The sequence below is a fragment of the Triturus cristatus genome, chromosome 4_2 (genome assembly GCF_964204655.1).
Source record: "Triturus cristatus chromosome 4_2, aTriCri1.1, whole genome shotgun sequence".
In the NCBI taxonomy this organism is placed as follows: domain Eukaryota; kingdom Metazoa; phylum Chordata; class Amphibia; order Caudata; family Salamandridae; genus Triturus; species Triturus cristatus.
Window position 1 is genome coordinate 834,253,266 of NC_140586.1, and position 71,552 is coordinate 834,324,817.

Consider the following 71,552-nt stretch of genomic DNA (forward strand, 5'->3'; position numbering starts at 1 on the left):
GTGCACATTTGTGCAGTGGTGTAGATATGCCCTAACACACAATCTTGGATTTTTAGCTCTGCCCCTTCTCGTTGCTGTGTAAACTCAAGCAGGATAGCTCAGGGTGTTGATGCAGAGTAGTAGAACCTTCCAATCACTGAGGGAAAAAATTCTGAATTAAAAGGGGAGAAACAGAAAGGCAAGCATTGGAAAGCTGTAGGTAAAGGCTTATACCAGCTATCATTAGCTCTGACCACTTCATTGTCTTCAATGGAGCTCCAGACCTTCTAATGTTCGAATCGCAGTTTGATTTCTGTCCTTTAGTCTGTCTCTCCAGTTCATTCTCTTTACCAGGCTTAGAAAACACAATAGTATCCTCTCAACAAAATACGTTCTAAGCACTGCTAAGATCTAAAAAAATATGGTGTAATGGGTGACGCATTATTAACACGTGCCTATGTAAATAAAAAAATTTGAAAGGCACAGCGTGTTGCTTGGAGTGCGTCATTACGTCTTTACTTGTAAATGTCTCCTAACAAATACATCAGATGTTGCACCTGTCCAACTGTTCCCAACGAAAGTTTCGAATTAGTAAAACAAAGGTGGTGAGGCGCATTCCACAAGGTGGCGGCAACGACTACCTACAGCAGCCGGCGCCTGTCTGAGTGACGTCCGTGTCTAGCGCTCAGACCCTGAGGTTTCCACAGGCGCTGTGCACTGCGAGTTGGTATATTAACACAATGGGGTGACCCTGTGTCCCTAGGAACCTGGGTATTTAACGTATAAAGAACAATGGTTCCCTTGGGTAGAAACAATGCGTATTGTAGTTAGCCGTAGTTACTTCAGCATAACATATAATACATTTCTGAAAGCAAAAACATTTCTTGAACAAAAGGGGAAAGAGGAACAAGAACACAGAGAAAGGATTTTCATTGATTTATGTATCAGAATTGATAACATTCAATAAACAGAAACACATTGCAGAATTTTATACTTCCAAATTCATACAGTGATACAAAATAGTGAGATAGTGGTGCTCAGTGGTGATATAAATACATAGTGCAGTGAGGTGAGGGTGGGAGGATGTGGTTTGTTTTTGAAAGGCCAGATTCAAAATGCAGTAACAAGTAAGTTAAACAAATTAAATAGTTGGTAACAACTATGTCCTGCAATCTGTGCCACAATAGATCGTCGACGTTTCAACCCTATGGGCGCTTGGTGGAGTGTCACAAGCGGGTCTTCATCAGGACTGTGGAGGAGGAGGCCCTAGGATTTCAAGGGCGGTCAAGGAAAATTGATTGGAGGGGTATGGTTATTCTAACAGGATGTCAACTGTGAAATGAATTGCACAGAAGATCAAAGAATGATTGTTTTCTTGGGCTGGTAACACGGAGTCCTCACGAAACACTGCTTCAGGTTTTTGATGTTTAGTATAACGAAGCCTAGCTCGAGGCATTGGGGCGGTTTACTGAGCACCAGATTACACCACACAAGGTCGGATGTATCATTGTTTTGTTTGTTTTTCAGGTTCGGAAAGATTACGTGATTTGCCCAGAACAGTGGTCGAAGTGGGCGGGAACGGCAGGGCACGGCGTGCCCCTACTTCTTTGATTCTAAAGACTCCGTTCCCCTACTTTTTTATTTTGAACATGCGTCCCTGGACGTAAGAAATATCCAAGTCCTGCAGAGAGGGCTCGGCATTAGTGGCAGTTCGGGACCGGCGGGGAGCAGAGAAGGAAAAGGTCTCCGTCTCTTGCTTCCTGCCCAGACAAGACAAGGAAGGCGTCCGCTTCTGCTCTGCCTCTGGGCAGCTGCCCCCCCCTCTTTCTTACCCTGTCTGTATAACTCCTCCTCACTTACTGAAAACCGTGACTCACAAATGGTTCTCACCCTCTTTCTTCCTGTCCTTCATTTGTTCCCCTGTAAAATGGATGCAAAAAAGAAAACAACTTTTGCTGGAAATGCCGTTTTTACATTTTTATATTCCAAAGTGCAGCCTCGGAAATAAAAGGGTTCATAATATGAAAAATCAATAACTAAATAAAGCAAGATGGAGTGTTTTTAAAGTGGCCAGATTGGTTTTATTCAAACCCCAAAAACATTAGCGTCACTTTACCGAGTTTGCCATACCTGGTTGATGGGTGGATTGGAAAACAAAATGTGGACGGCGGCTTTGTGTTCACGAATGTGGTCTTTTTAAACCATACTGCTTACGTTTTGTAAGCATATAAGCAGTGGACATTGAAATGGTTCCTTTCTGGGCCCTGTAGTTTTCAGGCAAAAATACTTGTTGATTTCTGCATAAATGTAACAGCGTTAAGTTCACCATGTTGTTTCTGCTTACATTTCACATGCTTTACTTAATCTTTCATTCCCTATGAGTGTTTGCTTTTTCCAGGATGTTGTTACTTTTTCCTTTAGGCAGCATATTGCTCTTGCCAAGTGCGTAATTTGAATTGAGTCGCATCCAGGTGTTTATAGCAGGTCAAAGTGGATTGTAGTTGAAGGCAGTGTGAATTTCTCTCAGTGGGGCGGTATGGTGTTCAGTGAGGGAGTGGATGTAGCACTGTGTGCACAGCTGCCAAATTTAGAACTAGGGAACCAGGTTCAGCCTTCATGAACAATCCCCCAGACCACTTTCCTGAGGGAGCACATTCCCATGCTAGACCTTAGAAGGCCCCGCAAAACCGGAAAAGCCCTGGTGTCGTAGCACCAGCAGGTGGACCCTAGCAGTGGCAAGTGTGGGTTCACCTTGAAGGCTTGCCCACCACAATCCATACTGAAGTTCACCTCCAGTCTTGCAGGCAGGCCTACGAAGTAGCAGACCCTAGAGCAACAGTGACTCTGTCACTGAGGTCACAGGACCCCTGAGAAGAGCTGGCTCTAGGGCGGTGCGACCGGTGTGACTGCAACAGGTGCTGACTTTGAGTGGGGGCGTTGTATATTATGGTTATAAAAGCACTTGCTGCCTCCTTCCTGGCCTACAGCAATTTTCGGCAATAATAAAAATGTCATGATAACTCCGGTGAATAAACTTCTTCCTAGAGCAAGATCTGAGTTTTGTCTAGAGGAAGTTTTGACTCATGGAAAGATAGCGCAGAGGGTTAATGTGCCTGCTGCAAAGAAAATGTACCATGCCCATCACAAAGTGCACATATTTAAAATAGGTCAGTGGGTTACTGCTTTTGTCAGTAAGATCCTTTTGCTACTTGCAGTTTATAAGTTAAAATCCTAACAAAGAACCGTGAGCTATTAGCTTTCATCTTAGAGCTGCATACAAACTGCAAGGTATAAACTAGAGCTTTATTTTTTTTTTCCCTAAGCCTTTGATTATCCTAATGTTGCAAAAAGTGTTCGTTTGGATAGAAATCAATAATGATTATTAAAGAGAACCCCCAATCACGGTATTAAGTTGTAAATTCTGAGTTTGTGTTTCCCCAGATCAATCACTATTAAACTATACTGCCTACTAATATGGTTGTCATGTGACTCCTACACCTTGTAGTCCTTTGTCTTATGTAACATTTTCTATACAGTGATTTACACACGTAAAATTGATTGTCTCTGTGTATATTGCTGACGACAGAAACTCCATGGCTCTGAAACAAATGGCTTGTGCTTCCACTTTTAAGGATATTTGGGACATTCTGTGATTAGAAACATATCCCACTTTGTGAATTTATTTTAATGTCAATAACTCATATTAATCGTTAAATAATCATGTGTATCCATTGGTTGTATTACATATGTGAGAAGTTGGCCTGGTATATGCTGGTCACTAGTTAAAGTGGCCACCTTGCACCAGTACAATTCGACTCTTTTGGTAGATAATTTAAAGACAATCTTTTAAAGAAAGCTATCCTAGTGGTAGCTGTGGAGAGCAGCCTTCAGGCTAAGTCTTTAGAGGAATGTAAAGCAGCTTGTTTTACCTTATAATCTCTTGAATTACCAAATGAAAAGACACCACACAGGTATATATATAAAATATATATTTATTTATTTCTAGACACACTCTACTAATCTCTTTATGAGATTAGAAGTCAGGAACATATGCACAAATCAACGGTTCACAACAAATTAAGCACTTATATGGCTGGAGCCCTAGGGGCGTACCAGACCATATACTAAAAAAGAGGTATAAGAAGAACGACTTGAGAAGGGAGAAGGCCTAGGGCCTTCAGAAGCGCTGGGTCTTCACTAATCCACCCAAGGCAGGTAAGTAAAGGACCCACGGGAGACGCATGCAGTGTGAGAACACAGCCGCGGATCCCAATAGACTTCAATGGAGCAAGTCGCAGTTGGAATTTTAAAGTTTTAGGATACTTCGGGAGAGTCTACAAGCAAGTCACTTACAGGGTAAGTAGTTCTAGAGCCAACACACACAGGAGCACTGACTGCACGAGTTACCTCACCCAGGGAAACCGAGTGCATAGGTGTCTTTTGGCGTCAGGTCGTGGCGTTGTTTTCAATGGGAGCCAAAGAAGACTTGCTGCTTGTGAAGACAGAAGAAGTGTCCGGTGAAATCCAAGGCTGGATTCAGATGAAAGTAGACCTGAGAGCAGAGGAGACAGTGTTCAAAGTCACTTGCCAGTGACCTGGGCCCAGGAAGATGGACGCCCACAGTCGTCGGGTGATTTCAGGTGATCATGGGTGTTTTGACTCCTCAGCCACGAGGTCCAGGAGGCGTCGACGACAGGCAGGAGCTGGATTCGGTGTGTCCCACAAAGTCTGCAGCTTACTGAGGTGTCGGCAACCGGATTGGAACCAACAAGCCTTGGCAACAGCAAGTCTTGTGGAAAGTGTAAAAAGTCAGCGGTGCAGACCAGCAAGGTTTGAGGGACTCACCCAGCGAAGGTAAGTCAGGGCAGGCCTGGAGCAACCGGGGGAGCCCTTTGGTTTGGTAGAAAGGTCTTCAGGGGATCCACAAGCCAGCTGGCAAGGGATCGCAAAGACGCCTCAGGAGGATTCACTTCACAGGAGCCCACGGTCACTCAGGATGAGGTAGGCCTCTGATTTTCGGTGGAAATCCTGCTGGAGGCTTGGACCAATGTGGTCCAATGCACAAGTTCGTAGAATGTCGTGAAGGGGTTGCACTCGACAATAGTGCATGGTACCCGGGTATTACTGTTCCTCGTCACTCGTGGAGTCCACTTGCCTCAGCTTCGCTGGGGACTCACGATGGCCTTGGAGAAGTCAGGAAATCCACTTCTGGGGCTGCAGGGACTTTGGACTCCGGTGGGAGCGGGAAAGTTTGCGACCGTAGTTTCAAAGTTTTGGTGCCTGCCAAGCAGGGGAGTCACTCCTTGACACCAAGGGAGATTCTTCAGTCTTCCAAAGGTAGTGGAGCGTCGAAGGGCCAGGATTCTTCTTCAGAGCGTCATCCAGGGATATCTAGTTTGCAATGGCAAGGGTTCCCTATCTTATACTAAAAGAAAGGGAGGGACTAGCTCTATGACCACTCCTATGGGAGGGTCAGGGGAGTGGGTGGTTACACCCACTTCCCTTTGCCCAGTTTCACGCCAGAGCAGGGGCAGGTAGCCCCTGAATCGGTTTGAGCTGGCATATGCACAGAGGAGCCTACTGCTCCCTCAGTGCAGGACTTCAAAGCACTCTAGGAGTACACCCACCCAGCCACAATACAATAAATCCTGTCTGGAAGGTGGTGACCCCTCCCTGTGACAGGATGCCTATTGTTGGGCCTCCTCCACTGCGAGTTTCGGTCAGCAGCAGGAGGGCAGCCCAGTGTCTGTGCTGGTGGCATCCATTTTGTGATGCCAGGGCTCTTTCAGGATTCTACTGTGTTTCCACAGTAGGTACATGTCTATCCCTCTAGAAGGGTGGTATAATACTCCCACACCAGTTAATGGTGTGGGGGTATGATTCCAAAGCGTTTGACACCAAACACGACAAGTTTTGATGCAGCCATCCCAGAGTTAGCATTTACCGCCAGGTTATTATCCACTTAAGAGTATATGGTTTAACCGCATCCACAAACAGCCACAGAGAATAGACTCTGCCAACTGCAGAGGCACCCCCTCACATGGAAACCAAGCACCCTGCCCTCAGGATTGATAGGGCCTGCCTTAGGGGTGACTGATAGGTTTATATGTGTGTGTAAGGTGAGATATAGGGAACCTATATCTCAGTGAGGAGTGCTAACACTACCTCACCCAGGCTGCAGTAGCAGGCCTGTGGTGTCAGATTTAGTCTGCTTCCCAGGGGTGGCATAATACATGCTTCAGCCCGTGGTAGGCCTGTGAAGTACCTATGCCCTTGGTACCTAAGGTACCATATACTAGGGACTCATAAGTTACCACAGTATCCAATCACTAGTGCATCTAATATGCACTCCAAGTTGTTTGGAGAGAACAGAGAGGCTGGGGCCCTGATTAGCAGGGTCCCAGCCAGCCTATAGCCAGAATCCAGTGTATACATCAGAAAAAAAAGTGGGGGCAACATAAGTGCAGATCCTACTCTCCTACAACATAACATAATAAGCTGTAACTGGTCAGTGAAATGCCAAACAAATACTAAAAATTGGGATGTTTTGCCAATCCTGGCCACACCTCTAACTCCTCCCACTGATCCAATTCTCAGTTTATTCCCGCCCTCTGTTTCTCTGCCCACAGTTCCCCTACTTTTTTTCCCCACTTCGACCACTGGCCCAGAATCACAAAAGAGAGACTAGGTGGGGACTCAAACCTGATTCCCCGGTGCTAAAGTCCGTTCTTGTTGGGCCACATCTTCACCCCTGGAATGTGCCACGTAAGGAGATGGTGCAAGACCCCAAATTGTGGACACTGCAACTTATTGTGAGCGTTTTACCTCTCACGTTCTTAAATACACTCCATTTATAGCGGATTGCTTTTATTTTGATGCCCCTGTCTTAAACTGTTTCTCAGAGTTAATTAGAACGTGTTCGTTGGAGTAGGTTTCTGTTGTCCCCTAAAAAAAGTAAGCCTTGGATAACCTGCACATAGTACTCGCTTCAATGGACGTCCATTGAGCAGGAGTAGCGGAAGTGACATCATCCAACCTTTGACCGGTGATAACATCACATGGCTGACCCGTGGTGCGACCCTTAACCCCTCACCAGCTTCCTGTTTACTATCGGGGGTCCAAGAGAAGGAAGGGGGGTGCCAACCACAGACAGTGAGTAGGGTTCTCGGGGCACTGTGTAATTGTGAATAAACAAAGTAGGTCGCACACTGCTCGTCATACCAGCAAATAGCCCCATAGAACTCTGGATAATGTAGTAGCAACGGTGAGTACGCCTATGCCACGAGTATGTCACTATAATGCCATCCCTGGACACGTGTTTCGAGGTAATTGCCTCTCGTCAGCAGGGAGCAGGTAGGTGTGTGGGGTGCCAAGTAGACTGCCAAAATATTAAAGGTAAAATACCTCTCACGGCGCGCAGGTGCGGAACCAAGGCTCGTCATCCCAAATCGCTCGAGGGAGCTTAAATACATAAACAAAGTAGGTCGCACACTGCTCGTCATACCAGCAAATAGCCCCATAGAACTCTGGATAATGTAGTAGCAACGGTGAGTACGCCTATGCCACGAGTATGTCACTATAATGCCATCCCTGGACACGTGTTTCGAGGTAATTGCCTCTCGTCAGCAGGGAGCAGGTAGGTGTGTGGGGTGCCAAGTAGACTGCCAAAATATTAAAGGTAAAATACCTCTCACGGCGCGCAGTTGCGGAACCAAGGCTTGTCAGCCCAAATCGCTCGAGGGAGCTTAAATACATAAACAAAGTAGGTTGCACACTGCTCGTCATACCAGCAAATAGCCCCATAGAACTGTGTAATTGTGTTCCTGCCTGGGTCACACTGGCTGGTGAGAGCAGAGGAAGTGGGGCCGGGCTGAGGGTATCACAGGACAGGCCGTGATAGCAGCTCCTGCCCCCGGCAGTGATGCTCCCCTGTGCCCCGTGATGCTATAAACACGGCTCTCTGGTGCTCTTTACCCCGCCCACCCCACCACACACACACAGAGACGCACACACACACATGGCGTTCACTACTGCAGGCCTGCCCACTCAACGCCACACCAGTGCTATGAGAATCATCACCCACCACCCTTTAATGCACAGGGTTCTCTTCAGATTTACTGTTTCATTTTCATTTACTATCCTAAATGCCTTCTGTGAATACCGAAAGTCGTAAAGTTAGGATTTTGTCTCAGATTAATTTTGTGAATCGCCCCCTGCATGTTTAAACAATAACTGTGGCCACAAATAACTATAGATATATGATTTACCTGATATCTTAGAACGTTACTGTGGTCTCCCATCGAGGGTCAGTATTCAAATAATGATTGTGATGTGAGCAGACTGGGAAGACATTATCTGGCGTTTTAAGGTATATCGAATGTAGTTTGAGGAGTGTGCAATCAGGCACTTTCTGTTATCTTGACAGCACTGATGATGTAAGTTAGGGACTGCCATCATCTCATTTGAATTTTTGCAGTATGAATGGAAATATGATTTATTGAATCCAGTACCAGCTAGTAATTTCAATAAATTGGCATGTTTTATTTTTATGTAAAGGAATGTGTTAATTAAAGAGCACAAAAAATGATTAGATAGGTTATAGGGCATGCCTATGCCATGGGAAGTTGTTTTCTTACAAGCGGTCCTTATTTGCATTTTGGCTTTTTTCAATGTTACAAAGATTTTTGTAAAAGATCTCCTACTCTTCTTTCATGGGGTTAGTGATACCTGTTTATATCATGTTATTATAGCCTTGCAGACGTGGTTTCACTGCGAAACACGTTTTGCAACGATTACAATCCCGTTAGCTGATCACTGGAAGAAGATGTGTAAGAAGCTATTTGGGTATATGTAGTGAATCAAATAAGATTCTATGTCAGGAACGGAGGCTCCGATTATGCTTCTCATTTCGTTACTAGAAGCTCACAGTAGCCAATGAAAACACTGATAAAAAACCATGTGACAACCATAGAGTCCCGGGTATATAAGGTCCCTGTAGGCACATAGAGTCCTCTTTCTTTGCTGCTCCGCAGCCAGTTAAGTGCCCTTTACTTTTTCTCTTACTGGTACAGTGTATCTGCTATTGTGCGTTGTTGTTGGCGTTAATTTGCTGAATGTACGCGCTGTCACTGGTGCGCGATTGCTGCGAGGCGAGTTATAAGCTTCTAGGCTTAACTACATACAGTTATTGGTGCTGGTGTTCTTTGGAGGTTTGCGGGACCTCGGACGCGCTGCGTGCGCTTACCGGGTGTGTCCGGATTCCTTTGGTGCCTTTGTTCTGCCGCTTCAGTGCGGAGCGGTTCCCTCGCGTCGCTGGCTTCGGGCTCTGGTCGAGCGGGAGGATTTGAGGAGCGGGGACGCGCGTCTTTTTAGCGAGCCTCGGCCAGCGCACATGCGCGGCGGCCATATTTGCCCATTGACCTAATTTTTTTTTTTAGTTAGAGATGTGGCCAATCCTGGCCACACCTCTAACTCCGCCCACTGATCCAATTCTCAGTTTATTCCCGCCCTCTGTTTCTCTGCCCACAGTTCCCCTACTTTTTTTCCCCACTTCGACCACTGGCCCAGAATCACAAAAGAGAGACTAGGTGGGGACTCAAACCTGATTCCCCGGTGCTAAAGTCCGTTCTTGTTGGGCCACATCTTCACCCCTGGAATGTGCCACGTAAGGAGATGGTGCAAGACCCCAAATTGTGGACACTGCAACTTATTGTGAACGTTTTACCTCTCACGTTCTTAAATACACTCCATTTATAGCGGATTGCTTTTATTTTGATGCCCCTGTCTTAAACTGTCTCTCAGAGTTAATTAGAACGTGTTCGTTGGAGTAGGTTTCTGTTGTCCCCTAAAAAAAGTAAGCCTTGGATAACCTGCACATAGTACTCGCTTCAATGGACGTCCATTGAGCAGGAGTAGCGGAAGTGACATCATCCAACCTTTGACCGGTGATAACATCACATGGCTGACCCGTGGTGCGACCCTTAACCCCTCACCAGCTTCCTGTTTACTATCGGGGGTCCAAGAGAAGGAAGGGGGGTGCCAACCACAGACAGTGAGTAGGGTTCTCGGGGCACTGTGTAATTGTGAATAAACAAAGTAGGTCGCACACTGCTCGTCATACCAGCAAATAGCCCCATAGAACTCTGGATAATGTAGTAGCAACGGTGAGTACGCCTATGCCACGAGTATGTCACTATAATGCCATCCCTGGACACGTGTTTCGAGGTAATTGCCTCTCGTCAGCAGGGAGCAGGTAGGTGTGTGGGGTGCCAAGTAGACTGCCAAAATATTAAAGGTAAAATACCTCTCACGGCGCGCAGGTGCGGAACCAAGGCTCGTCATCCCAAATCGCTCGAGGGAGCTTAAATACATAAACAAAGTAGGTCGCACACTGCTCGTCATACCAGCAAATAGCCCCATAGAACTCTGGATAATGTAGTAGCAACGGTGAGTACGCCTATGCCACGAGTATGTCACTATAATGCCATCCCTGGACACGTGTTTCGAGGTAATTGCCTCTCGTCAGCAGGGAGCAGGTAGGTGTGTGGGGTGCCAAGTAGACTGCCAAAATATTAAAGGTAAAATACCTCTCACGGCGCGCAGTTGCGGAACCAAGGCTCGTCAGCCCAAATCGCTCGAGGGAGCTTAAATACATAAACAAAGTAGGTTGCACACTGCTCGTCATACCAGCAAATAGCCCCATAGAACTGTGTAATTGTGTTCCTGCCTGGGTCACACTGGCTGGTGAGAGCAGAGGAAGTGGGGCCGGGCTGAGGGTATCACAGGACAGGCCGTGATAGCAGCTCCTGCCCCCGGCAGTGATGCTCCCCTGTGCCCCGTGATGCTATAAACACGGCTCTCTGGTGCTCTTTACCCCGCCCACCCCACCACACACACACAGAGACGCACACACACACATGGCGTTCACTACTGCAGGCCTGCCCACTCAACGCCACACCAGTGCTATGAGAATCATCACCCACCACCCTTTAATGCACAGGGTTCTCTTCAGATTTACTGTTTCATTTTCATTTACTATCCTAAATGCCTTCTGTGAATACCGAAAGTCATAAAGTTAGGATTTTGTCTCAGATTAATTTTGTGAATCGCCCCCTGCATGTTTAAACAATAACTGTGGCCACAAATAACTATAGATTTATGATTTACCTGATATCTTAGAACGTTACTGTGGTCTCCCATCGAGGGTCAGTATTCAAATAATGATTGTGATGTGAGCAGACTGGGAAGACATTATCTGGCGTTTTAAGGTATATCGAATGTAGTTTGAGGAGTGTGCAATCAGGCACTTTCTGTTATCTTGACAGCACTGATGATGTAAGTTAGGGACTGCCATCATCTCATTTGAATTTTTGCAGTATGAATGGAAATATGATTTATTGAATCCAGTACCAGCTAGTAATTTCAATAAATTGGCATGTTTTATTTTTATGTAAAGGAATGTGTTAATTAAAGAGCACAAAAAATGATTAGATAGGTTATAGGGCATGCCTATGCCATGGGAAGTTGTTTTCTTACAAGCGGTCCTTATTTGCATTTTGGCTTTTTTCAATGTTACAAAGATTTCTGTAAAAGATCTCACACTCTTCTTTCATGGGGTTAGTGATACCTGTTTATATCATGTTATTATAGCCTTGCAGACGTGGTTTCACTGCGAAACACGTTTTGCAACGATTACAATCCCGTTAGCTGATCACTGGAAGAAGATGTGTAAGAAGCTATTTGGGTATATGTAGTGAATCAAATAAGATTCTATGTCAGGAACGGAGGCTCCGATTATGCTTCTCATTTCTTTACTAGAAGCTCACAGCAGCCAATGAAAACACTGATAAAAAACCATGTGACAACCATAGAGTCCCGGGTATATAAGGTCCCTGTAGGCACATAGAGTCCTCTTTCTTTGCTGCTCCGCAGCCAGTTAAGTGCCCTTTACTTTTTCTCTTACTGGTACAGTGTATCTGCTATTGTGCGTTGTTGTTGGCGTTAATTTGCTGAATGTACGCGCTGTCACTGGTGCGCGATTGCTGCGAGGCGAGTTATAAGCTTCTAGGCTTAACTACATACAGTTATTGGTGCTGGTGTTCTTTGGAGGTTTGCGGGACCTCGGACGCGCTGCGTGCGCTTACCGGGTGTGTCCGGATTCCTTTGGTGCCTTTGTTCTGCCGCTTCAGTGCGGAGCGGTTCCCTCGCGTCGCTGGCTTCGGGCTCTGGTCGAGCGGGAGGATTTGAGGAGCGGGGACGCGCGTCTTTTTAGTGAGCCTCGGCCAGCGCACATGCGCGGCGGCCATATTTGCCCATTGACCTAATTGGGGGCATTGAATGAACGCCGGAGCAGCATTGTGGATGCTTCTGACCCTGTGTTTCTGCCAATTTACAGGCAAAAGGCTTGTTTCTTCACTCCTCAGACGCCCTACTGTTGTACCACGCAATTGAGCATAGGCTTTGCCTAGAGTGGGGTTCGCAAGCCCTCCCTCCTTCCACATTCTAAACTGTAATTTTTGCTTCACCTGTGTGGTGAATGATCTAGGGCTTGCCTGGGGTTACCACTCCCCCTGACCTCCATTTGCATACCTTATCTACCTGGTTTGACTTGACAGAGTCACAGGCAGTCCTCCTGGGTCGGTGATTGCACACTGGTGTGAAAAACATGTCTGAGTATTATGAGGAGGAATATTATTATTATGAGGAGGAACCCTCTGGGTCTATCGAGCATGACCTCGTTGAGGCATTGGACGCGGGTGTCCAACAGTCTGTGAACTCTGCGTTGGTGAGAGCAATTGCGCCCTTAAAACGTCACCTTTGTACTTATGCCAGGCAGCAAGGCTGGCTTCCCTCGTCAGGTTCCCGAGCTATACCTGGGGGTAAAGGAAAAGCGAATCCCCACGCTACGGATTTCGCTAAACTGGCTAAGTCAATGGCGGACCACGAACGCTCTACTTCAGGTAGAGAGGCCACAATTACTGAAATATCCCAAGAGGATGATGGTCATGACACCACCTCTGACCCTACCACTGACGAAGAGGAATCCCCTCGCCCTTCCAAGAAGGCAAGAAAAGAGAAGCATTTGGTTCCGACCCCGTCACCGAAAGTTCTCAGTTTCGAGCCGGCTGACATTATCCATCCTAACTCCACGTCTTGGCTTCCATCCCAAGAAGTGGCAGACTATGTCCAGTCCCATCTGCGTCAGGCGTTTGATACGGACGTGCGGGCACGACTGCGGTCGGAATGCCCTAGGCCTGATCTGGCGGATAAAGTGGCGGTTACCCCGGAGGTGGACCTGTCAATGCTAACTTATTTAAAGAAATATTCTAAGGACCCCAAGAAAGGCCTGGACAGGTTTTGGCGGTCCTGCCAAGATAAGCTGCTGGACGTAACAGGGCCACTAACAAAGATTCTCGAACTTGGCTTTAGGGCCAAAGAGTCATCCCTTGCAATTGACCCTGACGAGCTGATTGGCTGGGCCCGACGGGTGGTGTGCCAACTTGGCAACGCCAATTGTGCGCTGTCGACAGAGCGGCGCCGGTCCATTCTCTTAAAGCTGGACCCCAGGCTGGCCGAATTGTCCACATCGGAATCGGGTCCTCTAGCCCAGGGTCTCCTGTTTGGCCAGCCCTTCCTGAAAGAACTAACGAAGTTTGTGGCCACATTCAGTGGGCTAGATAAGGCCCAAGGTTCTCAAAAACGGGCTTTCCGCCCGGTTTTTGGCAGGGCCGGACGCTTTCGTGGGCGCTCGTTTGGCCGGGGGTACAATCAAGGTGCACAACGCGGCCAACAAAGGGGAGGTTATCAAGAGAACACTTCCAATACCTCCAACTTTTACCCCTCTCGACGTTCACGAAACAGGTTCCGCAAAGGTGGCAGATTTGGTGGAAACTCCAATAACCAGCATGATGCCGGAAGCTCAGGTGAGCCTAATTCCTTCTTCCGAAGTGATGTTGGGGGGCAGAGTGGGATATTTTCTCAACAACTGGCGTGAAATTTTGCAAGATGCATGGGTGTTGCAGACCGTACAGGGGTACAGGCTAGAGATGTACGGCTCTCCTTCGCAGGAGATTCGCCCACTCCCTCTGTCTTTTTCCCAACAAGATCAGAGCGTTATCACAACAGAAATCGAATCTTTGTTGCAGAAAGGCGTAATTGCGCCCTCCGTGATTCATCCTCATGGTTTCCTGAGCAATGTCTTCCTAGTGGAGAAGAAAGGGGGTGGCTCCAGATTAGTGTTAAACCTCAAAGAGTTCAACTCATGGATTGTTTACAGGCATTTCAAGCTGGAAGGTATCCATCTGCTACGTGATCTCCTCCAGGAAGGGGACTGGATGGTCCGGTTGGACCTGAAAGATGCGTATTTGTCCGTTCCCATTTTTCCCCCCCACCGGAGGTTCCTTCAGTTTGTATGGAACAAGGTGTGCTACGAGTACAAAGTCCTTCCATTTGGTCTGTCGTCAGCACCGTGGTGCTTCACGAAGCTTCTGAGACCGGTAGTGGAGTCTTTCAGAGCTCGGGGAGTCCGCCTCATAATATATCTAGATGACATCATAATTTTGGCGTCCTCCCCTCAGACAGTCCAAACGCACCTCAATTGGGCGATAAGCCTGTTGCAGAGTTTGGGGTTCATTGTCAATCCGCAGAAGTCGGTACTGATCCCTTCTCAGTCCATCGAATTTCTGAGCTTTCTGATAAATTCTTTAACTTGTCATCTCTTGCTGCCAATGCCAAAGATCAGGGCCATCAAATGGGAATTGCGGTCTACCCTTCGCAAGCAGACGACATCCCTGAGATCATTAGCCCGCATAGTGGGTCTATTGGCTTCTTCCATCCAGGCGATCTTCCCGGGCCCCCTTCACTATCGGGCCCTTCAGAGGCTCAAGATCCTCCATCTCCGGAAAGGTCTCAGCTACTCAGAACAGATTCCTCTCTCAGAGGAGGCGAGGCTGGAGATGGACTGGTGGTTAAATCACATGGAGGCCTGGAACGGCCAAGCGCTATTCGGCTCAACACCGGATGTGGTAATCAAATCGGATGCCAGCCGATGGGGTTGGGGAGCCCGCTGCGGCACAATGTCCACGGGTGGTCGATGGTCGCCGGAAGAACTACATTTGCATATCAATTGCCTGGAACTGTTGGCTGGTTCCTTTGCGATCAGATGTCTCTCGCCTCAGAAAGCGGATTGTTGTATCCTCCTCCGGATGGACAACATATCGGCGGTACGGTACGTCAACAAGTTGGGTGGTACCAAATCACGAATGCTGGCGGAGATCGCCAAAGACTTTTGGCACTACTGTCTTCAGAACAGAATTTCGGTGGTTGCGGAATACCTGCCCGGTTCCAGCAACCAAGTGGCAGATTGGAACTCCCGCCATCTGCAGGATTCCAGCGATTGGATGCTGTTACCCAGAGTGTTTCAGAGCCTGACCCATCTTTGGGGCCCTTGTCAGATAGACTTATTTGCATCCCGATTGAACAGACAAGTTCCCCAATTCTTCAGTTGGAGACCGGATCCGGAAGCAGTGGCCACGGATGCATTCCTGCAAGAATGGCCGAGGTCTCTATGCTATGCGTTTCCCCGTTCCTCATGATCCCCAGGGTTCTAGCGCGAGCAAGGGCTTATCAGGCAGAACTCATTTTGATCACTCCGTTGTGGAGGGCTCAGGCATGGTTCCCAGTTTTGATGGACATGAGTTGTGCGATTCCGATCCTTCTTCCCCGGTTACAGAACCTATTGCTGGGCCCTCTTCAGAACCCTCATCCTTTGGTGACATTGGGCCATCTTCCGCTAGTTGCTTGGCGGGTTTCAGGGACAGATGGAGTGTCCCGGGCCTTTCAAGCGAGGCTAACAACTTTATCAAGGAAGCTTGGTCGGCCAACACCCACAAAAGATATTCCTCCTCTTGGAGGAGATGGTGTGATTGGTGCGCTCAACGGGACGTGGATCCCTCTAAAGTACATGTGTTTTTAGTGGTTAATTTTCTTGCCTCTATTGCTTCCTCCGGTTTAGCCTACAGGACGGTCAACAACTTCCCGTCCGCGATATCGGCGGGGCATTTACCTTTGGAAGGTAAGCCCATAGGAGAGCATCCATTGGTATGTAAATTACTTAGAGGAGTCAGGATGGTGAAACCTCCTTGCCCAAAATATTCTCAATTGTGGGATGTCTCTATTGTCCTTAAATTTCTGGAGGCCTGGCCGTCCAATAGGTTCTTGTCTCGAAAACAACTTTCGGCCAAATTAACTATGCTCTTATGTCTGGTTTCTTGCAAACGGGTGTCTGACGTACGTGCGCTAGATTTAGCGGGGCGTAGATTTTCCCCAGAGGGTGTGACCTTCACCTTGTCCAGGAGAACGAAGTGTAACACTACGTCTATCACGTACCCGGCTTTTCCTAATATTCCTAAGCTGTGCGTCGTGCAATGTCTTAAGGATTACGAGGTAAGTACTGAGGAGTTTCGTACTAATATGCAAGGTCAGTTGCTTATTGCTCTGCAGAAGCCATTTCGCCCAGTGACTCCAGCTACCTTGTCTCGATGGATGTGTTAGCTCATGGGCGAAGCAGGAATTGATACTTCCAAATTTGGGGCTCACTCCGCCCGCGGAGCCATGGCTTCGAAGGCATATTCGACAGGTGTCAGCCTTTCAGATATCATGAGTGCAGATGACTGATCTAATGAGCATATATTTAAAGCATTTTACTATAAACCTATTGTGGATGTTGCTTCAATGGGGGTGGCTCAGCTTTGAACAAGCATAATCGGAGCCTCCGGTCCTGACATAGAATTAAAAATTTGCGAACATTCGTGACAAGAATTTTCAATTCTATTAAGGACAACGGAGGCGAGGATTATCCCACCCAGAAATATACATTGTATTATGTGATGTTATATGTTTGATCATGCTATGTATTTGCATTACTCTGAATATTCCCCCCCTTTTTTCTCGTAATGGTTATGTTGTCTTTTACCAAGCAACCTGGAATAGCTTTTACGGGGTGTTCTTCTTTCTTTCAGGTGCTGACAGCAAGTAAATCTGAATATGGTTCAGCTGTGATTGGCTGGTTTATAGTTCTGTGTTTTGCACAAAAGTGAGTTGTCTGGACCGGGATCCAGTTGGAGCGTTCGGCCCCGTTGGGCTTTCAGTTCGTTGGTCGGAGAAGTCCTTATCTGTCGGTGATCCTTCAAGAACAGGTCGTGCATGGACTTAACTGTTGTTACAAAGAAAGAGGACTCTATGTGCCTGCAGGGACCTTATATACCCGGGACTCTATGGTTGTCACATGGTTTTTATCAGTGTTTTCATTGGCTGCTGTGAGCTTCTAGTAAAGAAATGAGAAGCATAATCCTCGCCTCCATTGTCCTTAATAGAATTGAAAATTCTTGTCACGAATGTTCGCAAATTTTTAATTTTACACAAGTTGGAGTAGTGTGAATTAGTGGACATTCATGTATAGTGTTTCATAATGTATACATTTGTGTACCTCCACTAATACACAGAGCCCTAATGCCAATTTTAGGGGCATATCATCAAGGGCCTTATCTCCGCTTTTCAAGCCAAAAAAGCGGAGATAATGTTTTCGCCCTATTAACAAGAGGGTGCTAACATGCATAATCGCATGTTAGCACCCTTTTTCCCTACGCCTCCCTTTGCATCTCTAAAGTGGGCGTTTCTTCCCAAAATAACTGGAGAAATATCACTAACCAACATATCTCCAATTACCAATGGGCACGCTAACAAGCATAGCGATAAGAAAAGTAGTGCTAACCGCGGTTATCGCTACTTTCCTTAAGCCTACTTTTAGTTTGACTTAGCCATGATATCCTATGGAAGGTGGATATCATAGTTAAGTATGCCTTGCCATATCAACAACGTAGCGCCAAACGTTGTGCAATTATCGCTGGAATCCCAGCGATAATTGCACATTTGGCAGCTAACTCGGTTATTTTTATCGCTCTGGAGATAAGCGTTGCTGATAGCGAGAAGTGGAGAAGTGTGGCTCAATGGTTAGAGCGGCAGACCCTGATGCAGAGGTCTGGCCCGGGACCAGGGTTCAATTCCCCGCCCCGGCGGGTCTTGGGCTCAAAATTCCACGGACCTGATAATTCTCGCCTCGGTGCCTATTCCAATCATGGAGTCTCACTCTGCAACTCTGGGCAATAGCTTGCTTAATCTCCACAACGGCACCCACAACGCTAAAAGGATGCCTGGCCTCCACCTTGGGGGTGCCCAGGAGTGGACGCCTCACAGGGAAAGCCAGGATGGGTTCCACAGCGGTATTCGTACAAGCGCCTTGAGACCCTTGCGGGTGAGTAGTGCGCTATACAAGTATCAATTTACAAATCTCCGCGATAAAAAAAGCGATAGCCGGCGATAATTATCCTAGCGCTAAGTGCGCTTAGCGATAATTATCGCCGGTTGTTGATGATATGCCCCTTAATCTATTACAGTCAACCAAAACCCACTACATTAAAATGCCTAAACCTGCACTGCTAAACCCAAGATATGCTGCCTGGCCCAAAACCTAACGCAAACCTAGTGGGCAGAGACTAAACAGACTTTTCCTGATAGCTAATTGTCAATTGTGCTCCTTTTTGGGAAGACTGGTACCCATTAACAGTGAACATTAAAGCTATTGGGTGGGACGATGCTTCATAGCATTATCCTGAAAGACCACAAGAGGGTGCCAGATTGCTACAGCTGACCTTAAATAGGACCTTGTGTCAAACAAAAGGGAGCATGCAAACAGCAAAACATTGTTTTGATCTCAGCTACAACAACGCTCGTGTTTGTACTACAGGTAACCCCTTTACAGAGAAGCAGTGATTACACAGAGGGGTATATTTTCAAACATTTTGCACTGGGTTAGCTTCACAAAAGTGATGCTAACCAGCACAAAATGTTTTTTACCAATAAAAAGTAACTTACAAGTAACGCAAAGCAGCGCAAATCATTGTTTTGCGTTACTTGACGCCAAGGGGGCATTACATGGGTGGTACATGAGCGTTCCCATGCAACCACCCATGCCTTGTGACACAAAACCCTATCTACAAAGAATTATAGACAGGGTTTAGTGCCAAAAGTTAACACCACCTGAAAGGAGGCATTAAAAGGAGAAATTAAATTTATTTTCCTACTTTGCATGCGTGCTGCACTATGCAGTACACAAAGTGAGAAAAGTGTGTGAACTTGACTAGGCAAAGTATTTTGTACAGGAAGGGTACCCTTCCTATACAAAATCTATGCTAGACTCAGGCACACACCTTAGGGCTATGGCGCTAAGGCCTGTGCATGGCGCACGGCAGCTGAAATCATCGCGGGCGTGACGGAATAGCGCCATATTTCTGTAGATATAGCGCTCTCCTGCTCCCTCCCTGTCATGCAACGCAGAACAGCCTCTTTGGGGGCTGCGCTGTATTGTGTGTAATAAATTTTCTATGCAGGGTGCTGTCTCATTTGCCTTGTAAACACCCTCATGTATTCAATGCGAGCCCAAGCAAGGCCTTTTTAATTACACTCTGAACAGATTGCGATAGCCCCTTAGATCAGTCTGTTACTCCAGTTTAGCATGGCATCTTTCTGGATTGCATACAGATTAGTTTCATTTTTACATAATATGTATTGTTCAAGTATATTTTGTGCTATGCGTGTTATATTTTATTGTTTGCTCCATCTATGCCCCTGGCAGTGTGTTGCGTTAAAAATAATAACCAAACAAACTCACATGTGCAAACCCATTACTTTGTTCTAAAAGGGGAGGGTGTGTGCACATTTGTGCAGTGGTGTAGATATGCCCTAACACACAATCTTGGATTTTTAGCTCTGCCCCTTCTAGTTGCTGTGAAAACTCAAGCAGGATAGCTCAGGGTGTTAATGCAGAGTAGTAGAACCTTCCAATCACTGAGGGAAAAAATTCTGAATTAAAAGGGGAGAAACAGAAAGGCAAGCATTGGAAAGCTGTAGGTAAAGGCTTATACCAGCTATCATTAGCTCTGACCACTTCATCGTCGTCAATGGAGCTCCAGACCTACTAATGTTCGAATCGCAGTTTGATGTCTGTCCTTTAGTCTGTCTCTCCAGTTCATTCTCTTTACCACACAATAGTATCCTCTCAACAAAATACGTCCTAAGCGCTGCTAAGATCTAAAAAAAATATGGTGAAATGGGTGACGGCATTATTAACACGTGCCTATGTAAATAAAAAAATTGATAGGCACGGCGTGTTGCTTGGAGTACGTCATTACGTCTTTACTTGTAAATGTCTCCTAAGATGTTGCACCTGTCCAACTGTTCCCAACGAAAGTTTCGAATTAGTAGAACAAAGGTGGTGAGGCGCATTTCACAAGTTGGCCACTAGGTGGCGGCAACGACCACCTACAGCAGCCGGCGCCTGTCTGAGTGACGTGCCCGTCTAGCGCTCAGACCCTGAGGTTTCCACAGGCGCTGTGCACTGCGAGTTGGTAACAGGTTTTTGCTGTTTAGTATAACGATGCCTAGCTCGGGGCATTGGGGCGGTTTACAGAGCACCAGATTACACCACACAAGGTCGGGTGTATCATTGTTTTGTTTGTTTTTCAGGGACGGAAAGATTACGTGATTTGCCCAGAATCACAAAAGAGAGACTTGGTGGGGACTCGAACCTGATTCCCCGGTGCTAAAGTCCGTTCTTGTTGGGCCACATCTTCTCCCCTGGAATGTGCCACGTAAGGAGATGGTGCAAGACCCCAAATTGTGGACACTGCAACTTATTGTGAGCGTTTTACCTCTCACGTTCTTAAATGCACTCCATTTATAGCGGATTGCTTTTATTTTGATGCCCCTGTCTTAAACTGTCTCTCAGAGTTAATTAGAACGCGTTCGTTGGAGTAGGTTTCCGTTTTCCCCTAAAAAAAAGTAAACCCCAGATAACCTGCTCATAGTACTCGCTTCAATGGACGTCCATTGAGCAGGAGTAGCGGAAGTGACATCATCCAACCTTTGACCGGTGATAACATCACATGGCTGACCCCTGGTGCGGCCCTTAACCCCTCACCAGCTTCCTGTTTGCTATCGGGGGTCCAAGAGAAGGAAGGGGGGGTGCCAACCACAGACAGTGAGTAGGGTTCTCGGGGCTCTGTGTACTTGTGTTCCTGCCTGGGTCACACTGGCTGGTGAGAGCAGAGGAAGTGGGGCCGGGCTGAGGGTATCACAGGACAGGCCGTGATAGCAGCTCCTGCCCCCGGCAGTGATGCTCCCCTGTGCCCCGTGATGCTATAAACACGGCTCTCTGGTGCTCTTTACCCCGTCCACCCCACCACACACACACGCACGCACACACACACACGGCGTTCACTACTGCAGGCCTGCCCACTCAACGCCACACCAGTGCTATGAGAATCATCCGCCACCACCCTTTAATGCACAGGGTTCTCTTTTGATTTACAGTTTCATTTGTTAGTCAAGATTTGGAAATAATTTCATGCAGAGGGTACCGAGAGTTGTTTTTCCTGTCCTTTCCTAGAAACCAGAACTTTAGGGGGCCATCAAACCAGGGCACGTCCCTCCTGGAGCAGTCCCCCTGTGTATGGTCGGCCCTCGGGGAGGGGGCATGTCTGCCTCACATTCTGCCCAGAACTCGCAGGGATCTCCAGGTAGCAACCCCCTTGCCCCCCCCCCCCCCCACTGGGTACAGTAGGTGAATACTGAGCAAGGGGTTGTGCCACCAGCCCCGCACTGGCGAGGCGCCATCAGGTGGGACCCACACCGGCCCCAGGCTACTCTGAAGTGCTGAGAGATAGAAGTCACCTAGTGCTTGGCAGAGTTCCCTGCTCGAGGCACCACTCCCAGGCCCTGGCACGTGCCACTGGACCAGGAAGATGACATCAGAGCCGAGGCCAGCTCCTAGTCGAAACCACTCCGAGGGCGAGTGTTTTCACCCCTTCTATTTCGAGGTTGTGCCGCCTTGATTATTAGGTGTCTGAGCGAGCCTTGCTTTCTCTCTGCGCCCGGCACTGCCTCTGCGACCAGGTGGAGAGCTGCAACATTTGAAGTTCTACACAACATAATGCCCCTCTGTGCTTCAATTCTAAAACAGACACAATTGAAGCACAGAGGGGCATTGTGTTGTGTATAACTTTCCCACCCAGTCCCTTCTGGCCTAACTGGGGTAACTCTCTTACTTTGTAGAGTGCAACAATTTAAAGACACGCAGTCCAGCGCAAAATAAAAATAAATACCTTTAAAAATGCAGCCATATATTTTTGTTTAGAGTGTTGGGGACATTGTAGGAGTAAAAGTTTATGGAAGAGATTCGTCGCGTCCAATGAATGCTTGTTGTGCACCAGCCATGACAGAACATTCGCATGTTGCATGTGGGCACACACTGGGTGCATGGAGTAGAAAAGGGAAGACCGTGTTGGCACGCTGCCACAGCAATTGGAAGCCTCCCTCCGTGTTTGCTGTTAAGTGGGCATGTCTTTGTAGGGGGTCTGGTTGAGGGTGGATAAGGGGGCGTTCTGGAACAGGGTGTGCTTCGGGCATATTCGAGTGCCTGCTGGCATACTGCGGCTGTCTACGTCGTTTGGGGTAGGAGGGAGGCAGGGAGAGATATATGGTTAGTAGCCATTGAGAGAAATGTGGGTTATACGTTTGAACTAATCCGATCTGGGCTGCCATCTCTGCTGACCCTGCCCAACCCATGGCCTAACGCGAACCAATGGGGCTGAGACTTCACCTCTAACCCCCAAATCTTAGAGCTACATCCACACCTTTCTTTAAGTCTGAACCTAAACCCGTGTACTTACATATTAACACATAAAAACCTCCCACCCAACTCCTTCAGCCCAAATCTAAACTCCTGACCATACATCATTTCAACTAAACCTAAACCCACACACATCAACAGGAACGCATGTGGGTCTGCGTGTTTGTGTGTGCCTCTAGTTCAGTGTGTGCGTGTGTGCATACCATAATGTGTAGAACAGGGGTATTGTGTGTGGGGGGAGCTCAAAGGCAGAGTGCGAATGTCAACATAAGGTGTGTGTGTGTGTGTGTGTGTGTGTGTGTGTGCGCGCGCGTGCGAGAGATGAGAGAGAATAAAGGGAATTGTGGACTGCATGCATTTGTGCTTGCTGCAGGCAACGTTTGTGACAATATCAGGGAAATACACAATGAAAGCCCGTCCAGCAGATAATAAAACAGCCCACAATCAGACAAAAAGTGTCTTACACGCTCACCTGTCAAACTAGCCCTCCGGGCACTGCCTGATTGCCCCTTAGGCCAGTCCAACCCTGGGCAGCAAGGAAGGTGAGAACATGGACGGTGTGGGTGAGGACACACAAGAGCATCGTATGTCTGTATGGAGAAGAGTGTAGATGCGGGCAACAGGCGTGGCCTACACGTCCCTGCAGGAAGCATGTTCTGGTGTGTCCACTGTCCACATGTGTGCATTCAAGGGTAGTGAATGAGTGCATACAGCGAGTGTGTTTGTACAAGGAAAGTGAGTGTGCATATATAAAGCATGGGTGCGTATATGCAATAAAAGTGAGTGTGTACATGCAGAGTTTGTGTACCTACATTAAAGAGTGTGCTGTGCGTTTGCTTACTGCCATAGTGTGTGGCTGTGTGCGAGCGCATAATGGGAACATTTTGTGGGCATGCAATGGGTGAGTGCATAGATGGACTCTGCCTATGTGCTTGTCTATGTGCATAGGAATATTGTGCATGTGTGTAGAAATAAAGCTTTCAGACACTGCTGGGTATTTGGGATGAGTGTGTGTGTGTTATATGTCTGTGTGGGTTATATGTGTGTGTGGGTTATATGTGCGTGTGCATAAACACAAAGAATGAGTGTGTGCACAATCAGAGGCTAGTCAAATGTTACGCGGCCGTCCAGTCCACGGCAACTTGGAGGAGGGAGGTAGAACATGGGTCCGTAAGTGTGATATCTATGTATGCTGACAAAATTCAATAAAATACGTTTAAAAAACAGAGGGCAAGTTAAAAGATCCTTGTCTGGCGGGTCCTAAACGTATTTTGCTGACAACAATGTACACGTTTTTCTCTGTGGCACTTACAAATTACTCTGTCCCATTCATTGCAGTGGAAATCATGTTTGTCCCTCCTTTCAAATGTAAATATTCGTCTCTGTACAAAGTTAGCAGCCCCGGGCTGTGTGGGGCACGCAACAGACTGCACTTAAACCCTAAAATCCCCAGCCGAGGAACCACAGAATAACTACTCACCCTCCCAGACTCTCCACCCATAAACCCCACCTGCACACTACTTAGTGGGGTTTTCTTGTGCCCATCGCATTGTACCTAGAAATCAACCCCAGAAGAGTGGGGACCACCGAGAGCCACACTCCCTGCAGGGCACGTGCGCGCTCATAAACGCACAAAACAAAAAAAAACAAGAGTGACACTGTACTTCCAGCCAAGCTAGAGTGGGCTTTGCGCCCCACACAGAAGAAAAACCCGATGGGAGCCCTAATTGTGTGGGACACACGCGATCAGATTTCTCCTTTAAGGGGATAGGTAGGCGTGTCCCTCATACAGCTGGGCGGAGACAGCCGCCGAGTCTGACGTTACGTGACGTAGCCTGGCTCATTGATAAAGAGGGTTGCTAGTTCCCTGTGCTCGAGGACAAGTGTGTTGGTTCAAAGCGCGCGTTCTGTCTCGCGCGCCGGATGATTAGCTGCTCTCGCGCGTCGTCGGTCCCGTCTCTGCCGTGCGTCCCTCACGGTGACCCGTCGTTAACCGCCACCGCGTTACCATGGAGTCTGCGTGCTACCTGTTGCCGCACCCGGAGCTGTACCGGCCGGCTCCTGTGCCTGCGCCCGAGCCACGGGAGACCCCCCAACACAGGCAGCCCGAGCCCCGGAGGATCATCAGCGACCCCCGCGGGGGCAGGAGTTACTGCAAGGGGAGGCTGCTGGGGAAGGTGAGAGGAGATGCGGCTGTGTTGTGTGGAGCCCTGGGCCAGGGGTGCTGCTGGACAAGGGAAGACTGCGCACGGGCTGGGGCTCTGGAGAGGGTGGTGTCTGCCGTGGAAGGTGAGAAAAGATGCGGCTGTGTGGTGCGGAGCCCGGGGTGCTGCTGGACAAGGGCAGACTGCGCACGGGCTGGGGCTCTGGAGAGGGGGGGTGGTCTGCCGTGGAAGGTGAGAAGAGATGCGGCTGTGTGGTGTGGAGCCAGGGGTGCTGCTGGGGAAGGGAGGACTGCGCTGGGGCTCTGGAGAGGGAGGGGGGTGGTTTGCCGTTGAAGGTGCGAGGAGATGCATCTTTGTGGTGTGGAGCCCGGGGGCAGGGGTGCTGCTGGGGAAGTGAGACTGCAGACATCTGATCAACAGTGTGAAGATGGAGTTTCCTCCTGCTGAGACCGGAGTAGGATCCGATGTGCTCTGGAGCGGGGAGAGGCCGCTGGGGAAGATGGGTGCTGCGGACGAGGAAGCTATCCATGGGCCCAGAGGCTGCTCGATGGAAACTGGTCAAGAATCTGGGGAGAGGGGTTGTTGCTGGGGAAGGGAAGACACTGCAGGGAGTAAACTTGGGCGATGACGGATACTGCGGGAATGACTGTGCAGGGCTGGCACCTTCTGGTTGGGGCTTCTGCGAGGGATCTGGTTGGCATTGACTGGGCTGAGCAGAGACAAGAGGGACTCTGAGAGACTCTGAGAGAAAAGGGTTTGGGTGTCTGCAGGGGGGGAGTGAGATGGAAACTGCACACTGTTTGCAATGGTGCACAGCATGGAAGTGCCTGCGAGACATGGTGTCGGCTCTGGATGTATGGGAGGCAGATGGTAGGCCTAGCTAAGGAAGATGTTAGGGGCTGGTGGACAGTATACTAGGTCCTCATTTTGGGAGGGTGAGACAAGTGTGCAGTGTGCTAGACAGTCTATTGCTAGGGTGCAGTGTTGGGTTAGAAGCTTCATCCATTGGACAGGTGAGACTCTGCATGCTGGGGTGCACAGAAGAGCCTCTAGCGGAACCTGGCGAGAGCCACTGCGGCGCTGCTTCCACGACCCGTGGAAAACATCTGTTGTGTTTAGAAACCTGCTTTGCAAGCATCTCCTGGCCTGGTTACCCCCTGGATGTTATACACCCCGAGGGGGCTGCATATGTCGATTGAATGCCCCGCGTTCCTGTTGATGCATTGTGTATTTGAATGGGTGATGTCATTGCGTTGATTGGCAGTGAAGGGGGTTAATGACATGGCAGCTGTGCACACTGCTCCCCCTGCCTCTTGCCCTGATGTCTCTTTGGGTTGGTAACGCCATGGCGCTGTTACATTGACCGCGGAGAGCTCCTGCATGGGCAATTCTTTGTGTGGAGAAGGCGATAGTGCTTGGTATTTTGTGGTGTGACACAATTTGTTGGTGGCGCACAAAAAGGAGCCTGAGCCACTGACCCGCTCGCTCCCTGTGAGTTTTACCTTGTCGCCCGCTCAGTCTTTGCCCTCGGGCTTATAATGCTTAATTTATCCCAGGTTTCGTTTTCCCCACCATGACTGAAAACACTGTGGCCCAGCTTGTACTTCAGTGGCATTATACGCCTGAATAAGACGGGCAGCTGCAGTAGTCCCCTCCCCCCGCTTTCAAATGGTAGGTGCCAGGCTCGTGCGACATGTTGCTGCAGTGCATTTTGGTACTGGCCTTGGCACCCTCCCTTGACTGGCCTGGTGGGCTATGGCCCCTCTAGGGGAGATTGCATCTGTTTAGCATTGGTGGGGGGAGCTTTTGCCGTGCATACTTTACCATTGCTATCTTTGCCACCCATTACCTATAGCATATGCAAAGCTTAGGTTTTGGTCTGCGCTGCTTGTGGCTCTTTTTGCCCGGTTACTGTGCGGAGTGCGCGGGCGGACATGCCCGGCAGCTGCTGCCTCTGGAGGTAGAGGGGGCTTTCCTCCTCCACACGTGTCCCAGCTGCTCCAGACCGGGCTGAGTCACCGGAGCTCCTTCCGGAGTCTCCCTCTCCTCCTGCCGGCGCTCCCTCTTCCTGTGACGAGGCCTGCTGCAATGTCCTGGGCGAGGCCTGCCCCGGGCAGGGAACTCTCCCCCTGCCCCGCCTGTGCTGTGCCTGAGCCACGGCGAGGGCCTGCCCGTGGCCCTGGCTATGAGCACATGTTGAGGGGGTGCACGCTGAGCTGTCGGAGCAGCCGGCGGGGCCTTCAGTGCACCCGGCTGTGCTGCCTGAGTCACCGGGAGCGGCGTGTAGCGTAAAGGATCGCCCGTGGCCCTCGCCATGGACTGGGGGCTCGTGTGAGGGCCCCTCTGGGACTGCAGGGCGGTATTAAAGGACAGCACAGTGGAAGTAAAACCCTGCCATTAAAAGTGCACCGGTCTGGTTACAATCGATTGTCATTGGCATTAAACTTGTCTGGGTGTGGGCTGGCTCTATATGAGGGTGCCGCGGCAATGCTGGCACTGTTAGATGGTGGGCCTGGTCGTACTGTGAATGTATTCAGACGGACTTGAACTGCACTGCTGGTGCAGTACAACGGAAAGCTTCGAAGTGTCAGCCTGGCAGTGCCGGAACTGCACTTTATGATGGGTCGGTCATGATGATGAATGCATTCAGTCTCACCCTGCATGACTGGAAGGGTGGATGGGCCTGGCAGTACTGGAGCAGTACCAGTGCAGTGGCGGAGGCCTGCCGTGCCTCTGAATCTATTCCAACTGTTTATCCACCGGGCTGCATTACTGGGGCAGTGCGACTAGTTTCGGAAGTCTCTGGCAGTACAGAGGAAGTGCATTCTCCCGGGGAGGGCCTGGCAATGCACAAATAGTACATTTCAACTCATGGAAGACACACCTGCATTCCGACTGGTGTGCGTTCTGTCTGTCGTAAGCAGGGCCCGCTATGATCGGAGCGGCACACCTCGCTCTCTGGCACCCTTGGAAGGACCCGGCCGTCCTGCAGGCGCTTTCAGCTGCCGCTCGGGGGAGCTCGCACTGCCCGAACACCGCATGCATTTCGACAGGTGGGCCTAGCATACCGTCCAGCCCGTGTTCAGTGCAAAGTTTGGAGCGGCTTGATCGCAGTTGCGGCCTCACCCCCTGTGCCAAGGGCTCGCACGAAGGCACAGTTCACCTGGCGAATCTTGAACGCCCTGGGGGGGGCGGGGGTGCTTCATTCCGGTCACCAAGGCAGTTTCAAGCACATGCGCCCCCCGCCTGCGGTTCTAATCTGTGAATGGAGAAAGGTTACTGAAGCAATGCATGGCTGAAGACCCCCGCCCCATAAGATCGATGGGGTCCTCTGAATGCTTCCGAGGACTCTTAAACCTTGCTTTCAAGGCTTGTGTTGACCTCAGCGCCGTCCACAGGCCGGGCACGACTGACAACACATGGCCGAGTAATCATTCACCCAAAGATTAGTGCTGCTTGCTTCAGTCCTTGGGCAGCTGAGGGCAGTGGTAGAGGTGAGCCAGCACAGGGGGCCTAGTGGATGAATGCACCCGATGCCCCTCATGTGTACCCCATATTCTGCTCTTGCACTTTAGGTGGAAACCTGTCACAGATCTCACACTTTGTGGATTGTGTTGGTTCTAGGTCTCCATGGGACGTTGCGGAAGCCCTTGTCCCTGGGAGGTAGGTAGGCGGGGACTTCTTTGTTTAAAGAATGCGGTTAAATATTAGGTTGCCTTGGCTGGTGGCCACGCCAGCAAATATTTATCAAGGTCTCTTTGCTAACGTGGCCTTCCGTTCAGCCTTTTGAGAATGTTAAACTGGGGCAGCTCTTATGACGTGTGCATACCCTACCTACACCGGCAGTTTCTCTGGCGTATCCATCCATCCAGCCCTTTGATGGCGTTCCTGAGTCGGATCTCTCATGGCGTGCCCACTCACTCAGCCTTTAAGTGCTCTAACAGTGGCAGTCAGAAGTGTAAGAGGCAGGTGATTGGTAAGCCTGTGAAACACCAAGGGTTTCTCTTAATAGGTGGTTCCTAGTAAACTGAGTACCAATAGGATGTGAATTGTCCATCGCGGCTTATAAATATATGGTGGGCCACATGACTTTCACAAACCACTGCCTGAGTGTGCGTGCGTAAGAATAGGCATAAGTGCGCCTGTGTGGCCAGACCCACCCCATGCCCAGCATTGTGCCCCCTTCCCCTGGTAGAGCGGATGGCAGCCACCTTTGGCGTGAAGGTCTGGCGAGCACACATGTGGCTGTGATGTGGTTTGAGTGCGCCTGGTGTGAATCCCATGCCCAGCATGGTGTGCCCCCCACGCACCCCTGATGGCACACCACCTGGTGGCTTGTAATAGGAATAGGACGGTGTTGCACGTTATCCAGGCAGGGTGCCCTGCTGTGGCTCTCATGCCCTGATGCCTGAGCACCTTTGGCGCGAACGTCTGGTGAGCACACATGTTGAGATGCGGTTTGGGTGCATCTGGTGGTTTGTTAAAGGACTAGGTCAGTGTTCCACATTATCCAGGGAGGCTGCCTCCCTATGACCCTCCCCAACCCATGTGCTGCAGGGAGATTGTTGCCACTTGGGGAACTATGCTCAAATAGATGCGAATGTCTTATTGTTTCACTAGTCTGCAACTTAATCATGATCTGCCTTCTTCTTGCAGGGGGGCTTTGCCAGATGCTATGAGATGACTGACGTCATGACCAACAGAACCTATGCTGTGAAGGTGATCCCGCACAGCAGAGTGGCCAAACCTCATCAGCGGGAGAAGGTAAGATACCACTGGTGGGAGACGACTCGTTCTTCGCAGCCTCTTTGGGGGCTCTAAACCAGTGCTCAAGCCATACTTGAGACAGAGGCCACCTACCGAACTGCCCCCTAGGCCTGATGCCCCTCCCAGACAGCTTTCTATGGGGGCGCTGCTGAGAATCTTACTTTCCATGATCCATTTTCTACCTCGGCACAGGGGGTGGCTAATGCATGCCAACTGCAAGTGGGGGTTGTACTGGGACCCAATAGCCCTAAGCAGCTGAGGCATTAAGAGGCGCACGGTGTTCTCTGCCAGTCACTGCGGGCCATGTCAGAGCTGTTAATGTCAGATGGGGAGCTGGTGATGAGGTGAGGGGTGACTTCCAACGGTGAAATGGGGTCGGGGTGGTGGCGGAGTCGTGAGGCTGCTTTACTTTACAACGGCAGTTCTCATTCTAATAGAGGGAAACGCTTACTGCAGACCTTGCCACCCAACTCACCTGCCTTGTCCTTTTCTTCAGATTTTGAACGAGATCGAGCTGCACCGGGACCTCCACCAGCGCCACATTGTCAAGTTCTCGCACCACTTTGAGGATTCCGACAATATTTATATTTTCCTGGAGCACTGCAGTCGCAAGGTAAGCTTCGCTTCCTCTGCTGGTTGTGCACACGCCAGCACACAAGTCTTGTGTGCGTGACCCTAGAAGTGCCACCAAAGCTAGATTCCAGCTTGCCTCGGGTGATTGGTCGTGCTTGAGTGACGTCCTGTCGTGGTTGGTGCGACTGCCTCAAGTACTGGGGAAGATGTTTGAATCGCCATGTGTCAAATAGGGCAACAGATTAACTCAAACTGTTTTCTTTCTTCCCCAGTCTCTGGCTCACATATGGAAAGCCAGGCACACGTTACTGGAGCCTGAGGTCCGCTATTACCTCAAACAGATCATATCTGGCCTGAAGTACCTGCATCACAAGGGCATCCTTCACCGGGACCTCAAGCTGGGTAGGTTCACAAGACCCTTCCTTGCTCCTTAGTGCTCGCGATGGATTCTGTGCCCAAGTTGAGTAATGTCTGAAAGAAGGGCCAATTTATCTAACCAGAGGTTGAGTGATGGAAAAGGAAATGTGGGCCGGCTGACCCAGGAAGAGTCCGCAGTGCACAGATGTGGGCCCCCATAGAAGTGTATGTGCTCTGCAGCAGGGCAGTGACTTGTTCGTTTACTGTTGTCGCATCCCATGTTTTCTCACCTGATCAAGGCTTAAGTGTGTTGTGTATATTCATGCATCTCTTGTGATTGGCAGGTAACTTTTTCATCAACGACAGCATGGAACTGAAAGTGGGAGACTTTGGACTGGCCACCCGCCTGGAGCCCGCGGAGCAACGCAAAAAGACTATTTGTGGGACCCCCAACTATCTGGCCCCCGAAGTGCTTCACCGCCAGGGCCACGGGCCCGAGTCCGATGTCTGGTCCCTTGGTTGTGTAATGTAAGTGAATTGATGTGCTTGCCTGTTAAATGTATAGCCAAGTGATGGAAAATGTGGCGTTGAACTAAACAAAATGTTTGTATCTAAATATAGCTTGTTGTTTCCGGCTGCCTCGCTGTTGCTAGTTCACCTGGGTTAGCCACAGGCATCCTGCCGCATGGTTTCCAACCACAGGGCTCTTGGGTGTGCTCAGTCAGTGAAAGCCTCTTAGTTGGTGCTCTGCCCTGCTTTCCTCATTTAGTGATTCTTGCTGTTGCGACTGATTGTATGTTTTGCATACAAGATTTTTAAATATTTACTGGTTGATGCAAAGATGCTGCTACAGTTGTTACCAGAGTATTTACCACCAGGTGGCAATTGTAGCTGCCAGCTCCCTCTCGCTGGGTTCTCTCCTGTTAGTTGTAGGTAATTAAGTTTGTTGCTTAAAATGTGACTGAACTTTCAGTGCTTTATTGATGTATATATTTGTAAAGCGCAACCAATGCCCAAGGGCATCTTGGCGCTGAGCTCTGTAAGGAACTGTTCTGATGTAACCAGATTAATGGAAGCTAAAGAGGGAAAGAGCTGGGATTTGAGCTGTTTCCTGAATGCTCAAATTGGACTGCCCTCTCAAATGCAGAGGGGCAACAGATTCCAAAATAGGCAGGCGGAGTGGACAAAACTCCTCACCCAAGATACTTTTAGTTTTTGAGTCACTTTTTTAAACCGCCGAGGTCCCAGAATGGCATTCTGACCTCTGCGGGATTCATTTACGTTGATATTAGTTACTGTCCGTGTTTTGGTGGCCTTCTCACCAGTGCCCTTTGTTACAGGTACACCCTCTTGTGTGGAAACCCCCCCTTCGAGACATCAGACCTGAAGGAGACCTATCGCTGCATTAAACAAGTGGAGTACACACTGCCAGCCTCCCTGTCCACCTCTGCTAAGCAGCTGCTCTTGGGCATCCTAAGACGCAACCCCCAGGAGCGCCTGTCGCTGGACGAGATCTTGGAGCATTCGTTCTTCGCCAAGGTAAGCAGCCTTTCCGTCCGACTCGCAGAAACCTACTGCCCACATAACGCAAGCAACTAACCTGATTGCTTGCTTCCTTTCCAGGGGTACACACCGGACAAGCTTCCACCCAGCAGTTGTGTGATGGTTCCAGAACTGCACCCACCCAATCCAGCCAAGAGCCTGTTTGCCAAAGTGACCAAGAGCTTGTTTGGGAAGAAGAAACTAAAAGGTGAGTGTCTTACATATAGGGCAATGTAGTTGTGGATTACGTTTTATATAGTGCGGACAAGAGCATTTCAGGTATCTCAGTGCTATACAGCATAAAAATAGCACAATGTAGAAGGAGTAATGCATAGGATTACAGGGTGATGTCGGAACGCTATACAATGGAGACTAACCTATAGAGTGCACAATTTATGCAAAGAGTGAGGGTGATAACGCAAGCATGACCAGACAGGCCAAGCCTCCTTTTCTAAAGCAGTGTCTTTGGCAGTAGCTGGCTTGCCCCTGCCTGCAGGCTTTTGTCTGTCTTCCTCTGGCGCATCTTGACCCTGGGACTGGTCTGCCCCAAATCCGCTACTTTGCCCAAAGCGCAGGGCCTTTAACCCTATTGACGCATCTATTTTGTCCCAAAGGCAGTATCTGTTTTGTATTCTGCCTGGGTTGACCAGTTTACGTCCAGTGTTCTCTGTCCCTGAGCAGGTCACCGGTGGTGGGGTGGTTGTGCCAAAGCCGATCATTTCAACTTGTCCACTTGACCTGTTTTTTTTTTTTTTTTGCATTCATTTTTTTTGTAGATTCAGAGATACAGATACAAGAGCTAAAGCTTATTTCGGAGAATGAGCATGGGTTCTTTCCTTTAAGTTACAAAGAAAAATCTAAATCTCCACCAAATAAGTTGCTTTTGGGTGGTATTTTGCAGGACCGGTGTAGTTGGGTGCCGCACAGACCTTGTTAACTGAGCTGGCTGAGGACCAGCTTGTGGGTTTTCTGTGGCATCAACAGGAGCTGCAGGATGAGATGTCTCAACTTCCATCCGGGAGCTGCAGGATGAGATGTCTCAACTTCCATCCGGCAGCTGCAGGATGAGAGGTCTAAACTTCCATCCGGGAGCTGCAGGATGAGAGGTCTAAACTTCCATCCGGGGATGAGATGTCTAAACTTCCATCCGGGAGCTGCAGGATGAGAGGTCTAAACTTCCATCCGGGAGCTGCAGGATGAGAGGTCTAAACTTCCATCCGGGGATGAGATGTCTAAACTTCCATCCGGGAGCTGCAGGATGAGAGGTCTAAACTTCCATCCGGGAGCTGCAGGATGAGAGTTCTAAACTTCCATCCGGGGATGAGATGTCTAAACTTCCATCCAGGAGGTGCAGGATGAGAGGTCTAAACTTCCATCCGGGAGCTGCAGGATGAGAGGTCTAAACTTCCATCATACTGTTGGGTGTCTAAAATGCATGGCTCGTGTTTCCTGCTCTCAAGTGCAAGGGTTGCTAATCTTGTCTACCTTTTTGTTTGCAGCCAAGTGTCCCGAAGAGGAATCGGATGACATCTCCAAGCTAGTTACTGGTTTTATGAAGACCTCCATCTGCAGACAAATGAGCTACAAGACGGTGGAAGGGAATGAGGTGAATATCTTGCTGCGGCCTGGCTCCTAGAGCTTTGGGGTGGTTCGTGGGACCGCATCCGGCTTGATTTGCTCACTCATCTCCCCTTTCATGAATCGTGTAATCGCGGCGTTGGGTTAGTGGTTCATGACTGAAGCTTTCTTGGCAGCAGCTAGCTATTTCCTCCTGGCACACAATAGCTGCCTCTGCAGTGTGCTCTGGGGTTCGGAAGAGATGGTTTCTTCCTTGAGACAGACTCCAATAGATTTGTGCTGGAACACGAAGCCTTCACTTCGGTTTAGTGGAGATCTGACAAACGTATATATTTTTCTGAATAGGTCACGCCTCTGAGTGGCAGCCCTGTGGAGACCTTGGCTGAAGAGAGTTCTGGGAAGTCTGTCTCCAGATCTATTCGAGGAACCATGGCCAGCAGCAGTGAAGGTGAGCACGGAGTTGTACACATGGTGGCGCGATTGAGCTCTCGGTCCCTACAGTACTTCTGCTGTTGGCAGGGTGTGGTTGGGAGGAGCCAATGTGAGGAATCTTTTGGGTCTGTGCTTTGGCAACCTTGGAGGATACAGGCTTCCAGCTGCCTTCTATGGTCTCGTTCGTAATGGCTTCCCGCTAATGAGCGTTTCAAGTAAAGGGGTTACTGGGGCACCCAGCAGGTGGGGGTAGGAAGTTTGGTTCACAACAGGCTTTCAGTTCGCATAATAGAACTAGCCTTAACTGTGCCATTGATCATCTTTCTCTTCCTTCAGTGCTGGACGACTGTGTCTCCTCCTCGGCCATGATGGGGTCTGCCATCAGGATCTTAAAGAACTGCCTTTCCTCTATGCCAACAGGTAATTTGGTCAGCGCGCCCTTTCCTTCCCAGCCCCTTGCCTAGCTGATATGTGCCCTGTCAGGTGAGATCACACTCTGCTTCTGTTCTCAACTCTGGTGTAACTGCTTTTTCCTCAGCTGACAAGAACCCCTCCTGCCTGGCGCGGCATGAGCCCTTCGTCTGGGTCAGCAAGTGGGTGGACTACTCCAACAAGTATGGCTTCGGCTACCAGCTGTCCAACCAGAGCATTGGCGTCTTGTTCAACGATGGCACGCACATGAGCCTGTCGCCCAATCGCAGGTGAGTTTAGGCATAGGAGAGGCTTGGGGTGGAGTATATTGTAAGCAGGCACCTGGCTCGCTGCCCAAGCCGCAGGACTGACATGTCTTCTCCCTGGCAGAACTGTCCATTACAACCTCACCAACAGCAAGCACTTCACCTTCCAAGCTACCGCCATCCCTGAGCAGCTGCAGGGCCAGATGAGCATCGTGCAGTACTTCGCCTCCTACATGGAGAAGAATCTCATGAAGGTAAGAGCAGGTGGACTGTGCTGTGGTGGTAGGGACCGTGCAGGTGGTCTGACGGTAACACTATTGTATCTATACTGTGCAGGAAAGGGCTGGACATGACGTGTTGGCTGCAGGTTATGATTGGGGTTGGCGTATGGTTTAGTGACGGGTGTGGGGTTGGATTGTGGCTAGTTGGATAGGGTTTTTAGTGTAACTTTTGGGACTGGCTTACGGTCTGAAGCGAAGGCGCTGCTAAGCTCTAATGATTGAGTAAACGTCCAAATATTGGAGAATGGTGCAGGGCTTTCCTTAAAATGGGGGTCAGCAGTGTAAATGGGGTGTGTTGGGGATAAGGCCTTACTAACTGGGATCAGACTGAGGGTTATTGTACATTTATGGACCATTTACAAATGTAGAGGTAAACCGTGACATGGCAGTGAGTTTTGCCTCAGCTTTTAGACTTTCAATTTGTATTTAAATCGCATCTTATACCAATTTTGAAAATGCTGAGTTACCGCAGACTGGTAGTAGTAGGGTGACGCCAGCCTCGGAAGGGGCACACCATGGGCTACATAACTCTCAGGAGAGGGACCCCTCTTGCAGCCTGTGGCACCCCCTGCACTTACTGAGCTGCATAGGTCTCAGGAGTGACACCTCTCAGCCTGTGTGGCACTCACTGAGCTGCATAGCTCTCAGGAGTGACACCTCTCAGCCTGTGTGGCCCCCCCTGCACTCACTGAGCTGCATCGTTTTCTCAGGCGTGACACCTCTTAACCTGTGTGCCACCCCCTGCACTCACTGAGCTCCTTGGCTCTCAGGAGTGACACCTCTCAACCTGTGGCACCCCCTGCACTCACTGAGCTGCATGGCTCTCAGGAAAGGCACCTCTTGCAGCCTATGTGGGTGGCGCAGAATGTGGCAGGACTGGTTTGGCGCCGGAGGGTTGGGTTTCGTGCGGACTGCCTGTAATGAAGTTTGTTCTTTTTCCTCTTTGAAGGGAGGTGACCTGCCCAGTATCGAGGAGGTTGGCCGCGTGCCTCTGCTGCTCCTACAGTGGGTGAAGACCGACCATGCCCTGCTGATGCTGTTCAGCAATGGAACCCTGCAGGTAAGGATCGCGGCACACCTACACACTTACCTGTGCTCCAGGGCATAGTTCAGTGGAAGTGACGTGGGCTGGTGAATTTATTGCTGCAATGGCCTGGGCTGTAAATTGTAGTGTGCCAGTGAATGATGGTTCATGGAGGCCAAAGGGATACGACCGACTCGATCACTTTTATGGGGGTGTGCTTAATGGTGACCTGCTGCACACGTGGACTGTTAAAGCATGCACAGTGATGTAAAGTGTAGTGAAGTCCGAGCTGCAGGTTTTAGAACCCTCCTCACCAGTTATGCCAGCTGTGGTGTCCCACCTAGTCCATCTCTTGGAATCTAGTGCAGATCAGTTTGTGTTCTCCCCTCACCACAGGCTGTTGGTTCCTTAATGTCATTACTGGTGACAAAGGTTGCCTAAGGGTAGGTCTCCATAAGAAGGGATGCTGGTACGAAGGGGTCGTCCAAGTGGTAGTATGAAGGCCCTAAATATAATCCAATCCGTCCTTATGGAGGCATAAGCAGACTCTTTCCTTTTTGATGTGGAGGGATGGTGGCGGGTTTTATTTAGACCAACCTTTGTTTTGATTCACCTTACAAATTTTGATACATCCAGTAAATAATTGTTTTCTTCTAGGTGAATTTTTACAATGACCACACCAAGATCATTCTCAGCAAGCCTGAAGAGTCCTTCTTGCTCACTTACATCAACCGGGATCGTGCGTCCTACACGTACCGGCTCAGCTCCCTGGTGGACCAGGGCTGCAGTCTGGAGCTCCAGCACCGCTTGAAGTACACGCTGAAGCTTCTGCAGCAGAAGGCCGAGGCCTAGACATGAGGTCTTCTGGGACTGGATTGGACTCTGCAACCACGTTGCCCCGTGAGACTCCTGTGCTGTGACTTAAAGGACGGCGCTCCTTGGTCCACAGGTGAAAGCGGGCCTGGCCTGCGGCAAAATGTGGACAACCAAAACTGGGCCATGCTTCGTCTTGGTGGAGCAGCTGGACCACGAACTGTGCCTGCGCATGGGAGTTGGCCTTGTGGAGTACTCTAAGAGGAGGGAGACTGTCCATCGTGACATGTGTAGGAGCACTGGTTGGTGGTGCCCTTGAGGGAACATTTGTCCACCAAGATGTGAAGTTTCAGAGCCTAAAGTTCCTTGAAGGAAAAGCGAACTCTGGTTGGACTATCAAACTAGAACATGAATCGGTACTGAAGTTCTTCCCAGGCTGCACCAAACTGTCTGCAATTGCAACAAAAAACCCAGAAGAGATGGCAGACTGTCTGATGGCGAAGCGTCCTCCAGGATGGTCTGCTGTTGACTGAGGTCTCCAGTCTCTTTGCTAGCCTTTCTCTTCCATTCTAACTCCCTGCATTCCCCTCGGCACTGGAGGTTTGTAGCCAACTCGGATATTTGTCTGCTGCGGCTATGCCTGGAAACTAAATAAATCTACAAGTATTTCAGTTTTCAGGAACCAGGTTCCCTGTAATTCCTGGGATTTGTAACCTCCCGCCTACCGCTCTTCCAAAACGTTTTAGATGAAAAGGGATGACCATGAATCCCTGGTTTCTTGAAGTTGTTGGAACCAAAACAGTTGCCTCTTATGTTACCAAATGTGCCATTGCCAAAAATCTACGCCCTGGCCACCACTTCCTCTGGAACTGGATGTTGATGTGCCTCCGGCCACAAAGCGGGCATGGTTCACTAATGACCCCGTGCTTTCATTTGTCCTGCAAATGTAATAAGTGTTGCACTAGATTTATTTGGCAGACTGTTGCTTACTGTTTTGTTTCCAAGTTGTGTTTTTTGTTTTTTTATATCCATCTGCCTCCCTTGGTTTGTTTAGGTGGGGAGTGAGTTAACTGTCTCGCCTACAAGCAGTCTCAAAACTGCCTGAAACCTGCTGCTGGTCTGAACTGTGATAAATATATATTAAGTGCAAGAATCCCTTGCCACTGACTTGAATGATGTATCCAGGGGTGGCTGGGAAAAGACCTCCCCAGTATTGTGAACATGTGCGTTTGAAACGCTCCAACGCATGACTGAGATGACTTTCTGCGTCATCTGCATAAAATATTTATGTATTTATACTGGATTATTTATTTTGCACATTATGTTTGATCTGAGACTTTCAGATTTAAATTGTTTTTTATTTAAAAATAAAATGTGAATTGAAAAGAACGTTGATGTGGTTTTGGATGGTTTGTTGCTTGTGTTGTGAAAGGTAGGTGGCTGTTCGCTGCCAGCGTGCACAACCAATAGCTTGTCAATGGAGTTCAATCTGTGGTTAACGCTGCCCAGGGCGGGGCCGAATCCATGTTGTAGGCTCCCAAGAGACCGACTGAAGGCCTCTCCCGCCCCCATTAGAGTGTAAATCCATGGAGTCTGGAAGAATCTTCCCTGGTGGAAGGAGTGGGCTGTTTGACTTGAATGGTCAAAGATGGGTAAAAGCTACCCGTGTCCCATTGTTAATCAGCAGCTTGATGAACCCCTGGTCAAAGATGGTAAAAGCTACCCGTGTCCCATTGTTAATCAGCAGCTTGATGAACCCCTGGTCAAAGATGGTAAAAGCTACCAGTGTCCCATTGTTCATCAGCAGCTTGATGAACCCCTAGTCAAAGATGGTAAAAGCTACCCGTGTCCCATTGTTAATCAGCAGCTTGATGAACCCCTGGTCAAAGATGGTAAAAGCTACCCGTGTCCCATTGTTCATCAGCAGCTTGATGAACCCCTGGTCAAAGATGGTAAAAGCTACCCGTGTCCCATTGTTCATCAGCAGCTTGATGAACCCCTGGTCAAAGATGGGTAAAAGCTACCCGTGTCCCATTGTTCATCAGCAGCTTGATGAACCCCTGGTCAAAGATGGTAAAAGCGACCCGTGTCCCATTGTTCATCAGCAGCTTGATGAACCCCTGGTCAAAGATGGGTAAAAGCTACCCGTGTCCCATTGTTCATCAGCAGCTTGATGAACCCCTGGTCAAAGATGGTAAAAGCGACCCGTGTCCCATTGTTCATCAGCAGCTTGATGAACCCCTGCTCAAAGATGGGTAAAAGCTACCCGTGTCCCATTGTTCATCAGCAGCTTGATGAACCCCTGGTCAAAGATGGTAAAAGCTACCCGTGTCCCATTGTTCATCAGCAGCTTGATGAACCCCTGCTCAAAGATGGTAAAAGCTACCCGTGTCCCATTCATCAGCAGATTGATGAACCCCTGAAAAGTGGGCCTAGGTAAACGGGAGATGCATAAATTGAATATGGACGTAGATCTCGCCCAGTGGTGACCCTTCCCATTCTGCCATATTGTATGTTTAATGTGCTCTCGCGCCCAGTGGCATGGCCGCCAAAAGCAAGCATTGTATTAAACTGGACTTGGGCCTTTTATACCACCTCTGCTGTAAACTGTGGTCCAAGCAGCTTGCTACAACCATCCTAGGTGCATTGCAAACTTTCAAGCACATCCGTCTGGGGCGGTCCTCTGTAGAAAGCGGACCGTCGTGGCTTCTGACGGTGATGGAGAGCTGGCAGATGTCGCAGGTCATGGCCTGGGCCCTACTGACTCGACAGTGATCAGCAGGTTTGCTACATCACCCTCACAAGGTTATCAAACGAGCAAGCAGGCCGTAGTGACCATACCCTTGCATTCCAGGTATTTGTATCCAGGACCTGTGCCAAGCGGAAACGACCCAAACACTTTACCGATGGCTTCCTGGGCCTGGAATGCCCAAGCAGAGCATACATCTGGTCTAGGTGTGGTCTGCCCCTGAGCACTGTATTTGCATGTTGAAGTGCGGTCTACTGTAGGAGGTGGGCTTTCCGGAATAGGTGTGCCTGCTCTTTATTGCCTTGTCACACCTGGACCACATCTGGATGAGGCTGGCATCATCGGACAAGAGGAACCTTCTGATGTATTAATAGTCCTGTTGGTTAGCCTAACATCCTGCAGTAGGTTGTGAAATCGAGCCATGCTCATTCATCCCTTCCTGCACTGCTCAACATCAACCCCTGGCTTATAACTTGCCCTGCCCCTGGAGTCTGTTGCCAGGCGAGGGTACTGGTTCTCAAAACCCCAGTCAGTGTACGGTTTGCTATATATAGCATTGTCACCCCCTGTGAGACTTAAAGCTCTTTCTAAGCAGTCCAGTAGCTACTCCATTTGGAAAGCATGGCTGGTAGTTTTTGGGGTCAAAGGGAGATGTATTTTGCTGCTGTTCAGTCTTGCAGGTGTGTAGCTGTGCTGAAGCATGGCCTGCAATGGAGATGTGTGAGGGATGGTTACATTTGTGTCGATCTGGCCCAGCATACGTTTATAGGCATACCAGGACAGGGTCCATTTGGGTCCTGCAGTGTTGCACTCCAGAATGTGTGCGCTGTAGCCAAAGGAGCCCCCGGGTGCAGAAATGTTTCAAGCCATTGATAACCAAAGTTCCACAGGAACATCAATGGGCCACCTAGGAGCAGAGGATACAAACCGGTAGCCTGACATCACAGGAGGTGGGTCTGTGGATTCAGGTGACATGAGGTGGGGGCAAGGATGAAGAGTTGAGACTGGGATTCCTGCCCTAACCCCTGTACAGGCCTTAATGCCCAAACAGGGAGGGCACCACACTGGGGCAGGACGCCCTGGAGAGGATTGGAGGAATACAGACTTGGTGGGGAAGAAGCACATGCCACTGCCTCCAAGACCTGAACTATAGGAAATGATGGAATGGTTGAAGCGGCATGGAGGCAGGAGTCTGCCTCTGAAGGTGGAACTCACAAAGATTCCAGAGGCGTCCGTGCCCCAGCTAGCCCACAACAGGTCTAAAATCCATGGGCAATTGGTTCCTACAACAGACCAATTCCTTAATGCATGGGGCGGAGGAAAGCGGTCCTGTTTAGTCTTTCTACTAACCCTGCAGTGTAATCCCAGATGGTGTGGTTGGGACTGGTGCCATGCGCATTAGTACCGATTGCTCATTCAGAACACACCCCCAGTCAGATCCAATCACTGGTTCAGCACTAAAGGCCTACTTGAGGCTTTAAGTGGTGTAGGATGTGAAAATGTAGGGAGGGGTGCAGGGCAAGGGTAGGAAGTGCTGGGAGGTGGGCATAAGCATACCACGGTGTTTTTGCGAAGCATTTGTGCAGGTGGTCACCCACTTGAGTACTCTTTCATTAATCAATAACTGCATGCATTTGTGGTGGGGGAGGGGGTCATAAAGGACACTTGGAGGTCTGACTTGACTGCTACATTGATGGCCCTGGGTGGAGGAAGCGCAAGAATGTGAATGCTTGAGGCATGTGTGGCTGTAGGTACTGTACATGCTTCCCCGGTTTAATGTTGGGCCCGGTTGTGTGCAAGCCCTCTACCTGCACCTCCGTCAACAGTCCAGCCAATCGGGAACCTCCTCCACACTACTTGGATGAAGAGCCCGTTTCATACACCCCACATGGGTCACCACTTCCATTCCATGAAGAATTGGAGGTGGAAGACCCAACCCCATACCACCGCATCTAGACCCCTAGAATACTTGTGCTGCTGAGCCCCCAGCAGACAGACCCAGACCTGCACTCTGCTCGTCATTCAACCCCAGATTCCTCCATTTACCAAGAGCTACTTGCCAGGGCAGCGGCTTGCCAGAAGGTTCCTCTCCATTAGAACCCGATCAAGGAGGAGTGTTTTTTTTATTTGAGACTCCTCCATGCAACACAAGACCTCCCTAGGCTAAAAGGTATGTTGCTAGACGGTGAGAATAAGGACCCTGTGGAGACAAAATATGGCTTCCCTTTCTGACCCCCTCCTTGCATTCGAGGTCTGCTTCCAACAGACTTGCTGCCCATCCAGCCAGAAAAAGGGCTCAAATCTTACAACCAGTGAAGCTCCCCTCCTGTCAAAGTAGAAGACTAGATGTAGCTGTAAAGAGGGTAGCGGCAGTCTGCCAACTACTGGCATTTCTGTTGGGCTCTTAAGTAGGTATGACAGCCCCATGGGAGGAAATAGAAGAGCTCCTTCTGTACCTTCCCGAAGAGCACCGTAGGCGAGCGAATGAGTTGGTCTGAGAGGAAATACGACTAAGATTTGCCCTGGGGCCGCTGACACAGCTGCTTGGGACATCAAGTCAAGCTTCCTCTTGACTCCATATCCGGTTTCAAACCTCAAGTACAGCAGAACTTAGTAGCTTTCCCATTTGATGGAAAACCTCTTTGGGCCTTTGGTAGATCCAATTTTGGAGAAAATGAACTGCAAGGGCAACGGGCACACTTCAAACGTCCATTTTTTGTGGCTCCTTTCACTTCACTTCCTCCCGTGGAGGCTCCAAACAGGCTCCCTCGGACACCCCCACAACACTTAATTGCCCGCAAAACCAGACCTCAGAAGTTGTACAATAGACTCCTAAAGGGGAAATGATCCAAGAGGGAGAGGTTAGTGTACCGTCGCCAAAAGCTGCCACACCTACCAAACCCTGACTTGCTGCCTATGTCCCCTGATCACAAAACGCCTATCGGAGGCCACTTACAACCGTTTCTAGCCAATTGGCTGAATATCACTTCTGGCTGGTGGGTTTTGGATATTCTACAAATCTGTAATTGCTTGGAGTTAACTACCACACCTCCCACGATGCTCTCTTGCAAACTCACCAGAGCGCGCACAGCTTCTCACAGAACAGGTACAGTCCCGCCTTCTCAAAAGTACCATTGAAGTACCAACTCAAACAGAAGTTAAGACTGTGCTCGATTTTCTAATACCCAAAAAAGATGGCTCTCGGACCCATTCTCGACCCAAGGCCTCTAAACTAATCCATTTGCTCAGAACATTTCCATATGGTCACCCTCCAAGATGTCCTACCTCTTCTACAGCAGGGCGCCTTTGACTGTATGCATACTTTCACATACCCACTGCAAAAACAATTGGTTCAAAGTATGCTCCTTCGGAGTCACTAAAGCTCTTTGTGTTCAAAGTGCCTCGCAGTAGTAGCCGCTCACCTAAGGCAAGGCATTCAAGTCTTCCCTTATCTGGCTGACTGACTCATCAAGAGTTTCACATGACAGTTTTGCAGAAAACCCTCTCGGATCACTTGACCTCTTTACACAAATTAAGATTAATGATAGATACGCCAAAATCAGACATCCAACCAAAACAAATTTAGCCATGCTTAGGAGATTCTCAATTTGGGGAAAAGGGTTGGCTTATCCCAATGCTGCAAGAATAGTCTTTTCAGGCACTTTCGGGTTATAGCCAGAACAGTTACATGCCTTTTAGGCATGATGGCCTCCTGCATTGCAATAGTGCCTCATCCTTGTCTTCAACTAAACATGCGTCCATTGCAGGAAGTTTGACCTCAACAGTGCTCTACAGTGGAGGGTTGTTGGGAAGATGTAGTGTTGGTCAGCCGTCAAGCATGTCACTGTCCTGTGGTGAAATAACTAACTTGTTGCAGGAGCATCCTTTTCTTAACCCTAGACACATTTGAAAACTTGACTATCCAAGGCCACTGAATCCCAAACACCAGGGTTTTCACATCAATTACTTGACACTCCTAGCAATTCAAGTAGTGTAAAGTTGTTGTTCTCCACCTAGTGGGAAAAGTTGTCCATGTTCACTAGGACATCACAGCCATGTTTTTTCTTCTGAAACAGGGGTGGACTCAGTCTCCATAACTCTCGGTTTGCCCAACAAATTTGGAGGTGGGCTCCATCGCAAAATACACCTACTAGTGGAACACCTCCTGGGAACAGACAACTACTTTGCTGACGTGGCAACAAGTCAACAAGTGGGAACTCCACCCACAAGTCGTCCTCCAATACTTTTAATGGTGGGGCTTTCCCCCAAATAGACCTGTCTACAAATCCATAAAATGCAATATACCCAAACTTCGCAACCAGATACCCACACCCTCAGTTCAAAGGCAATTGTACTATGGAAGAACTGGTCGGGAACATTTGCCTACGGTTTTCTTCCTCTTCCTTCGCTTCCATTTGTGGTTCAGAAGTTAAGGTAAACATCCCTCAGCCTCATTCTGGTAGCACCCTCTTGGGCTTGCCAACCATGATTTGCATCACTTCTGAAACTATCAGTTGTTCCTCAAAAGAAGCTCCCAATCGGGCTAGACCATCTCATACAGAACCATGGAGAGAGATCCCATCCAGACCCCAAGTCACTCAACCTTGCAATCTGGTTCCTAAAGCCCTAGAATTTGGATAACTTAAACTACCACCAGAATATATGGCCATTCACAAGGAAGCATGTAGGCCCTCTACATGTGCGTGCTATGCTACCAAATGGATTTTTTTTACCACTATTGTCATTCAAAACAAATTGACCCACTCACACCAGCGATACAGGACATAGTCTGTTACCTGCTAAGCCTGCAAACGTGTGGACTAGCATTTACCTCCAACAGGCTCCACCTTGCTGCAGTGGCCGCTTACCTATAAATGAACAATTGATGTCTCTTCCAGTTATCAAAGACCTCAAAAGGATAACCCCTCCCAGAATCAATCCAGTAGTATTTGTATAGTGAGTGTATCCAGGTGCTGTGCTGCAGGTTTTAGTCGTAGAGCCAGGTCTTTCTGTTCCTTGAAGTGGTTCAGCAAGGTTGCATGGGGGAGGGGGGTGGGTTCCAGGCTTTGGCAGCAAGGTGGGAGGAGTGCCGGAACAGCTGCAGCAGATGCGTAGTGCCTGAGCAAGGTGTGCGGAGGCTTGTGGTCAGTTGGTGGAAGATCAGGCAATGATTCATGCAAGCTGGTCCTTGGTTCTAGAGGGCTTAGTAGGTGTGGGTCAGGAGCTTGAAATGGCTTCTCTCCTGGAGGGGGAGTAGGTGGAGCTTTTAGGTGCTGAGTGGTGTCCTTTTGAGCAGGTTGGGGATCAGTCTGGCTGCTGCGTTCTGATTTGTCTGGAGTCTTGGCTTAAGTTCAGTGGTGGTGCTGGCATAGTGCGTTGTAGTCAAGCCAGCTGGTGATGAGGGCCTGCGTCAGTGTTCCAATTCTGATGGGTAGCCATCTGAAGATTATGTAGAGCAAAAAACTTAATGTGGATGTACCCACTATGTGTATGCAAGTAAATCACTAAGTAGTAAGAACATGGACCCATTAGCTGTTAAAAGACCCCTCACACACCAACCTGGTTGGTGTCATGCTTCATCATTGGGGTCCCAACCAGGCGGCCGAATGCCTTCCGGTTGTGCTACGTCTGATTACAGCGGAGCAGGTGTTTCAGCCCGTAAAAAGGGCTTTCTGCAAGACCAGGTGAGTGACTAGTGAGTGGCAAAGGTGAATTGTGCCACGTGAAAACTTATGCAATACCTACACATGCTAAGGAGTGTGGTAAATAATGTCAGCGTACTCACTGACACTTGAAAAATATAATGTATGGAGATATTTGGTGGGGAAATCGGGGGCAGGGTTGCTCGTCCAAGAAACCGATTTGGTCTTGGGTGTCCCTCCGCTGCAAACCGATCTTGGTCCTTCGTAGTCCTGTACTACTAGGGACTGAGAGGTTTGCAGCTGAGGGATGCCCAAGACCAAATCGGTTTCTTGGACGAGCAACCCCTCACCCCCCCCAATTTTCCCGCCTAATATCCCCATACATTGTATTTTTCAAGTGTCCGTGAGTACACAGACATTTTTTACCACACACCTTAGCGCGTGTGTAGGTATTGCAAAAGGTTTCATGTGGCACAATTCACCTTTGCCACTCACTGTTCACTCACCTGGTCCTGAAGAAAGCCCTTTTCACTTTTTTTACGGGCTGAAACATGTAGACCGCCACACAGTCGACTTATGGTAATAATTCCAGATCAGTTGCACTACACATTGTTTTTAACCATATCCTGAGCCGCCATTATTAAAGTCATAGGCAAGGATCCTCAGATATTTTTAACTGTAAATAATTCACCTCGCACCACATTTATGCACAACACCTGCTCCGCTGTAATCTGGCGTTGTAGCACAACCAGGAGGCACTCTGACACCCGTTTGGGACCCCAATGATGAAGCATGACACCAACCAGGTTGGTGTGTGAGGGGTCTATTAACACCTAATGGGTCCATGTTCTTACTACTTAGTGATTTACTTGCATACACATAGTGGGTCCGTCCACATTGTTTAAGTTTTGTACTCATTTGGGGAAGTGACATACCCCTGTACTTATTCCCTAGCTCTCCCTTTGATTTTGTACGATTATGTAGAGCATGCAGATCATGTGGAAGCAGGCTAAGGAGACTGCGTTGACCTGACGTTTCATGAAGAGGTCATTGTCTTGGATTTCTCCCCCTCCCCCCCGAGTTATATAGTGTGAACTTCACCCAGTATCGGAGCGCTTTACATACCACCAGTTGCTTTACATGAGGACACTTTCATTTTTGTTAGGCTCGGGGAGATTACGTGATTTGTCGAGAATCACAGGATGTTCAGCGTCATTGCCGAGACTCAAACCTGGATCCCCAGATTCGAGGTCGACCTCCCTAGCCGTAAGGCCAACTCCTCTCCCCAATGATGATGATGAGGTTGTGAGTGTGGTCTTTTGGCGTTGGGGTAGGTCTGAGCTCTGCTCGGTTGTAGGAGTCGTTCCAAAGGGTGGGATGCTTGCTTAAGATCAGAACTGCCATTTTGTCTGTGGAGTTTCAGGCAGTTTTTCATCCATGTCATGACATTCTTCATGCAGTTGTGGGAGTTTTTTGGCAATGTGGGGTCCATTGAGCGTGACAAGACGAGCTGTCGATGTAGATGTTGTGCGATCCGATGATGTCTGCAAGTTGTCATATAGATGTTGAAGAGGGTTGGGATGAACCTTGGGTACTCCGCAGATGGTGTGCTTGGGTTGCGAGGTGAAAGGAGGAAGGTGGGCTCTGAGTGCATCCCGTGAGGAAGGATGATATCCTTCTGAGCACCCAGTCTGTGATTTCAATCTGGCGTGGTCGATCAATGAGTGTGGTGGGAGACTGTGTCGAAGACTGCGAGAGGTCCAGAAGGATGAGGGTGGCTGATTCTCCTCTGTCAAGTAGGGTTTGGATGTCATCTGTTGCAGCGATCAGGGCTGTCTTGGTACTGTGGTTGGTTCTGAAGCCCTATTGAGATGGGTCCATAAGTTTTTCTTTCGAGATGATCAGTGAGTTGAAGGTTGATTGCCTTCTCCAGGACTTAGGCGGGGAACAGGAGAAGGGAAATGGGACGATGGTTCTAGAGCTCGCTATGGTCTGCCTAAGATTTATTGAGGAGGGGTCTGACCTCAATTTGTTTCCATGCATTGGGAAAGGTGGCTGTAGGCGTTGAGGATGGTGGTTAGCTGGTTGGTGGCTGAACTAGTTACTTACGAGGTAGAAGAGTCTGGCCATGGGTCGGTGTGTGCTCCTGGGAGGATGGAGTTCATTAGGATGGTTGTTGTCAGTGTACTAAGTTGATCCCATGTGGTGAGTGGTTGGGTTGTGGTTGATGGGTTGCTAAATAGGTCGGATGGTTAGGATCAAAGTTTCAGTAGATAGTTGCTATCTTGTTGCAGAAGTGGTTGGTGAGTGTCGCAGAGTTTCTGTGATGGAGGGATTGAGTTTTGTGTGGCAGATGGCCAGGTGAATTCTCTGACGATGGTAGAGTTCTGTGGTTTGGTTGGTGCTGGTCTCGATCTGGTGCATCAGGGCCTCCTTTTTTGTGGCTTTGAGCTGGCGGTGGAAGTCGTTGATGGCTGATTTGTAGGCGGCATGGTCAGTGTCATTCCTGCTGGTTCACCATCTTTTTACCAGTTGTTTTCACTTGCATTTTGATGAGCTGAGTTCTGGTTTGTACCAGCTGGCTTGTTCTGTGGGTCTGTTTTGGTGGAGACTACTTGGTTGGCAGTGCTGTTGATCCACTCAGTCAAATTGTGGTGTTGATGTTCGGCTGAGCAGTGCTGAGGGCATCCGTTAATTGCTGCTGAGTTACCTTGGTCCAGCTGCGGTAGGGAGAACTGTGTGAGTTGGGGGCAGTGCTCGGCGGACCAGTGATGAAGTGTACGATGGAGCGGTCCGTACAGGTGAGTTCCGAGTTGTGGCTGTATCTGATTCTGTTACTGGACATGAAGATGGGGTCTAGTGTGTGACCTGCTTTGTGTGTGGGGATCGGTCACTAACTGCTTTAAGCTGATGTTGCCTAGTCTTTCCAGGAGGTTGGTGGAGGTCTCCCAGGATGACATAGTGTTCGGATTCGATGGTGAGCGGGCGGATGAATTTGGCGATGGTGTTGCTTAGGCCGTTTGATGGTCCTGGTGTGCTAGGGTGCCTTTGGCGTCCGCGTGAAGCTGGAAATGTTATGCGTTCCATAATCAGCGTGGTGTTATTAGTGATGGTGCAGGTGATTGATTCCTTCTGTTCCCCCTGTGTCTGCTGGTTCAGTTGCTGTGTTTCATCTTGTAGCTGCTGGGTGTTGCCATGGTGAAGTCTGAGGCAGATGTGGGGATGAGCCAGGTCTCTGATGAAGGTCTTGTCTGGGGTGATGGTGTCCCAGATTTTGGTGGAGTGTTTGTAGAGTGATCTGGCGTTGATCAGGAGACAGCTGAATTGATCCCCCCCCCAGCACCACCATTGAACCTCACTAGGGTTATGGGTCCCCCTTTTGAGCCTCTTCACTCATGTTCCGTCCTATGCCTTTCTTGGAAAGTGGCTTTTTCCAATGCAATTATTTCCTTCAGACGTGTTAGTGAGATTCAGGTGTTAACCTTAGAAGAACCTTTCTTTCAGGTGCATAATGACAAAAGTCCTCCACACCAATCCAAAATCCCTTCCTAAGGAGATCTCACAATTCCACATCAATCATTAGAACTCAGTGTTTTTCTCCTCACCCAGACTCTGCTGCAGAAAGAGCCCTCCACACATTAGATGTAAAACTTCATGTACTATATAGATCACAAAACCTTTTAGAACCATTATTTGTTGCTCTTTCAAAACCTCACAGAAAGGGAAGGCCATTTCCATAAGTTATTGCCAGGTGGATAATTAAATGTTTTAAAACCTGTTGTACTAAAACAAAGGAAAACTTCAGTCCCTCCAAAAATTCACTCTACTCGCAAAAAAGGAGCTTCCATGGCCTTCCTATGAAACATTCCAATAGCTGAAATATGCATAGCAGCTGCTTAGTCCACACCACACACCTTCACAAAACACTACTGTTTAGATATGTTAGCTTAATCACAGGCCAAAGTTGGCCAAGCAGTACTTGATGCACCTATTCAATCCACTGCAACACCCAAGGGTTAGCCACAATTTCAGGGAGGACTGCTTTACATTTTGCACAGCCCGTGTATCTACAGCCACACATACCTTGAATGGAAAATGTTACTTACCCAGTAGACCTCTGTTAATGACATGTAGTGCTGTGGACACTTGAGGCCATTGCAGTAATCTTTCTATTTCTTTCACATGGACATATATCTCTACATAACATCACTCCATCCTACTGTTGCGAGACATACTGTGGGCCTACCAAGAACATACAGGGGCTTGGAGCGCACCCATTGCCTTCTTGTCACATATTTGCCACCTATTTATTCATGTACCAGCTTCTCAGTCTTGTTTTGTTCTTTACCGTGGCTCTTGATTGGCTGGCTTCAATGCATCCACTGCTTGCTTTCCCAGCACTATTTTCTTTTGGATTAAGCTCTCCACGTGAGTACATTTGTTTTCCAATTGTCTCCCTTGTGTACTTCTCTCTCACCTGCACTCTGTGTTGCTGTTTGTCACCTGTGTTGCTTTTCCCAGCCCCCCTACATGTTTCTCTTTTGCTGTTGCTTCTCCTCCCCGCCCTCAGTTGCTTCCCCACCACCCTTGCCCCCACCTGTGACCTCCTCTCGCCTGTTTCACCTCCCCCCACACCCACCATGTTGCTTCTGTACCTCTCACATTGCTGCCCCCAGCCCTGCGTGTTGCTCTTCTCCACTCAACCTTTTATGCCACTTATTCTTTACTTACCAATCCAAATCAGTACAAATAAATTCACTTGCATTGCTTTATAGGTATATGCAGGTGTGGTATGCATGCCTACAAAATGACGCGCCCACCAGATCATAAGGTGTTTTTTTTTTATACCATGCTGCACAACATCGGGGATGTGGCACAGTGGAGCAAAAAACTGTTTACAAAGCCAACTGGTTCCAAAGGCAAGACCTGTTTGCAGTGCTTGTTTAGGATTTGGCTTCCCAGTGTAGCTCTCTGCATATCCTGCCTACTCACAAAGGTAAATATACACGTCTAGATTTGCTACTATTACATTTTCTCTGATATTGAGTTACTTTACTATTTTGGGCAATTCACAAAATTTGAGTGTAAAGTAACTGGACATTTTTTATGTTGATTTGTATAGTACACTAATCATCTGAGAGAGTATCCAGCACTTGGACAAGATGTGTCGTCCCAAGATGCTTTTATAAAGAGCCAGGTCCTCAGCTTCTTGTGAAAGGAGGCTCTGATGTGTTGAGAGAGGTCGTTCCATGTCTTGGGTGCGATATAGGAAAATGAGTGACCTCCAATGTTGCAGGGCGTGTGTAAGTGAGACAGTAGGTATCTAGTGGGTTGGCGAAAGTACGAATGTTAAGGTATTCTGGTCCTGTTGTGTAGGGTTTTTAGGTCTCGCGAGCCAAAGGCTCGAAGAGACATTTTATATCTGGGCTTTACAAAGTGCTGCCGTGGCCTAAAGCTACAGTGCATGTGCGCGCGCGCCGCGCTTACTTTCACTTTCGCGGCCGCACGGCCGCTTTGATCACGATCACTTTCAATTTCGCGGCCGCAGACCCAGCCTCCTCTGCCAGCACACCCACAACTGGCAACATTACTAGCGCTTGTCTATATTTTTGCTCTTACTATCCCTCTCCTGCTGTCTCGTGATGCTTTTGCTCTCTTTCTCTTTTTAATGTTTATCTCTCATTTATTTCCTTTGATATTTTGTTAAAGTGAACTATTGCTTGCTCTTTACGCTGCCTTCATATCCCTGTCACACGTTTCCTCCTTTCCTCTTTCTCTCCCTCGAATCTTTCTTTGTCTGTCTTTTTGCTTGTTCATATCACACTCATTTTGCCATCTTTCTTACACCCTCTGTTCTCTGAGCCTCGCGTTCAATTATTTGTACGCACCCTTTCCTGATTACAAACTTTCCACTTTAGTTCGCCTCTTTTCCTGGACACTTAACTTAGCTTCCATCCGTCGCTTCTCTTTTCTTTTCCCTCTCGTTCTCTGCAGTTTATTTCTTTATTCTTTGTTTCTATTGGTTTAGCTAACGTTTGGTTTAGTACTTCACTTCCTGTCAGTCCTGACTCTTTTAGTTGTCCTTTCACCGCTCCGTCAGAAGAGTAGCTCCACTCCTTTCATTGACTCACAGCGAACCGTGGTTAACGCAGCAGGGCCTGTGTTATCTAAACCACGGCCGCCCACGTTTTATGCCGGGACAGGATCCCATTTAGAACGGCCCCGCCCCCTCCTTCCTGCCTTAGCTCCTCGGGAACGCTAGCGCTGCCTGCATCCTTCAGATTTCCGAGTTATCAGAGCGCGCGGTCGGTGGCAGAAAATACGTTTGCAATAGTAGTCCTGCAGCATCCAGGCTGGAGCCTGCCCCTCACAAGTCGCACATGGGGACTGTGCAGTGAATCCTCGGGACTAATGTGAAATATACAGCTGTGGTGAAGGCTGAACACATCACTTACGTGGGTTATTTTACCCCTGTTCAAAAGAGCACCGAGTTGCAGCATTACCCCATTCATTTATGTACCCTATTTCAACAAGCATTGGCATAGCCAATAGGTCTCGCTTTGGAAACCTTATAAGTATTTAGTTATGCAGCACAATATCCTTGGTGCAAGATCATCAACTGTTGCATGGCTAAACACTTATAAGGTCCCAAAGGCGAGACCTATTGGCAATGCCAATGCTTGTTTATGTATGCGATAGGTTCTTTTGGCTGCATTTGTGAATCGGGAGCCAGTAAAGCTTCCTGAGGGGTGGTGTCATGTGGGTGTGGCGTGCGAGGTCGAGTTAAGTCTTGCAGCTGCATTCTGGATGGCCTTGAGTCTGGGAAGGAGTGTTTGGGAGACTCCAGTGTAGTGTTACCATAGTCCAGCCTTCTGGTGGTGAACTGTTTGTGTGATGCTCAGTCTAGTATACCGAGGCAACCATTTAAAGATCTTTCGCAGCATGCATAGGATGTGGAAGGAGGAGGTGCACACTGCATTGACTTGAGCGGTCATATTGAGCTTGTCATCGAAGTTGATCCCTAGATTTCTTGCATGGCCTTGTGGGTCCTAGCTCTGACGTCCACCAGGTGAAATCCAATGGGGAGGTGTTGTTGCTGAAGACCAGTACTTCTGTCCTGTTGAAGCTGTGTCACATCCAGTTGCTACAATGGTCATGCAGTTGATAAAGTTGGATCTGCTGGTGTTTTTTCTGTTAGTGATAGGATGAGTTGTGTGGGTGTCATCGCTGTAGGAGATGACGGTGATGTCTTGTGATAAGGTGATGTTGGCAAGCGGTGTCATATAGATGTTGACAAAATTGGGGATGAGGGACGATCCCTGTCGGACGCCGCAAATCAGTTTCTTGGTCTCTGGTGTGAAGTATTGCCAAATGTACAAGTGTAAAGTTACTACTGCCAAAAAAGCCCCGTACCACACATGGTGACAATGAATAGAGGCATGGACTTAAAATAGAGTCCCACAGGAAATAATCTTTTAAGTTATTTAGTTTTTTTTTTAAATGTGTATAAAATTAATTTAATGTTAAAAATGTTAATTTTTTGCCAGCAGGTGTTTGGATAATTATGCTGTACTGGACACTAAGGGGCTCATTATGATAGCGGAAGGCCCGCCGACAGTGGCGGTCCTTCTGCCATCACATAGTGAAACTACCCACCGCCAAATTAGGATGGCGGTGGGTACCGCCGCCGCTTCACTGCCAAAGGCAATCACACCGATTGCCTGGCAGATGGAAAAGGGCCACTAACATGGTGGTGGTGCCTAGCAGGCAGCGTCCACCATATTAGGATGTGTCCTGGAAGAGGCGTTTCAGAAAGGCTGGCCGGGATTGGGTTTGGGGGGCCCGTTGCGGGTTCCCCTTGTTTGGGAGGGGTGTTGCTGCACTGGGGGGGTACCCCCTGGATTTCCATGAACCACGTGGCAGGCACCGGATGGTGTCTGCCACGTGGTGCAGGGAAATGTGGTGCAAGCATTTCTGGCGGGCCGTCCCCAATCACCGCTATGGTGGTGCGCAGACTAAGTCCGTCCGCCATCGTAATCACCCCATATGGTTGTATTAAAATTTTATAAAAATGATAAAATCTGAAAAACAATTCTGCAAAATATTATATAACATTTAATCTTTTTAAATTCGTCCAAAGAATTACATTCATTTAATTATATCCCTAACATTTTATAATTTTTAGTACATGATATAAAAAAAATTCTTAAGGTAGGATTTTATATATAAATCTTTAAAAAAAATGTTAGATCAATATATTGAAATTATTTATTCAGAATTAAGCTAAGTGCTGTAGTATTTTTCTTCCACATTTAAATATGTAAACTTTATGTACAATAATTTTAGTATTTTTTTTTAAGTTTAATAAACTTTATATATTTTCCTTATACTTTATCGCAGGATATCTGAGATTTCCGTATGGTAAAAAGTAGGGAAAAGGAACCAAAAAAACGGTTATCAAACTTTACAATATTTAATAAAATATATATATATTTTTTAAAAGTTTATATTTTGAATGTAGAATACAATAAATAACTTAATTTACATTTAAAATGTAAATCTTCTGGATATTTTAAATTGAAATTATTTTTCTAAATTTTAAATTTAGGAAAATATCTAAAGTAAAATATGTTGTGTATTAATTAAAACCGATGCAAAGAATAAATGAAATGATTTTTGTTTAAAAACAATTGTTACATCAAATTTTTACATTCAATAGTTATTAAAATATGTTAAAATAAAATAGAAAATAGCTTCTTTTTAGATATTTATTATTATTTATATTTTAAGATAATTAAACCTTTCCTATGGGGTTTTATTTTCAGTTCCTACCTCCATTATTTTCTATGGGAGCATGCTGCGGTACCTGTGAGAGGCCATGTGTGGTGCTGAACTTACTCCTGCTCTGAGCTGGAGTACATTTACAACTGTTTTGGGTCCTTTTTGGGTGTAGTAACTTTAGAAGGACAGTTTGTCAACAGGCATGGACTTACTCTTTTGTGGGTGTTTGCACAGCCCTCCCTAAACCTCTCCTTACTCCTCCTTAGCCCCTCCCATCCAGTAGTAACTATTCCTCATTTTTCAGCCACTCCTCTCCTTCCCTCACACATTTACTACTCGAAGGTATACTTTCATGCCAATAGACTTTGCAGTCAGGACAGATCTCCTCACAGTAAGAGGTGGTACCTCTGTACGTAGGTTTGAGAATAGCACTTTGCAGTACTATGGTAATACTAAAAATACTACAAAATGTGGTTTGTGAATAGGCCCCTTTTTGTCAACAGTTCTGTAAAAAGTACACAGCTGCTTTGTTTCTGCCGCAGGAGTATTTCTCACACCTCATGCTATTGGTGCATCTTTCTGCCTCCTACGGAATGCCTGCATTGCAAAGCATGAGGGACTAGATTACTTGCCAAACATAGTCTGCATCATTGCAAATTAAGTTCTTCATCCCATAGATACCATATAGAGCAATCTTTTTTTAGATTTTTTTTCTACTGCAGCACACTTTTAAAAGTTTTAGCCATGGCTCAAAATGCAAGCCATACCTATGGATGCTGCCAATGCTTGCTTTCCTTGTGGGCATCATTGGCTGGTTCTGGTTTCCTGCTACAAGAGTTAGAATGCAGGCCGTTTCTTTTACATTTTAAAACTAGTTATTCTATTGTTCTGTCCAAATGAAAATACTTCTCTAATATAAGCATACCGTAAACCGATGCCGGGGCAATATCAGCATACCTTAAACTGATTCTGGGGCAGTGATAAAAATGATTATTTTGTCACTGGCATTCTTTAAACTTGACGCTGGGATAATGGAAGCATTGTTACGCTTGACTCCGAGGCAATGGAAGCATTGTTTAGCTTGACTAGGGGGCAATGGAAGCATTGTATAGATTGATTCAGGAGCAATGGAAGCATTGTTTTGCTTGACTCGGGGGCTGTGGCCGCATTGTTTTGCTTGACTTGGGGGCTGTGGCCGGATTGTTTTGCTTGACTCAGGGGCTGTGGAACCATTGTTTAGCTTGACTCTGGAGCAATGGAAGCATTGTTTAGCTTGACTAGGGGGCAACGGAAGCATTGTATAGATTGATTCAGGAGCAATGGAAGCATTGTTTTGCTTGACTCGGGGGCTGTGGCCGCATTGTTTTGCTTGACTTGGGGGCTGTGGCCGGATTGTTTTGCTTGACTCAGGGGCTGTGGAACCATTGTTTAGCTTGACTCTGGAGCAATGGAAGCATTCCTTGACTTGGGGCAGTGGTGCATTGCCTGACTCTGTGGCAATGGAAGCATTGTTAAGCTTGACTCTGGGGCAATGGAAGCATTGTTAAGCTTGACTCTGGGGCAATGGAAGCATTGTTAAGCTTGACTCTGGGGCAATGGAAGCATTGTTTAGCTTGACTCTGGAGCAATGGAAGCATTCCTTGACTTGGGGCAGTGGTGCATTGCCTGACTCTGTGGCAATAGAAGCATTGTTTAGCTTGACTCGAGGGGGCATTCCTTGACTATGGGGCAATGGTGAATTCCATGACTCAGGGGTGTTAATTGAAGCATTGTGTAGCTTGACTTGGGGCAATGGAAGCATTGGTTACCTTGACTCGGGGCAATGGAAGCATTGTATAGATTGATTCAGGAGCAATGGAAGCATTGTTTAGCTTGACTTTGGGGCGATGGAAGCATTCCTTGACTTTAGGAAATGGTGCATTCCATGACTCCGGGGGGAGGGGTGGCGGGGGCGGTAATAGAAGCATTGTTTAGCTTGACTTAGGACAATAGAACCATTGTTTAGCTTGACTTGGGGGCAATGGAAGCATTGCTTGACTCTGGGGCACTGGTGCATTCTGAGACTCAGGACAATGGAAGCATTGTTTAGCTTGACTCAGGACAATAGAACCATTGTTTAGCTTGACTTGGGGGCAATGGAAGCATTGCTTGACTCTGGGGCACTGGTGCATTCTGAGACACAGGACAATGGAAGCATTGTTTAGCTTGACTCTGGGCAATGGAAGCATTGCTTGACTCTGGGGCACTGGTGCATTCAGTGACTCAGGACAATAGAAGCATTGTTTAGCTTGACTCTGGGCAATGGAAGCATTGTTTAGCTCAACTCAGGAGCAATTGATGCATTGTTTTGCTTGACTCAGGAGCAATTAAAGCATTATTTACCTTGATTCTGGGGCAATGGTGCATTTCATGATTCGGGGGCAATGGAAGCATTGCTTAGCTTGACTCTGGGGCAATGGAAGCATTGTTAAGCTTGATTCAGGGGCAAGGGAATTGTTTATCTTGACTTCGGGGCACTGAAAACATTGCTCAGCTTGACTCTGGGGCAACAGAAGCATTATTTAGCTTGACTCAGGGAGAAATTGAAGCATTATTTAGCTTGATTTGGGGGGGGGGGGTAATGGTGCATTCCATGACTCGGGGGCAATGAAAGCATTGCTTAGCTTGACTCTGGGGCAATGGAAGCATTGTTAAGCTTGACTCTGGGGCAATGGAAGCATTGTTAAGCTTGACTCTGGGGGCAATGGAAGCATTCCATGACTCAGGGCAATTGTAGCATTGTTTAGCTTGACACGATGGTAAGGAAGCCTTGTTTAGCTTGACTTTGGGGCAATGGAAGAATTCCTTGACTCTGGGGCAATGGTCCATTCCATGACTCTGAGACAATGGAAGCATTGTTTGGCTTGACTCTGTGCAATGGAAGCATTGTTTGGCTCGACTCTGGGCAATGGAAGCATTGTTTGGCTTGACTCGGGAGCAATGGAAGCATTGTTTAACTTGACTCGGAGGAAATTGAAGCATTATTTAGCTTGACTCGGGGGGGCGGCGGCATTGGTGCATTCCATGACTCGGGGGCAATGAAAGCATTGCTTAGCTTGACTCTGGGGCAATGGAAGCATTGTTTAGCTTGTCTCTGGGGCAATGGAATCATTGTTTAGCTTGACTCTGGGGCAATGGAAGTATTGTTTAGTTTGACTAGGGGGCAATGGAAGCATTGTTTAGCTTGACTTGGGGGCAATGGAAACCTTCAGCTTGACTCTGGGGCAATGGAAGCATTGTTTAACATGTCTCGGGGGCAATGGAAGCATTGTTTAGCTTGACTCAGGGCAATGAAAGCATTGTTTAGTTTGACTAGGGGGCAATGGAAGCATTGTATAGATTGATTCAGGAGCAATGGAAGCATTGTTTAGCTTGACTTTGGGGCAATGGAAGCATTCCTTGACTTTAGGAAATGGTGCATTCCATGACTCCGGGGGGGGGGGGGGGGGCGGGGTGGTAATAGAAGCATTGTTTGGCTTGACTCAGGACAATAGAACCATTGTTTAGCTTGACTTGGGGGCAGTGGAAGCATTGCTTGACTCTGGGGCACTGGTGCATTCTGAGACTCAGGACAATGGAAGCATTGTTTAGCTTGACTCAGGACAATAGAACCATTGTTTATCTTGACTTGGGGGCAATGGAAGCATTGCTTGACTCTGGGGCACTGGTGCATTCTGAGACACAGGACAATGGAAGCATTGTTTAGCTTGACTCTGGGCAATGGAAGCATTGTTTTGCTCAACTCAGGAGCAATTGATGCATTGTTTTGCTTGACTCTGGGGCAATGGTGCATTTCATGATTCGGGGGCAATGGAAGCAATGCTTAGCTTGACTCTGGGGCAATGGAAGCATTGTTAAGCTTGATTCAGGGGCAAGGGAATTGTTTATCTTGACTTCGGGGCACTGGAAACATTGCTTAGCTTGACTCTGGGGCAACAGAAGCATTATTTAGCTTGACTCGGGGAGAAATTGAAGCATTATTTAGCTTGATTTGGGGAGGGGGGGTGTAATGGTGCATTCCATGACTCGGGGGCAATGAAAGCATTGCTTAGCTTGACTCTGGGGCAATGGAAGCATTGTTAAGCTTGACTCTGGGGCAATGGAAGCATTGTTAAGCTTGACGCTGGGGGCAATGGAAGCATTCCATGACACAGGGCAATTGAAGCATTGTTTAGCTTGACACGATGGAAAGGAAGCCTTGTTTAGCTTGACTTTGGGGCAATGGAAGAATTCCTTGACTCTGGGGCAATGGTCCATTCCATGACTCCGAGACAATGGAAGCATTGTTTGGCTTGACTCTGGGCAATGGAAGCATTGTTTGGCTTGACTCTGGGCAATGGAAGTATTGTTTGGCTTGACTCAGGAGCAATGGAAGCATTGTTTAACATGACTCGGAGGAAATTGAAGCATTATTTAGCTTGACTCGGGGGGCGGCGGCATTGGTGCATTCCATGACTCGGGGGGGCAATGAAAGCATTGCTTAGCTTGACTCTGGGGCAATGGAAGCATTGTTTAGCTTGTCTCTGGGGCAATGGAATCATTGTTTAGCTTGACTCTGGGGCAATGGAAGTATTGTTTAGCTTGACTCTTAACCGTCCAACTAGAGGAGGGGGTATTGCCCTTGCTGTTAAATCTAGCTTCTCCTGTAGCTGGAATGCTTTAAATATTGCTGGATGCGAAAGCGCCTCTTTTAAGATCTTGATCAGCCCCCAATTATCGATCTCGGGGATGGTGGTATATCGACCCCCAAGCAGTGACGTTGCGTTCAGAGAAGCTTTCCCTGACGCCGTTAGCTCTCTGGCAATTGGCTGTGCCAATTTTTCCATCCTGGGAGATCTCAACCTCCATTTTGACAATCAGAGCGTGCCGGCTGTTATCAATATTCTAGCTGATCTCGAGGCCCTTCAACTGTCTCAAAAGGTAGCACAACCCACCCACGTAGGAGGGCATACACTGGACCCCTTTTTTTACTAATCTTACGGAAGCCACAGTCTCTTCCATTTCACCCCTAGGGTGGACGGACCACTTTTTAGTGGCTATCCGGGCCCCTTTGCCTGAGATCCCCTCTACTCCCCCAGCTAGATTAGTCCCTAGAAGGCAGTGGAACAAACTCAGGTTAGAGGACCTACACCACGTTTTGGCTGTAGATTCGCTAGGACCCGTGGACAACGTTGAAACGGGTTATGACCAGTTCTGTCAGTGGATTACCAGGGCGCTTGACTCATTGATTCCCATCATGGCAAGCAAACTTAGCTCCAGAGAGTCGAGCCCCTGGTATGACAGCGCCCTTCGTGCTTTGAAAGGGAGCTGTAGGCGGGCCGAGAGAGAGCGGCGGAGGTCTTACGATACTGCCAAGAAAGCGCTGTATCTGGCTTCCGTTAAGGTTTATCACCGCGCCATCTGTAGAGCCCGCGCGGCGTTCTACTCGGTAGAATTCCGCAACAGTACTAACCCATCTAAATCTATATTTAAGGCCCTCAAAGATCTTTTGGCAAAAAGAATCTCCTCCCCGGCAACGGCTTCTACCTCTCACTGTGAGGCTTTGGCATCTTTCTTTCTGGAGAAAGTGCAGGGCATCTACCGGGTTTTTCCCTGTACGGGGCCACCACCGGGGACCCTGGATATTATTCCGGGCCTCCCCACTATGGACTCTCTTCCCCTGCTTCTACCTGAGGGATTTGATATGTTGGCCCAGAAAATTAAATCTGGATTACCTTTGGATCCGTTAAGACCTGCCCTCTTAAGGGACCAGTCTTTTGTGGGACGCTCCATGGTGTGCTCCCTGATTAACATCTCGTTGGCTACGGGCACGGTTCCAGCTAAATGGAAGCGGGTAGTGGTCTCTCCTATCCTGAAGAAACCCTCATTGGATCCTCTAAAACCGGAGAGCTACCGGCCCATTTCCTTGCTCCCTTGGCCGGCAAAAGTTGTGGAGGCCCACGTCAACCAGGCTCTTTCTGACCATCTTACCCGAGCCAACATTCTGGATCTTACCCAGAATGGGTTCCGTGCTGGGCACAGCACGGAGACAGCCCTTCTCGCCATGGCCGAACACCTGCGTATGGTGCTGGATGTGGGATAGACGGCGGCGCTAATATTATTAGACCTGAGCGCCGCCTTCGATACTGTTTCACACCGCATCCTTCTGCAGCGCCTGGAGGAGATAGGCATTGGTGGGCTCGCCCTACAGTTGTTCCGTTCCTTTCTCGACGACCGCTCCTTCTGCGTTGCCATACCACCGTACCAGTCCAAATTCCATCCTCTGGGCCTGGGGGTGCCGCAGGGATCCTCGCTGAGTCCCACGTTATTCAACCTCTACGTGAGACCGCTGGCTGATGTCGTCAAGCAGTGGGGCATGACTATGGTCTCTTATGCTGACGACACTCAGCTAGCGGTTACTATCAGCGGGGATGTTGAGCAGGATGCCCCTAGGTTCCAGAGTGGACTGAGAGTGGTGGCGAGCTGGATGAATGCCAACTGTCTCCAGCTCAACGCCAAGAAGACTGAGGTCATGGTTGTCGGGAAGGGGAAGGAGCTCTGGGGGGATAGATGGTGGCCTCCGGAGCTTGGGCCGTCTCCAATTCCGGTAACGGAGTTGAGAAATTTGGGAGTGTGGTTAGAGCCTACTCTTAGCTTCGTGGGGCACTCTAAGAAAACCGCGGCCTGCTGTTTTGGGGTCCTTCGGGGCTTAAGACCTGTCCTGAAGTTTTTTGACCCCCCCTACCAGGCAGCTGGTGGTTCAGGCAACAGTAATATCTCGTCTGGATTATGCCAGCTCTCTCCTGGTAGGGGCAAATCAGGCAGAAATCACCCGCCTTCAACGTGTCCAAAACGCCGCAGAAAGAGCCATAGTTGGCTTGCCCAGGTCCTGCTCTGTCTCTAGTACCCTTCGATCTTTGCATTGGCTGCCGGTTAAAACAAGAATTCATTTTAAAGTTTTATGTCTGGCTTTTAAGATCTTGAAGGGATCAGCCCCCCAGATTCTCTCGAATCTCTTGTCCTGTTATGCTCCAACCCGCCCTTTGAGATCATTGGGCCAAGCGCTCGCTGTGGTCCCGAGGTTTAAGCTCAGCCGAGCTGGTGGCCGGTCCTTCCGGGTAAAAGCAGCAGTGCTTTGGAACTCTCTTCCGATTGAGATTCGCTTGATGGAAGACCTTCTTTTGTTCCGTAAAGCTATAAAAACCTTCCTATTTTAATTTTTCCCCTCTTCTAGCTGCGCCCTTTCTCTTTCTCTGTTTCTATGCTCAGTGTTAGTTATGTCTACCTTGTCATGCGCCAGGACGCCCCTTAGCTGGGGCAGCTGTGCGCACTACAAATGTTCCTAACATAACATAACATAACTTGGGGGCAATGGAAGCATTGTTTAGCTTGACTTGGGGGCAATGGAAACCTTCAGCTTGACTCTGGGGCAATGGAAGCATTGTTTAACATGTCTCGGGGGCAATGGAAGCATTGTTTAGCTTGACTCAGGGCAATGAAAGCATTGTTTAGCTTGACTTGGGGCAATGGAAACCTTCAGCTTGACTCTGGGGCAATGGAAGCATTGTTTCGCTTGACTCAGTGGCAACAGAAGCATTGTTTATCTTTGCTTGGGGGCAATGGTAGCCTTCCTTGACTCTGGGACAATAGTGCATTCCATGACTCAGGGGCAATAGAAACATTGTTTAGCTTGACTCTGGGGAAATGGAAGCATTGTTTAGATTGACTTGGGGCAATGGAAGTGTTGGAAAACCACTCCCACACTAGAAGGGGTGGTGGTGGACTCCCCGAACACACTGTGGTAGCTTGGCTCGAGCGGTCAGGAAACAGGCACCGTGCTAAGCATACAATATACCCATACAATAACCATGCGTGCATCCGTTCCAAAAACGACTCTACACCGTAAAAATTATGAAAATATCTTTCTTTATCTTTTTCTCTCAGTTGCTGATTGGAAAAATAAATAAGACAATCACAATATACAAATTTAAATAGTGCAGGTCAAATAAATACTGTCTGGAGATTCAATAAATAGGGATGATCATAAATACAAGGGACATAAATATAAGTGCAGGTAATACAGGCAATTAAATATTCTGAGGCATTAAATACTGAACCAATAAATATTGTACACCAACAAGTCCTGTTGACCAATAAATATAGTGAAGCAATAAATAGGTAAAAACTCAATAAATACAGTGCCCCCAATAAATAATTAAAAGTATACAGCAACACTCATGTAATCAGATGACTTTTCAATTCCTAAGGGCTGATTTGGCCCAGGCACAGCTTGTAGGGTTGTGGAAGGCTTGGGGGGTTCTACTCCCTGGCTGAGACAAGACTGAGGCCTAAACTGAGGTAGATCAAAGGGGGGAATACCAGTGCCCTGGCTGTCTCTCTCCACACCACCTCTCTAGGTTAGTCCCAGTTCACCCCAGGCACAGTCAGGTTGGTTTCAGCACCTCCCTAGCCCCTTAGAGCAGTCTCTCAGGTCTCCACAGGGCCTTAGGCGCCCTCTACTCCACTTACTGCCCTTTTTCTGATGTTCCGACGCCGCTGGAGTCGTGTCGACGCCGTGAGGCGGTTCCGGTTCGGTCTCGGCGGCCTCGGCACAATGTCAGTTCTTTGACGACGCCGGTAGGCGGTTCCGGTCCGATGTCGGCGGCCTCGGTTCAATCTCGACCTCCGATTCGACGGCGTCGGGCAGTCTCTACTCGGTGTCGACTTCGGGCGGCTCCGGTCCGACGGCGCTCTCGGCTCCGATGACGTCGGCCGGCCTGGCCTCGATGTCGACTTCCGGCGACTCCGGGGTGCGATCCTCACCCCCGACCTCCGGTGCTCCTCCTCTCAGGTTCCGGGCGACTCCGGAGTGCGATCCTCACTCCCGACCTCCGGTTCACCTCTACCTCGGTCTCCGACGACTCCGGAGGGCGGACTTCACTCCTCCGATGACGCTGCTCGCTCGACCTCGGTTCACTTCCTCCTCGACCTCTGGAATTCCTCACGACCTCCGTCGGCGCCCTCTCACGACCTCAGGCGGCTCCGGGTACGACGTCTGCTACTTCAGTCAGCGCCGCTTCTCCACCTCGGGCTCCAGGTCTCAGGCTACTCGACGCCGGACTCCAGGGAAACCAGTTTCCAGGTCAGGATCTTGCTGCTTTCTGCTTCTAAGGCCTGTTCCTGCTGTTCAGGTCCTTAGGATGAGTTTTTCTGTCTCCTTCCCACACAGGGCTATAGGCTGGGATCCATCAGTAGGGACAAGTATCAAGGGTGGGTTTATGGACCCCACTCCAGGCACAAGTTTCCACCCCTGCTGCTTCACTCCTTCCTCCTTCACTGTTGTGCTCCTCTCTCTTCACCAGTCAGGTGCCAACTGCCAGCTCCAACTGCCAACACTCTCTCTTAACCTCCCCACATTCCAAACCGCCTCCAACTGTCACAGGGTTCTGGAATCTCCTGGAATGTTCTGGAAGGTGCTGGTAGGTTCCAGTGGATGCTGGTGATGTCACAGGTGGCCACCATTTTGTGCTCCAGGCCCTCAGACAGAAGTTTCAGGGGTAGGTAAAATGGCTCCCTGAATCTGCAGCAACACTAAAAAGTCTGGTGGTTCCCAAAAAGGAAAAATTCAAACAGGGTTTGAGGCAAAAGTGGGACAAAATAAATAATGATGAGGAGGGACCACCCAAAGGGCTGACAGGTCTAACACGCGTCCCCCCCAGCTGAAAGTGGGGAGAGCTACCCAACCCCTTGGGAGTTCTCATCACTAAGGCGGAAATACCTTGAGAGACCGTCTGCATTGGCGTGGTCCACTCCAGGCCGATGTTCCACCTGAAAGTCCATCCCCTGTAGGGAAATAGACCACCTCAACAACTTGGGATTCTCCCCCTTCATCTGCATCAGCCAACGAAGGGGTCGGTGGTCGGTCTGAACTAGGAAGTGCGATCCAAACAGGTATGGCCGCAACTTCTTCAGAGCCCATACCACTGCAAAGGCTTCACGCTCTATTGCACTCCACTTCTGTTCCCTGGGAAGTAGTCTCCGGGATAGGAAGACCACGGGTTGATCCAGACCCTCTTCGTTGAGTTGCGATAACACTGCCCCAATGCCATGTTCTGATGCATCTGTCTGGACAATGAACTTCTTGGAAAAGTCTGGGGCCCTTAAGACCGGGGCCTCGCACATGGCTTTCTTCAATCTCTCAAAGGCTTGCTGACAAGCCTCCGTCCAGACTACCCGTCGAGGTTGTTTCTTGGACGTGAGCTCCGTGAGGGGGGTTACGATGGTACCGTACCCCTTCACGAAGCGGCGGTAGTATCCCGTGAGGCCCAAAAATGCTCGGACCTCAGTCTGAGTCTTGGGGGGTTCCCAGGCCATGATGGCCTCGATCTTCGCCTGGAGGGGTTGCACCGCTCCCCTACCCACCAAGTGTCCAAGGTACACTACCGACCCCTGCCCGATCTGGCACTTGCTGGCCTTGATCGTCAATCCAGCTTGTCTCAGGGCCTGGAGAACAGCTTGCAGGTGACGCAAGTGATCCTCCCAGCTGTTACTGAAGACGGCTATGTCATCCAGATAAGCAGCAGAGAAACTCTCCATTCCGGTGAGGATCTGGTTTACCAGGCGCTGAAACGTGGCAGGTGCGTTCTTGAGCCCAAAGGGCATCACACAGAACTGGTAGTGGCCATTGGGCGTGGAGAAGGCTGACCTTTCCTTTGCTCCATCAGTCAAAGAGATCTGCCAGTACCCTGAAGTAAGGTCAAAGGTACTTAGATATTGGGCAGCTCCCAGCCGGTCAATCAATTCATCCGCCCTAGGGATCGGATGAGCATCAGTTTTGGTCACTGAATTCAGTCCCCGATAGTCCACACAGAACCTCAGTTCTGGTTGGGCACCCGGTGGTGCAGCTTTCGGTACTAACACCACCGGACTAGACCAGGGGCTGCTAGAAGGTTCAATCACTCCTAGCTCCAGCATCTTAGTGACTTCACTATGAATGCTGGCCTTCACCTTGTCTGACATCCGGTAGATCTTGGACTTCACAGGTGGGCTGTCTCCTGTGTCCACGTCATGGACGCACAGGTGAGTCCTACCCGGGACAAGGGAGAACAACGAAGAGTACTGCCCCAGGACCTGGTGACAGTCCTCCTGCTGTTCAGGAGTTAGAGATGGGGAGAGAATCACTCCCTCCACCGACCCATCCTTCTCTTGAGACGCAAACAGATCAGGGAGAGGCTCGCTTTCCACGTCCTCTCCTCCGTCAGTCACCATCATCAAGATGACTTCGGGCCTCTCGTGGTGGGGTTTGAGGCGGTTGGCATGCAGCACCCGCAGGGGCTGACGAGGGGTCTTCAGGTCCACCAAGTAGGTAGCCTTACCCTTCTTCTCCAACACCTCAAAGGGTCCTGACCAGCGATCCTGGAGGGCACTAAGCTCTCCTGGTTCGATCACCCACACCTTCTGGCCAGGCTCCAACTCCACCGGGTGAGCGTTGTGGTCATACCACGCCTTCATCACTGCTTGGCTGGCTTCCAAGTTGTCAGAAGCTTGCTTCCACAACTTAGCCATTTGGCTCCGGAAGGCCAGCATGTAGCTTACCACATCCTGGGGAAGCTTTCTGGGAGTTCTTTCCCATCCGTCTCTCACCAGGTTGAGAGGTCCACGTACAGGGTGCCCATACAGAAGCTCGAAGGGGCTGAAGCCCACTCCCTTCTGTGGCACTTCCCTGTAGGAAAAAAGTAAACAGGGTAGGAGGACGTCCCATTTCCTCCGCAGGCTTTCAGGCAGACTTCTGATCATGCCCTTCAAGGTTTTGTTAAACCTTTCCACCAGACCATTTGTCTGGGGATGGTAAGGAGTGGTGAACCGGTATGTCACTCCACACTCCTTCCACATTGCCCGCATATACGCTGACATGAAGTTGGTCCCCCTGTCGGACACAACTTCCTTGGGAAAACCCACTCGGGTAAAGATTCCCATCAGGGCCCTAGCCACAACAGGTGCTGTTATGGTCCTCAGAGGTATTGCCTCTGGGTACCGTGTGGCATGATCCACCAGAACCAGGATAAACCTGTGACCAGCTGATGTTGGCGGATCTAACGGACCCACAATGTCGATGCCCACCCTTTCAAAGGGGGTGCTAACGACAGGAAGTGGTTCCAGGGGAGCTTTCAGCTTCACCCCTGTTTTCCCACTGGCTTGGCAAGACACACATGTCCGGCAGTAGGTATCGGACGACACTTTCATCTGAGGCCAATAAAAGTGTGGGACAAGACGGGCGAAGGTCTTGTCTTGCCCCAGGTGTCCTGCCAATGGTATCTCGTGAGCCAACTCCAGAAGGAAGGCTCGATAACGTTGAGGAACTACCAAGGCTCGCGACGATCCATGTAGGGGTGCCTTGGGTTCACTGTAGAGGAGGCCATCCTCCCAGTAAACACTGTAGTTCCCTTCAATGTTCCCTGCTGCCTGGGCTTCGGCCTGTCGCCTCAGCCCCTCAAGGGTAGGGCACTCCCTTTGGCCCTGGCAGAATTCCTCCCTGGACGGGCCTCCCTCCACGTGCCACTCGGCCGGGATGGGTAGGTCCTCCAGGTTGGTAACGTCCCCCACCGTAGACTCCTGGTCCACCACCTCCGGTGGCCTATCCGTCCTACGGGGTGGGGACGCCGAGGCAGGCTCCTCCTGTCCTCGGTTCTTCCCTTGACTGGCAGCTGGCTGGGCCTTTGTTCCAGGCTCCAGCCGAAATGAACTCCCTCTTCGGGTAGTCGTGGACCTTGTGCTAACACAGGCCCAGTCAGGTGTACCCAGCATCTCGGTGTGAGTCCGGTATTCCACCTCCTTCCAAGCGTTGTGCTCCATATCATTCCCCAGCAGACAATCGACTGGCACGGCAGGGCTTACGGCAACTCGAAGTGAACCTGCAACCCCCCCCCATTCAAAGGGAACCTCGGCCACGGGATAGTGACCTGTTCTGCCGTCAGCCATCGCGGCTGGGTGGAGTACATCGGGAATTACCTGCTCTGGAGACACCAGTTGACTACGCACCATAGTCATACTGGCTCCTGTGTCTCTCAGAGCCTCCCCTCTTTGGCCGTTGATGGTGACCCACTGCCCATACTTTGCGGTATTTGCGGGCACCTGGATCTTAGGAACCATCTCCCGTTCTCCCAGGGACACTAAAGTGACACCCGCCCACTCCCTTCCCTTAGTTAAGGGCATCTCCTCCCCGAGCACTGCACTAGCTACTCCGGGGGTTTTTCCTCCTGTGGGAGGGGGTGGTCGTTTCTGGCACTTCGGATCTCCTTTATAGTGTCCAACGCCACCGCACTCGTAGCAATGGACAACCCTTGGCTGCTGACTCTGGCCAGGATTAGGGTTTCTGGGCGGGTTAGCCTTAGAGGTGAATCCTGTTCCCTTCCCTTGGAAGTTATTTTGGGGGCCTTTGGAGAACTCCTTTTTCTTTTCCCCTCCCTCTTTCTTCTGGGGGGCGCCCTGTCCGGCCTTTTGAGTATCCCCTCCAGTCCCCCTTGTGGACACCCGGGTACTAGCCCAAATGTCCGCCTCCTCAGCAAGCTTCCGGGGACTGGTCAGCTTGCTATCCACCAGGTGTTGCCGCAGTTCAGGGAAACATTTCTCGAGCAGGTGTTCCTTCAGTACTAGGTCAACCAACTCCTCGTAGTTCCTCACTTCACTGCCCTGAATCCAACCTTCCATTGCCTTCTTCGCATAGTCCAGGAAGTCCACCCAATTCTGCGTGCCCAGTTTGTGACTACCCCTGAACTTCTGTCGGTACTTTTCAGGTGTTAGTCCAAACTTTCTGATGAGCGCCAGTTTCATGGTGGGGTAGTGGGTCTGCTCATCCTCTTCGAGGGCCAATAAAGCATCCCTACCAGCTGGAGGCATGTACTTGTACAATCCCCCTCCCCAGTACTTCTCCGGAACCCCATGGGCCCTCAGTGAGACCTCATAGGCCGCTAGCCACTTGGCGATATCGTCGCCCACTCCATAGCTAGCCACTATGTCCTTTGGCAGGTATGGTTTGGATTCCCTGGTGATCTCTTGGGTTTGGCTGCCACCATTAGGAACAGGTTGTGCCCCGATTCTCAAGATCTGAAGATCTATTTCTTTCAGTCGCAATTCATGGGCCATCCTCTGCTCCTCCTTTTCCTTTTCCAGCCTTGCTAAGTCCCATGTGAGCTGTCTTTTCTCCCTCCGGTCCGTTAGCTCCACTTCAGACAAGCCACCGCTAGAGGCACTGCTGCCCTTCCTAGAAATGGTTCTGGGCCCTGCTGACAGGTTCCCCACCTCAGGTTGGTACATCTCAGCCCCCTCAGGGTCAGGCTCTCCATCCCTGTCTTCCTCCTCAGCCTTGCTTTCTCGGCGTGCCTCCCCCCAAGCCCTTAAGCTGGTTTGGAGTGCACCCTTCTTTGCTCCTGGGGGACAGTACACCCCCTCCCGCTGGCAAAACTCCCTGAGTTGGGCCACAGTGTAGGTTTCTAGATTTTCTAGTACAAACTCCATCTCGCCCACTCAGGTTAGAGGACAGGTTTTTGTGCAGTAACTATGCAGGGGGGTACCTTTATTAATACCTCCTCCCACCACCAGAGTAAATTTGGAAAAAACAAAAACCCACAATTAGGAAGGCCGCTTTGAGAAAACTCCCGGTGTAGGCCTATGGACTACCCACAGTTATTGTTGAGTATACGTAGGCACAGCTCGATCCCACCACTGAACACCAATTTATGTTGGAAAACCACTCCCACACTAGAAGGGGTGGTGGTGGACTCCCCGAACACACTGTGGTAGCTTGGCTCGAGCGGTCAGGAAACAGGCACCGTGCTAAGCATACAATATACCCATACAATAACCATGCGTGCATCCGTTCCAAAAACGACTCTACACCGTAAAAATTATGAAAATATCTTTCTTTATCTTTTTCTCTCAGTTGCTGATTGGAAAAATAAATAAGACAATCAAAATATACAAATTTAAATAGTGCAGGTCAAATAAATACTGTCTGGAGATTCAATAAATAGGGATGATCATAAATACAAGGGACATAAATATAAGTGCAGGTAATACAGGCAATTAAATATTCTGAGGCATTAAATACTGAACCAATAAATATTGTACACCAACAAGTCCTGTTGACCAATAAATATAGTGAAGCAATAAATAGGTAAAAACTCAATAAATACAGTGCCCCCAATAAATAATTAAAAGTATACAGCAACACTCATGTAATCAGATGACTTTTCAATTCCTAAGGGCTGATTTGGCCCAGGCACAGCTTGTAGGGTTGTGGAAGGCTTGGGGGGTTCTACTCCCTGGCTGAGACAAGGCTGAGGCCTAAACTGAGGTAGATCAAAGGGGGGAATACCAGTGCCCTGGCTGTCTCTCTCCACACCACCTCTCTAGGTTAGTCCCAGTTCACCCCAGGCACAGTCAGGTTGGTTTCAGCACCTCCCTAGCCCCTTAGAGCAGTCTCTCAGGTCTCCACAGGGCCTTAGGCGCCCTCTACTCCACTTACTGCCCTTTTTCTGATGTTCCGACGCCGCTGGAGTCGTGTCGACGCCGTGAGGCGGTTCCGGTCCGGTCTCGGCGGCCTCGGCACAATGTCAGTTCTTTGACGACGCCGGTAGGCGGTTCCGGTCCGATGTCGGCGGCCTCGGTTCAATCTCGACCTCCGATTCGACGGCGTCGGGCAGTCTCTACTCGGTGTTGACTTCGGGCGGCTCCGGTCCGATGGCGCTCTCGGCTCCGATGACGTCGGCCGGCCTGGCCTCGATGTCGACTTCCGGCGACTCCGGGGTGCGATCCTCACCCCCGACCTCCGGTGCTCCTCCTCTCAGGTTCCGGGCGACTCCGGAGTGCGATCCTCACTCCCGACCTCCGGTTCACCTCTACCTCGGTCTCCGACGACTCCGGAGGGCGGACTTCACTCCTCCGATGACGCCGCTCGCTCGACCTCGGTTCACTTCCTCCTCGACCTCTGGAATTCCTCACGACCTCCGTCGGCGCCCTCTCACGACCTCAGGCGGCTCCGGGTACGACGTCTGCTACTTCAGTCAGCGCCGCTTCTCCACCTCGGGCTCCAGGTCTCAGGCTACTCGACGCCGGACTCCAGGGAAACCAGTTTCCAGGTCAGGATCTTGCTGCTTTCTGCTTCTAAGGCCTGTTCCTGCTGTTCAGGTCCTTAGGATGAGTTTTTCTGTCTTCTTCCCACACAGGGCTATAGGCTGGGATCCATCAGTAGGGACAAGTATCAAGGGTGGGTTTATGGACCCCACTCCAGGCACAAGTTTCCACCCCTGCTGCTTCACTCCTTCCTCCTTCACTGTTGTGCTCCTCTCTCTTCACCAGTCAGGTGCCAACTGCCAGCTCCAACTGCCAACACTCTCTCTTAACCTCCCCACATTCCAAACCGCCTCCAACTGTCACAGGGTTCTGGAATCTCCTGGAATGTTCTGGAAGGTGCTGGTAGGTTCCAGTGGATGCTGGTGATGTCACAGGTGGCCACCATTTTGTGCTCCAGGCCCTCAGACAGAAGTTTCAGGGGTAGGTAAAATGGCTCCCTGAATCTGCAGCAACACTAAAAAGTCTGGTGGTTCCCAAAAAGGAAAAATTCAAACAGGGTTTGAGGCAAAAGTGGGACAAAATAAATAATGATGAGGAGGGACCACCCAAAGGGCTGACAGGTCTAACAGGAAGCATTCCTTGACTCTCGGGAAAGGGTGCATTCCATAACTCGGAGGCAATGGAAGCATTGTTTAGCTTGACTCTGGTACAACAGAAGTATTTGTTTCTTTGCTCGGGGGGCAATGGCAGCATTCCTTGACTCTGGGACAATAGTGCATTCCATGACTCAGGGGCAATAGAAATATTGTTTAGCTTGACTCAGGGGCAATTGAAGCATTGTTTAGTTTGGTTCGGGGGGCAATGGAAACATTCCAGACTCGGACAATGTAAGCCTTGTTTAGCTTGACACGAGGCAATGGGAGCATTAACGTAATGCTAGGGCAACGAAAGCATTGTTTAATGATGAACAGAAGCTTTGCTTATCTAGACACTGAGGCCATAGAAGCATTCTGTGGACAGGATGCGCATGGTACCATATCTGCTGTTAAGTACATAGAAATATCTGAGTACACCCAATGATCATATTTCACTGGTTGTAAACACACAGCTGGTTGATGTGTCTCTGGTACGCAAGCTTGGAGCTTTTAGGAGGACTCTACCTTCCATGTAGCACTTTGATTTTACTTTGCCTGTCCTACCGCAACACTTCCTGGTCATATTCAGCATAGTGCGCATGGCATCAAGTGTACCGACTTTTGTCGATGTATGGGATTTGTGAAGATTAAGCTGCTGTCGTCACTAGTCCTCTTCTGCGCCCCCGCCACCCCCCTTTTCAGGTACTTTGTCGGGAAGTTGGTG

The 71,552-nt window shown here is 49.1% G+C and overlaps 1 protein-coding gene across 1 annotated transcript; it reads left to right on the forward strand.

Annotated features, from left to right (window-relative positions):
* The first annotated feature begins 24,581 nt into the window (after positions 1-24,581).
* PLK3 (polo like kinase 3) lies at positions 24,582-38,318 on the forward strand. The gene is made up of 14 exons (XM_085602802.1): positions 24,582-24,900; positions 29,545-29,652; positions 30,152-30,268; positions 30,501-30,630; positions 30,930-31,113; positions 31,926-32,124; positions 32,209-32,335; positions 33,627-33,733; positions 34,051-34,153; positions 34,474-34,557; positions 34,676-34,838; positions 34,939-35,068; positions 36,045-36,155; positions 36,777-38,318. The coding sequence occupies exons 1-14, from the start codon at positions 24,733-24,735 to the stop codon at positions 36,969-36,971; spliced, it is 1,926 nt and encodes a 641-aa protein (XP_085458928.1). The 5' UTR covers positions 24,582-24,732; the 3' UTR covers positions 36,972-38,318.
* Positions 38,319-71,552: the final 33,234 nt, after the last annotated feature.

Coding starts and splice junctions, on each gene's coding strand:
- PLK3 (XM_085602802.1), top strand. CDS start 24,733: ATGGAGTCTGCGTGCTACCTGTTGCCGCACCCGGAGCTGTACCGGCCG. Junction 34,558..34,675: donor CCTTTCCTCTATGCCAACAG/GTAATTTGGTCA, acceptor CTTTTTCCTCAG/CTGACAAGAACCCCTCCTGC. Junction 36,156..36,776: donor TCAGCAATGGAACCCTGCAG/GTAAGGATCGCG, acceptor GTTTTCTTCTAG/GTGAATTTTTACAATGACCA.